This window comes from Acipenser ruthenus, chromosome 1 (genome assembly GCF_902713425.1).
Source record: "Acipenser ruthenus chromosome 1, fAciRut3.2 maternal haplotype, whole genome shotgun sequence".
Classification (NCBI taxonomy): Eukaryota; Metazoa; Chordata; class Actinopteri; order Acipenseriformes; family Acipenseridae; genus Acipenser; species Acipenser ruthenus.
Genome location: NC_081189.1, coordinates 31,767,511 through 31,839,599, shown reverse-complemented (window position 1 = coordinate 31,839,599; position 72,089 = coordinate 31,767,511).

Below are 72,089 nucleotides of genomic sequence, written 5' to 3'. Positions count from 1 at the left end.
ATTTAGCAAGAAAGGCTAAAAGATATTTGTCATTTGTTACCAATTCTGCAGACGCTGAAAGAAGTGTTTCTTCATATGGACACATTTTCACAGAGCAACGTCAAACCATGAAAGACACAGCTTATATATGTTACATAATCCATCAAATGCCCAGATTCCATTAAATTGTTATATTAACTATACTGTTCAGGGATCAGTGACAGAAGCAGGAAATCTCCTCTTGTGTTTGACGATTTACATATTTGTGCCCGGTGAGATCCAGATATCAAAGAAATGTAATTCATTTTTTAAAATTAACGATTTGAGTGTACTGGTAAAGTAAAACCTATAAATAATGTATTTATACTTATGAGTTTGCTGAAAGAATACTGAAAACAAATTCCTTTTAAAATCCTGTTATACGTATTAACAGGAATGTAAGGGTTAAACAAATGTCAATAGCCATCTACAGTGTTCTGTTTATTAATCTGCTAATAGGTGCTATGTAGTAATGGGATGAACAATTCAGATGGTTAAAGTAATGTAATGGATGATTGTTTAATGATTGCTCATTACGCGGCTTACTGCGGAAGCTATATCGACATCATGTGGCTGGAGGACTAAATTACAGGTTAAAAAACAAAACGTAAGTGTCGTCAGGTGCAGTGGTACAGTGAATAAAAGAAGGTCCAAACAGTGTTTCTCCCAAAACAGTCTGTGTGTTTATTATTATTATTATTATTAATAATAATAATAATAATAATAATAATAATAATAATAATAATAATAATAATAATAACACAAATAAGTCCACCCCTTTACCAACGATGGTATTGGGGGGTACACGGCAGGTTTCTTAGTCCACAAAACAAAAGTAAACAAACTGGACTTTGTCCGTCCCCACGTTCTCCGTGCACGGCAGTGCACGCTCGGGTCCTGGGAAGCGTGGTGCCAGTGAGTGGTGCAGTGCGGTGCGGTGCTGTGCTGTGCTGTGCTGTGCAGGGAAGTGCTTGTATTTGCCGGTCCGTGGCTCACTCCTAATCTGCAATAAAGAAACACAACAAAGTCTCTGGCTCTGGCCGTCTGTACACGTCAGCGCAAGGCGGTGTACTGATGTAGCTGCGTCCCCTTTGTACCCACAAAGCCCTCCCTGCAATCAATCCGTTGCCATGGTTTCTCCAATAGAGGGCCGTCCCACAGCGGATTGCAATGAAGTCTTTCTGGATACGTGCAACTACGCACGCCCCCTAATATGGTCACCTTCCGGTTTTTGCCTACCGTCAAGGCAGTCCATCTAGGAGGCAGCATGCCACCGTCCTTACACAGCGTCCTTTCCGATCGGGAGGGAGATTTACAACATCGACTCTTTCTATCTTTATCACAGCAGGGCCCTAATTATAATTAATATCATTGATTGTATATAACCGCTATAACAGATCCCTAAACTAAAGTGTTACCATGTATCTATTAATGCGCTATAGAAACACTGTAAAAACGCATTGTTATAAGATTATTATAATTATATTACCAGACATTATGCTGAACCTTGCATTACTATGAAGTTTCCCTATAGAAGTTGACCTCAATTCTCATTTACATTTCGTGTCTTTGCAAATTAGTTGCCTATCCAAATTATTATTATTATTATTATTATTATTATTATTATTATTATTATTATTATTACTACTTCCGATGGGTTTAGCAATGCCATAGATTTCTATGCTTCGTGACAAAGCAACATCACTTCTGAGCCTATTGGAACGGGTTGGAGAGACATCCACATTTCAGCAGTCTTTGTTTTAAATTCAGGGAGCTGTCAGTGTGTTTTTTTATGTTAATTAACCTTGCCCAAATAATGCTTTTTTGATTGGTCTGAACTATCTCTCCAACAGCATCTGGACTCGAGGAGAGAGGTCCCATCCCAGAAGTTGTGTGTACACAGAACCTGCTCAGTCCCACAGCAGATGCTCCAATTCCTCCCTGAGGTTTGTAACTGATGTTTAGGACAGCTGGAGTGAATTATTTGCTCTTATTATTCAGCCTGAAAGAAGATCTTGACAGAGACTGAAATAACCTGGTTATAGAAAAGAATGTCAATACACGTTGTCTTGTAGGAAGGCAAGGAGATGGCATAACTAGCATGTTAGTAAAATAATTAGTCTTGGAGGATACCATTGGATAAACTAAAGCTACTGAGAAAGTCTGGTGTACAGAGCAATTTTATCCATATAGTATAATTTAACATGTTGTGCTCAAATAGTACTCTTTGGTATATATAGCTAAAATGGCCTTACAGGAAAAATGCCATTTCATATTTATTTGTTAACCTCACTTATACTTTTACAATGTTGCTCTAATACATTTTACTCTATTGCTCTGGCTCCATGCTTGTTTTTTTTTTTTTGCTTCCTGGACTAAAAAAATGTGATATTGTTGGGACCATTTGACTGTTGACACCTGCTTCATGATAAAATGTCAGTCTCTCAGGTTATAAATAGTTGCATCAACGTTTACAAATAGTAAGTCCGCCCCTTAAGAGTCAGTTTGTAGAAACATGCTATCTTACTTGCTGCCATGAATAATAACCGTTTGCTTCTCCTTCCCAGAATCCTACCGATTCATAGTGAGGTCAAGAGCTCACACTCAATATGTGGATAATAGTCTGACTTTTGTTTCTATGGTGCCTGCCGGGTTTCGCTACGACATCATCTGCAGCACAGCAGTCAAAGCATGCAGACAGCTGTCATGAGTAAAGGCAAGCACAGATTTGAGAGATCGGATGTGCTCCAATGACACTTTTCCTTTAAACTCAACCCCATCACCAAAGGTAGGAGTCAGATTGTTACATACAGTTAGGCATAGCTTGATGATACATGTGATACAAGGCTGTTTAGGTAACAAGAGAATTTATGGTACAGTGAAATAGGACCTATGATGACGTCTCTGGAGTAGGAGTGGCAGCCAGTTTAATTTACCCTTTTATAATACTATGATGAGTAAGTGTGGGTGCCTAGGCAACAAATGTATGATCTAACATTCACATAAGTGCAGTGCAGTGTTATTTGCTGTTTGTTTTTTATAGCAATGATAGGAAATTAAGAAAAACTTGGTTGCAGTGTTGGTGAGTAACATTTTACAGGTACCACATTACTGTAATCTGATTACAGTTTTCAGTAACTTGCAACTAATGTTTTTTTTTTCAGATAGATAACTAAATGTGGTAACAAGATACTTTTTATGTGACAATTTACTTTTTGCTCCGTTAAAAAAAAGGATTACGGCTAATGCATAACAGTGCAAGTCAAATGTGTTTGTTATTTCATCTTACTAGAAAATTGTGTCAGAGGAGGTAATGAATTGGTTCAATAGCTGGATTTTCAAAAATATTCTCTGTAAAATGTAAACTGTGCCTGAGAAGTAACTATTTGTAACTGCAACTGTAACCAGTTATATGTTTTTCAAAGTAATAAGTTACTTTAACGAGTTTGTTCAAGTAACTGTAATGGATAACTGTTTAAAAGTAACTTTATTGCAGTATGCACCAGTATGGCTCCATAGTAACCAAATCTTTTTACATTATGACATGACACACCAAGTTGTTTTTGGGTTGACTCTCAGGCTGCATGATAAATCACATCCACATAAGTTAACTATGGCAAGGTAATATCATGATAGTTTCTTTGTAAACCCATGCTACCTCTAATGTGTGTGCTTATTTAGATTATAGACAAGGCCACATGACAAGGAAGACTATGACCCCGTTCACACTGCTGTGCTGGCCCAGGGTCGTCACAAATTTAGGTCTGCAACCCGGTTCACATTTTTTTCTTTCTTTTTTTTTTAAGGAACGATAGCCTACACTCAATGGAAGAGCTACCGGGATATACAGTAATGCTTGATTTGTAGCAGATGTTTCTTATTAATATCTATATTTTTCCAATGCAGCGCAGTAGCAAATTTATGGTATATACTATTCTGACTTGATGTTATGGTGTGTAACATGGTGACGGTCTGAGCTTACCCACACCCACAATCACATTTTTTCAATAACACTGAGGTATTTACAATGCAGGAAACAGCAACTTGCTGGTGTTCACAAGTACAAATATTTATTTTCATAATGGACACTTCACTCAGATTGCAAATGACTAACAGGTTGTACATACAAGGACTGACATTCATAAGACAAGCTTACGACTAACCACCTAATACGACTACTCCCTCCTAAGGAAAGACACAGCATTAAATAATAATTAATTAATTATTCAATAACTGGTCACACTTTTAAAATTAACATTCTTTCCATTTACAATAAACATTCACATATTTTACATTACACATGTTTCTTCTCGTTTATACATATTTGTTTAACCTGCATGAACACCGTCTTTGTTTACAAACACGATCATTAAACTATTACATTGTTTACTTGTTATTATTATCATTGTCATTATTATTCTCTGTCCCTCATTAACTGTAAAGACTGAACATTAGCATTACCCCTTCTCTTGGAAGATTACCAAACATATGGCTGTAACAAAACCCTTGTGCCACATGTTTACCTATGGCAACTTCATTAAAGTGCCCTAATCTAAATACAGCTACACACCATCAACAACATGCATGATACATAATCAACTACTGCTCTGTCGCCAGTAGAATAACATTAACAATAATAATCACAATAACAGGCATTGAAATATTACAGTGAAAATACAAATTGTTACTCTTTCAAATTTTAAGCAAGTTACAAGCTTACCCGTGCCATTAATCAATAAAACAAACCGAATTACATATTTTTTTTTACTTTAAATATTACAAATAGTTCCCTGTTATTCGTGTTAGTTCACTCTGATTGTCGTGAGACGCTGGCGTTGAGCACAGAAAAGAATCCCAAGTTTGCTGTTTAAGTTTCCTTTCATTCCATTTATGTTTAGCGCTTCCCATGTGTTCTATACTGGTCTGCCCACGAGTGTAATCTAGAGCCTTGCTGCATGAAGTACAAAACAGCACGTTATCATCGACCTGAAATTCATCCTTGCCAAACTCTTGATCCTATCTTTAGGGGTGACTGTTACTGTTTTCGGCACCTTTGAACAACTCTGGATGCTGAATGAAGTAAACTGAAGCCTCATTCAACACTGAACTTGAATAGCGGAAGCAGTTTTATATTAGATAGGTATGTTTACGTAAATTTAAAGCAAAGTTGCCTGTGTTAATGTTTATATTATTATACGTGCATTGATTTGGTTATTATCACACAAACAAAAAAAGCCTTTCTTGTTTTTTGCCTCTCTCCAAATCTAAAACAAAACAATCGCTGACATCATTGAAAATCTGTGTTTTTCTGTGTTATCATAGAAAATCTGCGTTTTCTCCTTATTATTCCACAGCAAACTGATTCCTATGATCCCTGCTACTGAGCTACATAATCAAATTGGTAATGTGATACAAAAAGGTGGCCCTAAGTCTGCGGCCCTGGCCCTGGGCTAAATCAAAACGGTGGCCTAAATCTAGGCCGGCCCTGGGCTGCCTTTTCTTTTTTGGTGCGTTCACATATGAGAAAAGGCAGCCCTGAGGCAGCCCTGGGCTGCCTTAAATCGCAAGTGTGAATGGGGTCTATGTTGCTATGGCATGAACACAGACCCAGGTTGTTTTGCATTCTTATCTGTTGCCCACCCATTTGTGGGTTTCTCATAAAAACCCATCAGTGATGACAAATATAAATCATGACACACTTGTGAATGGGAAATGCCTTCTGTTGGGTTCCCATGTTGCCAAATGAGTAAGCACACAAGATATCCTAACTGACCAGCTTCTTGATTCTTCATGTTGGAAGAAGCCTCTTATTCCATTGTCCTTTTTCCAGTTTTATTGCAGAATCAATAAGGGACCATTACAGACTGGAATGATAGCCAGCTAGGCCTGTTAAGGGGCAAAGTACTGAATCCTCTTGGCTTCTTTCTTCCTTTACTGTTAATTACTTCAGTTAATCCACCAACCTATTATAAAAGTGTGGGAGTCTAATGCCTCCTATTTAAACTGTGCTCAGTATACTGTTTTATACCTTACACCGTCTTAACTTCCTTGTGTAAACTGCCCAATATTACCCTAAAGTGGCCATTTTAATGGATTAAGAGGGCTGATCTAATCTCAGCAGTAACATATTTGGCAAGAACTTCACACTTGTGCAAGGGTGATAACCCTAGCATGTTGTTTGCAGCACAGTAGCACAGTAGCGTTCTTTAATTGGTTGTTGCCTGGAAACTGTGTCAGACACTGTCTTTTATTTACAAAATCAAATAAAACAAGCTTTCTTCCCAGTTCAGGCACCAGGTACTATCCACGACTGACAAGCTAGTCTGTTCACTGAAGCTGTGAAGGATGGTTGTATAAATATGGATGTAACAGATATCAGCTGACTTTAACTAGATTTCTTCAAACACAACTAGTAGGTTTTGATATTATTTAAGGTCACAAGGCTACTTGTAGTTGTACTTGTTCATGCCAGCTATTTAGTGTACTGTTACTGCTATTCCTTATAAGATATGATGCCAACTGTTGTTGGTTTGCTGGGATTTTGATAAATAAAGAGGTTAAATAAGCCTCAACACATTTAACTAGAATGGTGTTTGCCTAACAGCAAATCACAACAGCGTGCTTGCAAATAATTATGCCCATAGATCTAGTAACAGCTTGTGGGTGTGTAGTATTCTGGGGAATGCTTTGTTGACAAAGCTTGATTGTGATAGTTAATATGTATTTATTTTTGCAGGAAATTGACTTTGCAAAAACAGAAGTGCCTTAAAAATTCAATTTTTGGCACTCAGAAAGTGATGAGTCAATGTTTTAACTATTTTTAACAGTGATTGTGATCATGTTGAAATCCTAATGTGTATGTTTGCCGCCAGTATTGCAGGGCTAAAACCATACATACCCTTGTGTATCGTGTATTTAAAATAAAAAAAATGGCGTACTTGGTTTATACTTGTTATACTTGTTACTCGGCACACACCTAGCTAATGACATGAAGCTTGGTTTTATGATAAAGACTTGACTGTCAAACAACATTGTCATTGTCATTGCTTTATTTTATAAAAAAAACAGTTGGAGCTGTAGAGCAGTTAAGGAATCAATAGAGCTGACATGCTTATAAATATTAATGTAATTAGAGGTTCATAAAACCATAGCAGTTCTGAAGGAAACGCAACAGGCCTAAAATGCAACTGTGACAGGGTAACGTCACAGCCCAGGCTGTTACCAGCAGGAATTAAAGAGTCAGAGTCAGGAAGCTGCAGTTTAGCAGTATTGTGCACATTTATTAACAAAACAAACACAGGAACAAAGAAAAAGGCACAAGGGCCAAAACAAAAGGTTGTCACGCTGGGCATTCGCCTTCACTGACAAATATAAACTCCCAGATCCCAGATCCCAGATCCCAGATCCCCAAACTCCCTCCAACAAACAAAGGATTTCTCCTTCCTTATATACATGTGGCCACCCCCCCCCCAGTTAGCATCAATTACTTATGTGGAATGACCACACCTGTGATTGCTGACAGGGACAGATGTAACCCAATCCCTGCCAACCTTACATTCTGACACACACATGCACACTCTACTTACAGCAGCAGGGCTTCTGCCCTGCCACAGCAACTTTTGGTTCTCCAGATAAAACCAAAACCAATTTACAACTAAGATATCAAAACCAGTAACAGATAATTTATGCAGTAAAATTAAGAAATGAAAAATGAGTGCTTTATATTTGTGTGTTCCATTAGGAGGCCTATGAAACATTGAGACACTGTGATGGATGAGGATGTTGAAGTAGCTGTATTTTCCCAAGACTTCCAGAGGGGTGTAAAGGCATTGTGTCATTCCACCACCTTCAGAGCACTTAAACCAGAAGAAAAAAAATAATGACAAAATGAGGACCTTCAGTAGACTCTGCCTGTAAAAAACGGCCTCATCGCTTGAGTCTTTTGTTCGGAATTTTATTAGGACTAGCCGCGCTAAAATAACCTATTAACACATATCACAGTGCAGCTATAATAACCTCTTCAATCATATTTTAAAAGTCACGTCAAGCCGGCCTGTATAATTCATCTCTATGCAAATACATCAGTGTCAACCCATTAGTGTATTGCTAGGGGGTTTTATTAAAATGCATTCTTCTCTTTTTTTTCCCCCAGACCAATAAAACATGAGCCCTATTGCCCAAGAATTATAGCGACTATTAGAGTAACATACGGACAGCATGCACTCTGAAAATAAAAATCAACAGATAAAGTGGCAGGGTCACAGCAGGGAGCAAACACTTAGCAAAATGGCAGTAGAGTAATAGATTTCCCCTCACTGCTTTAGGAGGTAGGGGCTGTCATAGAAATCAAAGCTATATTATAGATTAATTTAGTGTTGTCTCTAAAGGCTGGATAAACTGTCTCTTCCTTACAAGTTAACCCACGCCAGGCACTCGGGTCTTGTTGATGCTTAATTCACTAATTCTCTTGGCTACTACGCAAAACATATGTTGGCTGTAGGCCAAAATAATGAATTATCGCATAATTATAATTAATTTATTAATCAATGTATTAATAAATAAGGGTGCTAGGAGGTCCAATGGGTTACTTTGGCAAATGTTAGATTAGTTCATAGATCTCAATTTAGCTCTCAGCATTATAACCCATCACATAATTTGGCACAATTTGGACTGGGCACCTTCACAGCATTTTACAAAATGGATTGTTTGAAATGCTACAGGGCTGGGTTGGAAGAAGAAGGCGGAGGAGGTGGTGGTGGGGGGGGGGGGGTTCTTATACTGGTACTTCAGACAGTTCCCTTTATTTAATGCAGCCAATTATTTAACAAAAAGTTTGATGGTAATGTTCCTGGAAGAAGCTGCTAAACGATTTAAAGCTCAGTGGCGGAGAAGTGAAGTTTTCGGGGTTGCAATGTAGTCATTGACATGATTGAGATTATCTTGTGGCATGTGACGTGAATATGATTGGCTGTCAATCTAACACTACTCTCCAAGCAGTCTAAGGCTCTGACGAAATTTTAACTTACTTTATCCAGCAGAGTGGAGAAAATAGTCACTGTACAGCCTGCGACATCAAGAATTCAAGGTCTTAAAGCGTTAAAGTCCAAATTGAGTCTAACACAGTGGTTCTTAAACTGGGGGGGGGGGGGGGGGGCACGGACTGTATCCTGGGGGGACATTAAAAGGTTCAGGAATTATTAATAATTGTTTTTTTTTTTTTTTAATTACAGCGCACATCTTAACCTAGGATAATTTATTTGGGCTTTATTGGCTGTTTTGATTTGATCAGCAATAATACTTCCACCAATCAGAGGGTTACATACAGTACTCGTAGCAATCCTGTCCTCTGTCAGACTGGTATACAGAACAGGTTAAAGAAGCGCTGGACAAGAGACATAATGTGTCAGATGTCAAAGTGATGAAGCCAATTTGCTTGAAAACATTGAAAGTTGACTGGACAGTGTAAACTGCCTGCTACTGTAGTAGGAGTTCTTTTTTATGTTAAGCATTTTAGTGTTTTTTTTTTACAAGGGTTTAATTAAGTAACAGCCAAAATTGTTTGTGTCAGACTTGTAAGAAAGTCTGTAACAAAATGGTTTATTGTTATTGTCAACATGACCAGATCTCAGTTTATTGACATACGTCATATCCAGTAATATTGCGGAAGGATATTTTCCTCGCCTCTGCTGCAATATGATTTGATGTGTATGGTTTTGAGTAAAATGTGGTAGCCAATGGAACGTGAAGGACTGGAGTTAGCCACACCCTGAAGGTTCTGAGATATATTAAATAAAGTCGAGTCCAGCAAATGAAAATGGCATCTATCAAAGGAAAAAAAAAACGAGTGCTTGTTTAATAGTGACTGGAACAAAACAAATATATATTTAATCCCCCGGGGGTGGGGGGTGGGGGGGGGGGGGGGGGGTAAGTCTATTACTTATATGATAGAGTGTTTGCGTGTGTGTGTGTTTTAATGTGTATGACACCCCATCCCCCAACTGCTGAACAGTTTCCAAATGTTGGCAAGTATACATATTTTAATTTGTAGTCACTATGCTGCATAGACATATTAGTAGCTGCCTTAAAAAGCAGCTGCAGTACCACATATTAGAAAATGGATCAGAGATTTTCTTTAACCTCATTTGTCAATATGAGGTCCCTAATCTTTGGTAAATGTTATCTTTCAAACTATGTTTAATCTCTGTCCCAAATCAATCCACCTGAAAATATGTCATTTAGGTTTTTTCTGCTTGATGAAAGAACATCTCTGTTCCTGTACACACCCTCTAAATATTGCTTTTCAATGTCCATGTGGCAATGTGCCCCGCCTCTGTGTGTATTATTGTGTTTTGTTGTGTGTGTTAATGTTGGTGTATTGTATATATATACACATACATACACAATGGAAATTTATAATTTCTAGAAATTTCTCGAAAACAAAGAATTATAGGAAAAATATTTTGTAGCAAAAGTTTTGCTTTTGGTGATGAGGAAAAACTTACAAGACACAGATGTCTACAATTATTTATTTCAGCAATTTTTTGCAAAACTCCTAAAATGCTAATTCAAAAGTATTCATACCCTGACAAGGACAATGAAATTAATACCTGGTTGAGGTACCTTTACCAATAATAACCTCTTTTAAATGATTGGGATATTTGTAAATGAGCTTTTGGCATGATTCTTTAGTGATTTTTTACCATTCTTCAAAGCAAAGCAGAACCTTGATTTTATTCTTCTTTAACCATTCTGAAATAGATTTCGATGTGTGCTTTGGATCGTTGTCGTTTTGGAATGTCCAATTGCGCTTTAAACCAAGTTTTGTAGTGGAGGGTTTCAGATTATTGGCCAATATCTTTTGGTATGCTATCAAATCCATTTTACCATGTATTAGAACTAAATTTCCTGTGATATTAGAGGAAAAATAGCTCCATAGAAGGATAATACTAATTCCATGCTTGACAGTAGGTATGGTGTTCTTTTCATTGTGCTTTGTTCTCCAAACATAATGACTATCAATGTGACCAAATAGCTCGGTTTTTGTTTCATCACTCCACAAAACCTTTGACCAGAACTCATATTCATCATTCAATTGCCATTTTGCAGACTTTAAGCAATTGTCCTTGTGACATTTTCTAAAGAGTGGCTTTTTCCTTGGCCTGCAACCCTAGAGACCATCACCTTGCATCACTCGACCTATGGTTGAAATGAAAACCCCAGTCCCACTTGCAGCCAATTCACTTTAAATATCTTTGGAAGTCAATCTTGGATTGTTATTAACTTTCCTCACAATTCTTTTACTTGTTCTTGGTGAAAAAACCTTCTTTCTTCCAGACCGAGGGAGCGTTGTGACAGTACCATGAGTCTTGTACTTCTTGATAATAGAAACAATAGTTGAAATTGGGATACTCAAATGCTTGTAAATCTTCTTGTATCCTTCTCCAGCTTTATGACAATAAATCATTTTCTGCCTAAGGTCTTCAGATAGCTCTTTACTTTTTCCCATATTGACTTATTGGTAATGACAGCAATCATCCTATGCCTAACCCTTTATTACTATCTAATAATGTTCACCTACAATCCAGCATTTTCTAGACTTTTCTAGAATTAGGTTCTGCATCATCATATTGAAATTTCTAGCACCTTGTAGACAATATTATCATAGCATCAAAGGGTATGAATACTTTTGAATTAGCATTTTTTGAGTTTTGAAAAAAAAATTGCTGAAATAAATAATTGTAGACATCTATTTCTTGTAACTTTTTCATCACCCACAAAAGCAAAACTTTTGCTACAAAAGATTTTTCCTAAAATTTCTAGAAATTATACATTTCCATTGGGATATGTAAACTTTTGACTACAACTGTGTATGTATATATATATGTGTGTGTGTGTGTGTGTGTGTGTGGAAACCCAGTCCCCTCAACTCCACTGCCATCTCCCACTAAGTGTAATTTATGAATACTTTATTATAGACAAGAACAAGATTTTAAAAGTAATATGGTAACATAATAAATTCCTAAAATATGACATATGTTTGTGGATGGGTCACATTTGATTGTGGGGTTTAATATTTTACTGATATATATATATATATATATATATATATATATATATATATATATATATATATATATATATATATATATATATTGAACCCCACTAGCCCCCAAAATAATCCTGAAAAACTGCTACTGAAAAATAAATGCATCAAAATACTGTCTATATTTGTAATGTAGTAGCTTTTTAAGTATCATTTTACCAGCTGGTTTCAGAGGTCCTGATTAGCTCTCTCTGACTACTTTATTTAAAGTAACATTAGATAGTCCAAGATTAGCACTAATCGGGGTCTCTGAAACGAGCTGTAAATCATAGTGGTCAATATTCATAAAAAGAAAAGACCAGTTATACACAATGTATGCGGTACATTTACAGTATATCTACCTCATGAAAATCAATAATTCACAGTACATTGCCACTGACTTGAATTTGAATGAGGTTTCCATTTTCTTTTGCTAGAAAAGAAGTCAGGGAAAAGAGAATATCCAGTGCACGGAGACAGTGAGAGAGTGGTCTAAATCACCAGCATCACCCCAGCATGGTAATTCAGCAGATCTATTAACTTGTTACACCAGATTTGTTTAAAGAGACTATTACACAGTCATTTAATCAATTTGTTACACTGGAGGTCCTGACTTGTGAGACACTCGCCGTATGATTCTTTAATGACTGAATTCATTTGGTTTAATAAAACCAACATTTTGTAAAAGTGCGTTTTGAGAAGTTTAATTTAAGGGACAAAATAGCCCTCGTGCCGCTTCATCCGATTAGCTTTCTTTTTGCGGTTTATCAAAGTCAACGGATTCTGCCAAGGCTCTTTGATCTGAGTATTTTTCTTTTTTATGGCGTCATTAATTTAATATGGATCATTAGTTCCATATACACATGCATGTTCTGACAAATGTAACCCATGAATAATGTACATAATGTGCTGGAGCACAAATGCATCACATGATAAACAGAGACTACCTTAATATAAAAAAAAAATCCTCTTTCCAGTCCGTCACTCCGTTATGCTAGAACAGCGTTTCTCAAATGGAGTCCTGGTGCCACATGTGGCCATTGGCAGGTCTTTTTAATGAGGACACTACTGCATTGTTTAAAATAGCTTTGACTTGACTGCAGTCTCATGTGGTGTAAAAAATGATGAAATAGTGAACATCTTGCAGAAGTGTACAGTTTTTGGTTCTATATTTTTTGCTGCCCTTTGATGCCACCAGATCCTTTAGTTTAAACATGTTTTAAAACGCATAAGGTGTTCAGCAATGATATTTGAAATTATCTATGGAATTTACAGTTAAAATGTATTTTATGTATTACTTTGGGCTAGATTCTCAAAACTAGTTTACTCTACTAAACCAGAAATAAACAGCAGACATTTCATTTTGGTGCTTGTAAGTAGTCTTAATTAGTTTCTTATTCTTTTTAGAATGGTAATGTGTTTTTCTTTCTTTCAGGAATAAATAGCTATTAATGAACAAAATGTACCCAATGCTCCTTGAAGATATTTCAATGCTTTCCCGTAATCCAGGGCAGTCAACTTCAAAAGGTCACATACAGAAACGCAGACATTGAAAACACAGCAGCAATTGGATACAGTACTGAGAAAGGGAGCCGAAGCTTGATGCTTCTGGAAGCGTGAGTATTATCAAAACTACCAGGAGTAAACCCACAGTAAGCAATCGCTGCTTTTCCAATGACTCACATGTTTTTAATGTCCATGTAAGCTCCGTGTGACCTCTTGAAGTGGAATGCAGGGATGTGATCAAAGTTGACCATAATATGTGTATCTTTTAAAACTGAAAATGTGAGGTCTATGAAGCGATGGCAATATTTGTTAGGTAAGATTTGGTGGAATTATTTTGTTAGCTTTATGTACTTTATTGTCATCTGCATGAGAAAGATGGATAGAGAAAGGAAAGAAACCCCTTTGAACTACTGCATCCTGACTCTTATTTGTATTAGCTTTAAAGTTTAAAAAATTATATATATATATATATATATATATATATATATATATATATATATATATATATATATATATATATATATATTGGACTTAATACAGGGCAGAGTCAGTTTTATGAAGAATAAGTGCTTTAGCTGTGTATTTTAATAGAGCATGTCAAAGCTACAGTAAGACAGGCATTCTGGTTGTGTGAGAGGCCTGGACTTAAACTGCACTGATTTTCTAAACCACAGTCCAGCTCTCTAACCACTAAGTTTCTTGTGGCCCCTTCCCATACAAATGCAATCTTTAAATAATAATGGATTTGCTACAATTGAATTTGCTGTGTGCTTTACAACAAATCAATCCCCAGTGGGGGACACTGCTGTTGTACCCTTGAGCAAGGTACTTCACCTAGATTGCTCCAGTAAAAACCCAACTGTATAAATGGGTAATTGTATGTAAAATAATGTGATATCTGTATAATGAAATAATGTATAATGTGATATCTTGTTATAATTGTAGGTCGCCCTGGATAAGGGCGTCTGCTAAGAAATAAATAATAATAATAATAATAATAATAATAATAATAATAATAATAATAATAATAAAGATGGGATGAGGAGAATGTAAGTGTATTAGTTTGACCTTGTGTCTGTTTTTAACTGATGCTGCCCATCACCACTGTATAAAGCTTGTTTCATGGTAACCAGAAAGGTTGTAGGTTAGAGGTCAAATTGCTCGTCCAAGGTTACTTGCACTAACAATGTTAAAGGTTAATTAAATCACGTGTATAACAAAATAAAATAGAATAGAATAGAGTAGTTCACATTAAATAGTCCTACATTTAGATTGCTATACTAATCTAATAGCTGTTCAGATGACTTTTCAATAAATGGAGCACAGGGGTGGGCTGCATATCCAAAAGTGGCTACAACAGCAGCAAGCTGTTACTAAGTGGTGGCCTGCACTAGCCATATAGAGCGGCTTTATACTTTGCAACTGGCAGAGATAGCCATTTACAGCAGTTTTTATTTTTGCAGTGCAACCCCAGGTACGCAATCAGGAGCTAATGTAGCAACAGTCTGTAATAATCAATAGCGGAGGAGACCAAAGTTAACTGGCACACTATATAACACAATTTTTGTTCCTGGGTAGTAAGTGTTATTTCCTAATTGCTTATGCCTCAAAAGTATAGAAAATGGCTATTATTCCCCACAAACTTTGCTTTTGTGACCAGGACAGTAATATTTTGAAATTTACCTATTTCCAATGAGAAAACGGGCGAATATGTGTCTTTTCGTTCACATAAAGTCAGAAAAAAAACATATGAATCTAAATTAACATGTATTTATACTAAAGTAATACAAAAATGACTACAAAAGATTTAGAAGTGAGTAGTTTTTCGAGATTTACGATTATACTGTAAATCACTTTCACGAATCAGCCCCCAAATGTAGTCTCCCATCATGTTCTTGTTATACTGTCCTTGGTATATATGGTATATCCTGGTGGAAGCGCTCGCCTTGCTCCTCCGAGTACCCTCCCATGTTCTCCTTGAATTTATCAAGATGAGCATCAAGGATATGGACTTTGAGGGACATCCTACAGCCCATTGTGCCGTAGTTCTTCACCAGAGTCTCAACCAGCTCCACATAGTTTTCGGCCTTGTGATTGCCCAGGAAGCCCCGAACCACTGCGACAAAGCTGTTCCAAGCCGCTTTCTCCTTACTAGTGAGCTTCTTGGGGAATTCATTGCACTCCAGGATCTTCTTTATCTGTGGTCCGACGAAGACACCGGCTTTGACCTTTGCCTCAGACAGCTTAGGGAAGAAGTCTTGAAGGTACTTGAAGGCTGCCGACTCCTTATCTAGAGCTCTGACAAATTGTTTCATAAGGCCCAATTTGATGTGCAGTGGTGGCATCAGCACCTTCCGGGGGTCCACCAGTGGCTCCCACTTGACGTTGTTCCTCCCCACAGAGAACTCGGTCCGCTGTGGCCAGTCCCGCCTGTGGTAGTGCGCCTTGGTGTCCCTGCTGTCCCAAAGGCAAAGATAGCAGGGTAACTTGGTAAAACCGCCTTGGAGATCCATCAGGAATGCCACCATTTTGAAGTCTCCTATGACCTTGATGCCATCTCAGAAAAATGCAGATATGTATCCACTTAGGCAGCTGGAACTAAACTGAACTGGTGGGCTTAAGGCCCCTGTATTTATACTACTATTTATATTACTGGAAAGTTCTAGAAGTTACTCCAAGTTTACTCAGCACTGAATCTATCTGGAATGTTCTGGAAAATAGGTACATTTCAAAATATCACTGTCCTGGTCACAAAAGCAAAGTTTGTGGGGAATAATAGCCATTTTCTATACTTTTGAGGCATAAGCAATTAGGAAATAACACTTATTACCCAGGAACCAAAAAAAAAAATTTGTTACACGGTGATCACCCCATTGATTACTGGGTTATGCATTGCCATCTTTGCTTCCAAGCCTTCTGTTTCTGTCACTGTGGCAAAGTGGTGAGTAAATACAGGTGAGTGCAGTGCAGAGCGGATACAAAACATACAGACAATGATTTCCAGGTGCAAGGGTGTTTATTAATTTAATTAACAATGTCCAGAGCCTTATGGCATACACCTGTAAATAATAATGTTGGAGTGATACAGCGGCGTGTATCACTCGGTATTTGTAATTCCCAGGGTTTGACCCGTAACCAAAAGTCCAGTTTTACACACCAACACTAAACACAAAACACAAACACAGTTCTTAGTGATAGTGAATACGTGCAAGTGGTGTAATACAGTTCTCCGTGAAATGCAGGGGTGAAAGTGATGTCCGGGTTTATGCTGGCTTTCGCTACAGCTCCGGATCGTGCAACTGGTAGTCTATTAAAAAACAGACGACAAACACAACAAACACAAGACAAAACTCGCGGTTCACGATACAGCACCCAGACTCCTTGTAGGTTTTCAACACTAACCATTTACCAAGGAACAGATCATGTACGCTAAGTCCCTGTCACAAAGACGGCCAGAGTGGGTGGCGTCAGACCGGAAGCAGGAAGGAATTCAAACACAGACAGACGGTGATGGTGATGAGCTGAGTGCAATGGTTGCACTCAGCGTTTATTAACAAATAAAAGGGTTGTAAACAGCACAAAAACAAAACAGGACACGGCACTACACGCCAAAATAAAAAGACAAACAAAACGGACTACACAGACAAACAAACACGGTGAGCAGATACTCTAACTATTATTATTATTATTATTACTATTCTCTTTACCTCCGTCTCCAATCCCGTTCTCCACTCACCGAACACCTAACCCTGAGTGCAAGAAATGTGCGTCTATATATACTATTGTGCTGGGATTCAATTACTAATTAATTATTCACTTGAATCCCAGCACGTGAATTAATTCTGTGCAACCCCGTGCTCACATATTACATTTAACCAGCACGTGAAGTGATTTGTGCTCTCCTCGTGCCTAAATACAAATCTACACTTTTTAAATACACGTGAAACACAGACCCGTTTATATCCCGTGTACCAATGACTATACACCAACATTAACACACGCAACATACAACACAACACACAAATGCACACAGGGGCGGGGCGCATTGCCACAGTCCCCTATTTATATCCTCGCTCATGACCCCTAGGTTAACGAGCGCATCCGCTCCTCCAATCCTCAGATGCCACACCGTTTACCATCTGTGTCATTGAGTTTGGATACCGTAGCTGCGCCCCTTTCCTAAATGACCAACTTCCACCTACCCTACGGAATAAATTGTCGTGCCATTTAGTTAAGGGTACTCTGTTCCTGTTACACAGTGCCCTCACAGGTTGAGAGGGAGATCTAACACCAAGCACCATTCGATCTCTGTCACAGCCACCTGAGAGGCCAATGACTGGTTGGGCGTAGAGACTAAGCAGCTCCCACACCTGGGTCCTTCCAGGCCAGGTTTGAGACTTGACTGAGGAATCTCACATTGCCACTGATTAGACTATATCTGCTGTGTGGATAAACACAGATACGTTTTTGGCCTTTTTAATCCCTTTGAAACATTGTAGCAAGGGTTCATTCTACGGATGAACAGACAAAAGTTGGTCTTGGATGATGCTGGAGGTACATTAATACATTTAGAAAACAATGTGAAAGCAATTGAGAATATCATAAAAAGTCAGTGAGAGGGGTGGAGGAGTGTCCTGGAACTGCTAGATGAACAAGCAAATGACCTTTGGCATATTATTAAAGACATGCAATACATGTTTTAGTTTTTTTTAGGACCCCAGGACCATGGTCAACATGATGTTGGCCACTTTAATTCTGAGCTCAATACTGTACCTGCTGTTGAGTGAGAGAGGTGGTCAGGAAACATGTCCTCTGTCCCCATCCCCTTATACCAATACTGAATGGCAAGCAGTGGTCAATTAGTTGTAAAAAGGTGGTACATGAAATTTCACTGGAATAGAGTACAATAAATAAATTAATACAGTGAAGCGTGATGAAAAATATTGGTAATGCTTTAGTTTAGGGATCCGTTATAAGCAATATTTAAAAAAAAAAAGAAAAAAAAAGAAAACAATGGCAAAAGTGTATAATAACTGTATTGCAAAAACAAAGCAACCCCATACAATTAGTGAGACAGACAGACAGGCATAGGAAGACAAACAGACCTAAAAGACAGACAGACAGACTATATCCGTTATAAGCGATTATAAACAATAGCAAAGGAAAACAAAAACAGTGACAAAAGTGTATAATAGTCTTATTATGTCTAATCATATTCTATAATTGTTAATAGCATAATTAATAAGATGTTTATAGATTGTTTATAATCACTTATATCGGATCCCTAAACTAAAGTGTTAACAAAATATTTTACCTGTCAGTCAATCTATTGTGTATCTTAGAACACGATAGAAAATTGAGGGACTATGAGCCAGAGTCTGATTTTTATGACCCGTTTCCGACCCGGACCTGCTACTACAGGATCCGACCCGAACCTGCAACGCCATTTTCTTACTCCCGACCCGACCCGCTTTAATGAGATCTGCAACCCGAACAGAACCCGCAAGTGTTTGTCCTTTACCTAGTGCCGACTGGCTCTCTCACACTCTCACATTCACATTAATGCACAGATATATCTACCATTCATCACAGATTGAGTTTATACAATAGGCTATACAACATGGTAGCTCCCTGTAGTGGTCTGGATATATTTTAACATTGTAACATTAACTATCTCTACTTACTTTACTATAAAATACCTTTCGTGCCACCAGCTGAAAGGGAACAACACCTGTACCAGTTTTGTGGCTGTCCTTCACAAAAACATAATGACAAGCAATGAATCCAGTCACATATTCATTATTTTCATTCGCTACGATTCCAAAATAATTCCACACTTCTGATTTAACTCTCGAACTATTATCCACTACATGATATTAACCCTGCGCTATCTTTTGTTTCACCTCGTCCTCAGACGTGATAAAAGGATCTTGCGACGTATCAAAAAAGCGGCAATACAAACTGAGAACAGTGCTTAGTCAGCTGACTCCTCCCTAATCGCTTCCTGCTTTAATGTAGGACATAGCGGTACATTTACCTTCTGTGGCAGAGTAGGGGGAGGAGAAGAGATGTAGTCCACGAGGGTGCTGCAGGACTACATTCCCCAGAATGCCAAGGGGTTACCAGGAGCCAGATGGGAATCACCTGGCTCCATTGTAATGTGAAGCACCTGAGGCTGATTAAGCCCTGGAACCCTGTAGTCGGGGCTGTCTGTGTGAAGGCCAAAGTCCTGTGTGGGCTAGACAAGGTACTGTGTGAACCATAGTGTATTTTCAAACTTGTAAACAGTGTGTGAAACAAGTGTTTTTGGCTGGTAACGTAGCCCTCCAGTGTGATAGTTAAGAATTGTTCAAAGTTTAGTTAGTACTCCAAGTTAGGTTTTTGTTTTGTTATTTTGTTTTTGTGTTTAATAAAAGTGCACGAAAGTGCTTAAATGTGCTGTTCTGGTGTCTGGGTCTGCTGTGTTAAGGGTGCAAAAGAGCGAGGCAGAGAGAGGCTCCGTTACACTTCTAATATGTTATTTGGGCAAGGGTTACAGACGAGTACGCTAAAAGGACAGAAAACGTTTTTGGCAACCTGATGCAGGACTCTACTATGAGATGTCAATGAATATCTTTTTTTTAACCCCCTATGTACATAAATCCTTCTTTAAAAAGATTTCCATTGGGACCAATAGCCAGAGAGATGGGCAATGTAAAAACTCTGGGGCTGTCGCTGGAAATAAAATCACAATGAGCTGTCTAGTGCACTGTCTTCCAAAAAGAGGCTGACTGAGCAGAGAATGTTTGTGTGTGTGTTTTTTTACAGCGGGCAGTAAAGCTCATACTGATGCCTTTGGTTGTTAAACACTAAAGAGCTTCAATAAAACACCTCAGTCACCTGCTTGCCAATAAAAATGAAAATCCATTTACCTAAACAAGGAAAGAGATAACTGTGGTCAGTAAATAAATGAAACACTGAGAGGTGAATTTGAATGTACAGCCAGGGCAGCACATTCCTTTCAACTCAGCAGTCAAGGTCACAGTAAAGCCCATGCAACACCTGGTGACACCCCATTCTACAAAGTTATTATCAGAACATAATAACCAGCAATGATATTGCACAGTGGTTTTTGACACAATACCATTGAACTTAATGGATTGTTAGTACTGTATGTATTGATTCATGCTATTGTTTTACAATACATATGGAAATGTTATGACCGTGGTTCATACCACTGTAGCCGCCTTAGCGCTGAAAATCACTGCCCTTATTACAGAGCTACTGTACTGTAGTGCCACTGCCATTGAACATCATTTGGTAAGAGGGTATAGTTCTAATACAAATTGAATACTTGATCTGGTCCCCTTTAAACTCTTTCGTATTAACTAGTGCAGAGAAAAAAACAGTTGTTCCTGAATTAAATCGTCATTGTAGATTATGGCAGTACAAAAAACATCAAGGCTGAAAAAGGGAAAGACTTTTGAGAGCAGAGTGTAAGGTTGTTATAAATACAGGTTTATATGCACTGGTGCTTTTATTATCCTCAGAAAGTCGAATGTGTAAGTGAGGAATAATGATTTCCAGTGACTGGCAATAGCAGCTCTTCAAAAGCAGTTTTGAGCAGCATCCTGGAGACACGTGTGCTTGATTCAATCAAAGCATTCTGAATATTAAGCTGGAAATCAACTCTGGCCCAATGACTCCATTAGTAAAAACCAATTGCAGTTTTTGTGGCATAAAAACCACGTTCCTTCAGCTTTAGTACACAGTGTTTTACTTAACGAAGCTGATTAAATAATGGCCACAACCGTCTTCAATCCAGTTATGTAGGCAGCATGGGTAGCAGTTTATTTCTCTAATCCAAGGTCCTCTGTCACTTGGATGTCTGTAATAACCACTCAAACTTGGCATGCATTCAAAACTTTAAAAGGAGTTCAGTAGCCTTGAGGAAAAGATTGGAAAAGTTAACAGTGTGGATGCCAGACACTAGTGGAATTTCTTTACTGTTTCTCAAGTTTTTTTAAACTACACATTCAATACATATATGAGATTTCAGAGACTGGGTGTTAAGTGTACTGTAAACAATGCACCAAACCACATCATTGCTGCCATTTATATTACAATACGGTAGTTAATTATTTGCTTAATTATTTCTGAACTATTTGACATTTGCCAGAAAAAGAAGAGTTTAACTGACAAAAAACGTAGTTTAATATTGTTTTTTCTCATAAAATGAGAAATGATTTCTTACCTGGTTTAAAATAAATTATTTTCTTGGCCTTATGAAATGTCTTGCTTTGAAAAACTTGAAATAAGACACCTTTTCTTACCCACGTTTCCATGACCCACATAACCCGGGTACGTGCTCGAGTTGTAAAAAGAAAAGGAACACAAAAATATTTAACATAATAAAGAACAGTCCTGTAGCAGGCACAGTTTTCACTTCCTCTGGGTTTCTGATCGCATCAGATCAATTCCAGAGTTTTATAAATCCTTTGGTGGAAACGTCTGGTCTAATTTTAATGTTTTCAAGCAAATGGGCTTTACCACTGCCATTCTTATATCCACTTTGACATTATTTCCCATGTAGCACTTCTTTCCTTGTTCTACATACCAGTCTGCCAGAGGTATATGTACTGTGTGAAACACATGTGAAAGAATATATAGATAGATTTATCTTTTAAATCATTGACAAATTGACTGTAATACCGTCTGCAGCAAATTCACATCTTGACCTTTAACTCACAAATATTTCTGGGGGAAATCGGTAGTATTTTCTGCCCAACTCACGTGATAACTCGGAAAAGCATGGAAACACCTCCTTTTTCACCAACTCGAGTTGTCCATCAACTTGAGTTCTGGGAGAATTCATGCCAATTCGAGCGCACTCGAGTCGACTCGAATTGACTGTCCATGGAAACAAGGAGTATTCTTTTAAGTAGCCTTCTAATCTGTTTGTTAATTTAAAATGATGTAATACCTTTTCTATCTTGTCTACAGAACATAAATCTATTTTGTCTATAGAATATAAATATGGCAATGCTGTACCTGTTCACTTTAATATTTAATTACTCACCTGTTTAAAATCCTATGTACCGTAAAACTTCCAATAATTGCCAGATCTCAAATAATTGGCGGTCTCCAATAGGCGGTTATGAATAATAATGTAACACGCGCCATACTGGATGTTCCCGCCAATACACCCAAACGGCTGTTCACTGAGGTTAGCAATTAATATTTCCACCCTAGTTTTAAAGTGTTAAAGCATCTACGCATTTAATTGTATTTCATGTGGGGAGAGTATGTATTTAACTGTGGGGATCTATTGGAAACTATGAAAGGAAAAGCAATTAGAGACAGAGACTCATCTGTATTACTCAGAGCTGACCCTTATTGTAACTTTGCCCTAGTATTTCTAAAGCAATTAAAAACACTCCAAGAATCTATTGTTTAAAGCTCTGGGCACCTCTGGGAGCTTTCTGAACCCAAGCCCCATAGCCTGGGCGACATAACTAAAGCGGCATTAACTCCACCTCACCAAACTGCTAAACAAACCCTGGGTTCTGACTTGCATGGGAAAACAGCATTATAGACCTGAAGCGAATTGGTAGGGAACACAACACACAATCTACTCCTTGTTAGACTGACTCTGTCTTGGGCCTATCTGCATGGACTTGACACTTTTCTATCATGTATACGAACTTTCCCAGGCAGGATTAGGTACATAAAGGACATCCCCGGCAAACACTGCTATAAGTCATTCAAACACTCTCTTACCTCTCTCCCCCTCTCTCCTTGCTCTGTGGTGTGCGAGTGACCCAGGACAGCCAGCCAGCTTGCGAAACTTGACAGCTAATACCAAATTGCTCGTCGCTGGAAGATATAAGCAGCACCATCATGTGAGTGCTTCACATTTCATCCTTATTTACTGGGAGCAGACCACTTAATTTACAATTGATACAAGTACGAAAGCACTGCATTTTGAGTATAGTGCTATGGTTTAGGTTACAGCATTGCTTGTGCACAGAGTTGTTTCAGATTGTTTTAGAAATAATTAATTTAACTTAAAATGGCTTACTCTATATTTCTTTTTTTTTTCTTTATTAATAAATTAGATTCCTAGATTTTTGAAAATCAGCCACACATACAATACCAGATAGTTCCTGCCTTGGGTAGGTTCTGCCTTTGGTTTGATGACCTAAAGAGTGTTTACATTTTTGATAAACTACCCACGGAAATGGAAGGATCACAAACACAAGAAGAAACAGACACGTCAAATATATTACAAGACATTGAGCAAAACGTTTGCCTACAGTATGTTACAGACAGTGTTGTGTGATGTACTGCTATTGTGGATTCTGTCCCCTGTCGGATCGGTGAGATGAGGTTAAAAGCTCTATAACCACAGAAGTTAATACAGAAGTTCCTGGCTCTTTTGCACCTATTTGACTTAGCTTCTTATAGTTTTACCCCTTTCGAAACACATGCAGGAATGGGGCTTCCAGTAAAACCTCATTGCACACATCAGTCTTAACGTCATAAGCAGTGGGTAGGTCTGGTGGTTTGTATTGGGCATATGTCCAGAATCAGATTATTTTAGATCAGATTATTTTAATTGGTCTTGTGACCTCAAGCTAGATGCCACAACTACAATCTTTTGACTTCCAGTCCAGTGCTCTAACGATTGCCTCCTTGGATAGGTCTGTTTCCTGTAAAGTTCTCAACAGGAGCCTATGTAATCCTATAATGTGGCATAATAGCCATTTGTCACACTGCAGGACTCCTGGTTGCATCTGAGGATCAAACACCTCCCCCTGCCCAGCATCCATCATTCAAAAAGGACATGGACTTACAGACAGGGCCCAAACCTACACAGTTACTGTTAAGAAAGATAATATTAAACAAACCGCATACAATGCAGTGCAGAAACACCTGACCGGAAGAATAGTTAGTTTCATATTACAATATGATACAAAAGAAGTGTAACAAGGGTGAGATGGTGATTAATTCACTAGCCTTCACCTGCAGGCTAAGATGTGGTCTAACCTAGCCCCAGTGGACATCAAGTTCACAACACAATACCATCAGGAAGGAAGGTCTCATGGTACCTGTTGTCAAGACTGTATCCAAGATTGTTGCCATTCACTTTTACTTACCACTAAATCCACAAAAAAAGAGCAAAGTACAGTGACAACAAGTTATTATATTTTTATCAATGTAAATCTGTGTGTGTGTGTGGTCAAAAAGCAGACCACAACAGTCACCGGGTAGAAAGGAATTAAGATTGTATTTAATTCAACATATACGTAATTTAAACAAAACTCAACTTTTAAAAAACATTGGAGCAGAAGTACATGGTTTCAGCCAACACAGATTTAATGCTGCACTTTAGATATAAACAGCTTCCAAAATGTTTGTCAGTTTAATACTTAACAAAGGCAGGGGATTCATTGCACAAGAGCAGGGTGAGCTATTTGACAATGCTCTGCCAGTATGCCTCAATCCAGACCTGAAGGATCACCTCTATTAGTCATGGGCCTCTCTCTAACAAAGACTGCTAATTGTGCTTTTGTGATGTGCACCATTGTCTACTGAGGTACACTGCACCTCACACTATGCAGCATCTCCACACAACAACATTGTGTAGGCCCATATTTGATTGATCTACCTATAGAACCACCATCACCCATTTACATTGTAGGTTGTATGGATATGTTAATTAATTCCACATAAACCTGGAACAGCAAACCGCTCTGATTGCAGCAGCTCAGCACACAGATGTGAACCACAGGGACTAACACTGATCTTGGTTACTCAGAGCAGAGTTGTATGTCAAATCACAGTGATCACAATATTGGTCTGTAATGTATTATAGAATGGTTTGGGAATTTCCAGCTTCCTGGTTGGCTGCTAACATTGTTAAAGGAGTACAAACAATGGTTCAGATTTCATTTCATTCCAATCAGGGAAATCACTGTTTCAAAATAATAATAAGCCATTTTAAAAGCTCAATAACATACATGAAGGTGTACTGAACTAACCCACTCATGCCTTCTTTTGTGCTATTACTTGCTTCAAAAATTGGGATTTTTTTAACCTTTTTTTCTTTAAAAGAAGGACATTGGGTAACACTTTATATTAAGGTGCTACTTATTAATGTTTTATAAATCTATACTATACATTTAATAACTATTTTATAGAGTGTTAATAAAGCTTTATAGATGGTTTATAACCATGCAATAGCCATAGACGGAATTATGTTTAAACATCCCAAAGTACAATAGGTGGCTAAAATCTGTCCCCTTCATAAAAATGTAATTCTGTTTATGGCTATTGCATGGTTATAAACCATCTACAATGCTTTATTAACACTTTATATATAGTTATTAAACATGTATTATATATTTATGAAACATTTATAAAACATTAATAAGCAGCACCTTAATATAAAGTGTTACCAGAAATGGTCACAATATTTGTTGGCGATATGATAAGTCTAACTAACACTATTATTTTGTATAGCAAAAAAACAAACAAACAAAAAAAAACAAGTAAAGATTTCACCTGTTTGAGATAAAAATTAATCAGTATTAGCTTTTAATTTACCTGAAACGGTGAGCGTGGTGAGTTTTTATGTAAAAGTTTTGTATCAATTATTTGTTTACATACTGTACAGATATTTTTAGCTACAGATCAGAAAGATATAATGTCTGAAAAAAAGACATCAATCAATCACCCCATTAATGAATCAATAACACTGTGTAGTGATGATAATGAGTTGGATCAATATAAGTTTCAAGCAACTTATAAAGACTTTAAATAATTTAGTTCATTTAATTTCAAAGCCTAAGGGACCTACAATTAAAATGGCATTCAAAATATAACAACCCCACTCATCTGTACTTCAGTAAGTATTTCCATTCTTTCAGGGAGGAGTATTTATCAAAACAAAGTGTTGCTATAAATAAAATAATAATAATAAAAAAAAAAATTAATTGAATTAGTGATTCAATTTATCATTGATATGATACGATAGTTTTACCATTCATTATGGAATGTTTGCCTCTTTTTTCACCTGTCCTTGTTTTCTTTTGAATTATACCAGCACCAACTTGCCTTCTGTTATATAATTGCTATAAAAATTGTTACATTATTTTGAGATATTGATTTTTAAAGACAGTACGCTGTAAAATTGTATGTTTAAGAATTAAACACAAATCTTTTGGAACAGAAAACACATTTCAGTGTTTATTGTAATTGTTTTACTTAGATTAACTTTTTGAAAAAAAACAGTATTTGCTTAACCTCAGTAAATAATACACATATTAAACTCTTTCAACACTGTAAACTTGTACAGAAGTCTAGGAAAGCTTACTGCAGGCTGGTACTGCTGATACATTAACAAGGTTCGTTAGGAATCTGAATCAGCAATGAGGTTTGTGCTTAGCCCTAATCCTAGCTATATGTACTTTTTATATACATGGTTTGTGAGGAAAATATTTCATAATCATTCTAATTCAAGCACAATACAATTCTCCCCTGGCTGTAAGACTCATTCTATAACACTGGAAGTCTCATCTAGTCACAATGCTGTACTCCCATATTCTAAACACAGAGCTTCTCTTGCACAGAACAAGGGAAAACTGAATTGCTTTAACAGTATCGGGTATGTTTTATAGCTGTTCAAGTTATTCTAATAAAGTTAATTTGTAAATGACAGTACATTATTAGTTGGTTACAATATTACAATGAAATTACAATAAAAAGCAATTGGACAAAGTTTTAAAAGAAGCTGTCCTATCTGAGACAATAGGCAAAATTCTCCAAGCTATTTACACCAAATCGTCGTTTTACCGAAGCAGAAATAAATAGAAAAATTCCAGTAATGTAAAAAGAAATGCCTTCCTAAGAATAACATACAACATAAGGCAAATGTAAGGCAGCAGTGTGGAGTAGTGGTTAGGGCTCTGGACTCTTGACCGGAGGGTTGTGGGTTCAATCCCCAGTAGGGGGACACTGCTGTTGTACCCTTTAGCAAGGTACTTTACCTAGATTGCTCCAGTAAAAACCCAACTGTATAAATGGGTAATTGTATGTGAAATAATGTATAATGTGATATCTTGTAACAATTGTAAGTCGCCCTGGATAAGGGCGTCTGCTAAGAAATAAATAATAATAATAATAACATAGTAACAGTTTCTGTTTTTTTAATATCAATTAGATATATTACAAAAATAAATTGTTTAAGGGTTTGAAACTATAATCTTTGTCCAGTTTCTACGTAAAATATATCACCACATCTAAAGTATAAAATAAAAATGACTTATATATGCCTAAAGCCCACTACAGCGGGAATATGTAACATATATTTGCATAAATTAAAGCATGGAACAAAAACAGAGCTTATTAAGACACATCTCCATTTCAAAGAAAACACTTTTTTTCTGTTTCATTTTGCCAACAAAAGAGTTGTCAAATAATTAATTGTAATAATTTAATGGATTATTTGCTCATTAGATATTAATCATCCTGCCTCTACTGGGCTGAGCTGCTGCTTCTGCACCAGAACAGCGATTCTGATCTCAATTAGATTATGTCTCTCTTCTTTCCCTCCCCATAAATCATTTGCCCAAAGTGAAATTAACAGCTACTGGAGCGCATTAATAATCTGCAGCACACATTGGAAAATGCATTAGCTGGAACCTCCCATCCTTCTGACTGTTAAGCACATCATTTTGTTTATGAAATATAAACATTTCATGGTAGGGTTGTTGCACATTTCTCAAGGCATGATGACAGGTGAAATGATGGTACACAATTGCCAGTCAGTCAACCGCTCAAATAAAGTTTGTTTAGAACCACAGTCTGTGACCGTCCATATTGCCAGGGTCATTCACAAACCCTCATTTCAAATATGATTGTGCACAGGATGAGTACAGAAACATTTCAGGGTTTTTTTTACCATTATGACAAATGGATAATGTGTGGTTTTCACCACTGAAAGCACATTATCAGATTTTTTAAAATTATTATTTTAAATCCAAGACTAGTTCATAAATTATGTGTTGTCATGTTTCATAGAAGCAGTGCAGAACAAAAAAATAATTTCTTTGCAAATGTTTTGCATTTGAAAAATCATTCAGTGTCTTTGTTAAAAACATATGTAAGCTGAATTTATTATAAAATACTACACATACTGTTGCAATAAATATATATATATTTGTTTCATTTACATATTACACAGAACTTCTGAACCCAAACCCCAAACTATACTATGCATTTATCATAGCTTACCATGGTTTGCCATGTTTTTTTTTTAATATGTTTTACAATACTTACCTATGCTTTGCTATGCTGTTACCATGCTTTTACAATGTAAACTTTTTTTAACTGTAGTGCCCTATGATATCTGAAAATCCCTTTAAAAATAACATTTGAAAGTTTACTTTCAAACCAAATGTTTAAAAGAAACACAGTTTTATCAACTGATATCTTAGTATCCAAGAAAATGTATATTCTTTTTATCTTGCCTGGCTTTTCCATTATGAACATACTGTATATAGTGCATGATAATGGTCAAGACAGAACACTGTAGAAACATATTATTGAAAAATGATGCACTCTTAATGGGATACTATCTAGTTTTCAGACACCTGGTAATAGCTTCTGCCATTAAGTCCCACTCATTTAGACCGCTTTGCAAGTACATATTACAAACATTTATTTTATCACACTCTAAAAATACAACTTTATACTTGTTTTTATAAACCTGGCTGTCACTTCAGAGATATTTTTGATGCATGATTTCTTAAACTGTAACTACATTAAAATATGTGCTTAGATGTGGATGTAGGTTGCCTTATAAGTAGCTATCAGACCTGATTTCAGTTTATACAGAGTCCAGACACAATCAAGTCATGGTATTGGCGTGTGTAAATCAGTCATAGCTGTCTTTATTGCAGAGACGTATCGTAGCAATTAAACACACACCCAGATCAAATTTACAAGCATTCATTTCATAAAGGTTTGCCAAATAGACCATTAGCTAACATCAAAAATACCTCCGCTATTGGACAAAACACAAATAAATTAATTGTTGCTATTAATTTATATATACTTATCACTGGTGTTACAGCAAAAAATAACGATTTAGTTTTTGACACAGATAAACTGCTTTTAAAGTACTTTCCTCCAAAGAAACAAGAAAACTGCTGTTGAAAGTTCACGCAATAGGTAAGACTACATTTAAATCCAATAATCTAATTTTAAGCATAACAACTATTTAACTGTTGTAGATGCTATCAAATCCTGTGTCGTGAAAGCAACTGGGGTATCTACAGATCTCTGTGGATACAAACTTGCTATTAACAGCAGAGTGGCAGTGTTATTTCACTAGGGGTGACAGATTGTGAGCTAGGGAGAGTAATTCAGACTATTACCCAGGTGAAGGCATGAGGGCTATATGATATATGAAGCCCACTTAAACCCATTGTATCTTGTACAGCACATCTTTGATAGATTAGAGCTTTGACATCAAAATGGAAATGGTTTCTCCGAGGTGTGACACAGAGCTTTGGGTGACCTTTGACCGCCCTTCGAGGAACGTGGCTGACCAAATGATCAGTCGGAAAGGAATATCTACTGGAGGTGGAGTGCTGGAGAGATGACGAAGATACTCGGGTGTATGTATGCACCAAAAAAACATATTTATGCATACTGTGATTCTATGCAATATCTAAAATAGGGTATATATATATATATATATATATATATATATATATATATATATATATATATATATATATATATATATTATCTAATTAAAACCTAGCTCTTCTGAGAACTTACTAAACATTTATGATGCAGGTCCCTGACCAATGCGCAGGACAGCTAAGCTGTTCACCTGTCATACAAAACATACAAACAGTTTTAAACAAATGCACATAAACCAAACATAGGTTTTACTTTTATACAGTACTTTTTCAGGAATACGACATACAGTCAGTCTCTTCACTCAGCAGCAGCCCTGAATGAACTAACTCTGGGGTTTATATGCCCCAGACAAACAGGTATAGGCAGCTGGCTCTAATTTACAATAATGAGGCCAACTGCCAAAACAATAAAACAATTAAACAATTACCAAATAATAATTAAACCATTATCTAATTAAACAATAATATAATGTAGGGTGGCAGGGAGGCTTTTAACCCTGTCCCTGCCAGAAAACACACTTATATACACTTGTTACAGCCCCTGCCATGCTACAGTAATAAAATAAAATATGTAGGTACATCATTATATAAAAGAATACAGAACCACCTATCAAATATAAGAAATACAAAAATAAATGAACCAATAGTTCAGCATTTTACAAGGCACAGACACACCATGGATGACCTAAAGTGTGAGGTTTTAGAAAAAATACAATTAGATAATGTACAGTATAGAACAGGGGTGGGCAATTCCGGTCCTGGAGGGCTGGTGTCCCTCCTGGCTTTTGTTCCAACTTTGCACTAAATTACTTAATTGGACCAATTATTACCAATTATTGGTCTAATTAAGTAATTTAGAGCACAGTTGGAACAAAAGCCAGGAGGGACACCGGCCCTCCAGGACCGGAATTGCCCACCCCTGGTATAGAAGAATAAAATTAAATAAATGGATAAATAGACTAGATACCATGATGCCTGAAGGTTTAAATAGAAAGGAACAGTAGATCGTTACATCATTAGCTATATAGTGACATTAGATTTAAAGAGAAATAAATCTGTGGTTACCATGGCATCAAAAGCCTATAAATACCTCCAATGTTTGTTTTCAAACACACTTTCCCTTGACATAGGTTTGTTAAACATGCTGAAACATTGGAAAGTTGGCTGTTTGAGCAAACACACACACACACACATATATATATATATATATATATATATATATATATATATATATATATATATATATATATATATATATATATATATATACTGTATATATATATATATATGTACAGTATATCTATCTATCTATCTATCTATCTATCTATCTATCTATCTATCTATCTATCTATCTATCTATATAAATGAAACAGGCATACATACTGTATGTATATTTAATTGATAGCTTTTGCAGCTCCAGACCTCACTGCTCCTGATTTCATAACCAACCATCCAGCCCAGTATTGATTGAAAAAGTGTTATCATAGATGGGCCTTGCGCATGTCGCTTTTTCCAACTTCATTTCTAAAACATTAATTTTATACAGCAGTAAATGAGAGCACTGCTTCTCCCCTGTGCTTGGGATCAGCTGGCTCTTTAGCCCTCTGGCACGCACTCACAGCTCCCCAGTGCCTGCTCCTGCAATCTATCTGCCCCTGTACCTTTGCTTAACAAGTTATTTCAATATTGGAGACGAATGCTCAACAAGGCAGGCGAGCATGCAGATTAAGGCCTGAGAGGGGACGGTGTAACTGTAGCAGCGTCTCACAGGAGAAATTTCCCCAGGAATTCCCTGAACATCTCTCTCCTCGCATCTGTCAGGCAAACCAACAGAGCCCTTGTTCTCCTCAGATTGTTTTCACCAATGACCTGACACCACCATCTATAATTAATTACATCATTTACATTAGACTATTGACTAAACAAATACATAAATCACAGGCGAGAGTCAATAGATGCAGACACATTTAATCATGTTCTAAATAATGATTAGTGTTCCCATAATGCAATAATTATTTTCAGCAGCTGACTTGAATTAATCTTCTGTCACTGTGTCATAGGAGGAAATAATACAAAAAAAAAAAAAAGAATGGGACGTAGAAATGCAAAAAAAAAACTGCTTTATTCAGTGGCTCTCAATTGTATCCTTTACAGGACGGATTGTTAATGAATGTGCCATGTGGAGCACCGTGAACATGGTGTTACATAGACTGACAGATAAAAGTGCTGTCAAAAAAAGTCATAGACATTTGCTGCCTTGTTTACTAGTCAGCTATTGATATATTAAAAAGTTACATGGATTGTCTGCCTGGGTGCCTATTTCATTTCTGCCTAAACAGCTTTGGGACTTGGCAGCACGTTGTATTCAGAGTTAATATAATTTGTATTTCTTGATAACTTGTCATAAAAACAATTTATTAAGTATGTGCAAGATCCCATCATACAACAGACTTGGATAAGAAACAATTGAATAATACATGTTCCAAAGGTATCTATAACAGTTTTATAATGTCATTGAAAAGACCCTTAGAATAAAGCTTTTCTTTATTTAAAAAACACGCCAGTGCTGACAGTATAAAACTGTTATAGATGTCTTCACAACATGAATTGCACAATTTTAAATGATCATGATAATAAAAGATATGGGCATTTTAGCTTTAATTATAATATCAGCCAGCAAATTGTATTTTAAATGAAAACTAAACAAAATACAGCACATTATATTACAATGTCCCAGTCAAGAAAATAAACCGTTACAATACTTTCTACAGTAATTTTCTTTTGCGGCCTACATAAACTATTTGACATTGAGATAGAATTAGAATGTTAAAATGTTTAGATAATGGAACCCTGTAATGGAGAAGTCAGCTCACACATTTTTTGTTATATATTTACTTCAGTTAACCTGAAATTTATGTCTGTAAGAAATTAACTAGATGACTAACATATAACTTTAGATTTTGTTAATACTGCTGTTTGACTGACTGAATTGTGTTCCTGTATTTATAATTCACATTTACGACAATACCCTGCTATTCATGTTCATAAAATACACACAGTATTGGGGTAAATTGACATATGAACTCCCTGGTTAGATGCCAGCACTGAGTACAGCCACTTAAAGGACAATTCTATTTACTGACCCCAAGTACCTCAGGGTGGGTCTTTAACCCATTTGCTACTAGGGATTTTGGAACCCTCAGTGCTAGAAGTTTTTTCCTGAATTTGGGACTGAATCATTTCAAAGTCAAGTTTCTCACACGTCTTTAAAGGAAACATAGGAAAACTATATATTGTTTTTTTCAGCACAATCTGAACTTATCACTGATGTTACATTTGTGGGCATACCTGGTTGAGATACCGCAGGTTAAATATAAAATACAATGAAAAATGACATTTTCTATGTAACTTTAAATCCCTGTAAAAGTTATTTCTTAACATGATAATAAGACATCAATCATCCACTGTTTAAAAGATGTAACCGATCAACCATTCACATATTTCTAGAGATTAAACCCTCCCACACACTGAAATTTTTTAAACCATCGGTTACTCACAGCCTGTGGGACAGTGCAATATATGGGAGGACGTACGCTGTACGTCCCGTAGCACTGAAGGGGTTAAATTATGAAAATAGGGCCATGCATTACTGCCTACATACTTTTAAAGACATAAATACACCAAGGTATTTAGATTTGCTGCTGTTTGGATCAATAGAAAATGCCTTAGGGTCTCTAAATTGCACAGGAGCCAAAGAAACACTGGAATTTCTCACGGCCCCTGAGCTTTCTTAAAAGACATCCTTATCAGTCAATCTATTAATTTTTTCCACCTTGACCAAGCCACAAATTAGATTTTGAAGGGTTAGTTGGTGTGGTTTTAATGGGGTAAAAAGAGCCCTCTTAGCCCTCTGCCGGTGTCACCTGTGCAATTTCCCACTAATTCATTCCCGTGGATATCTCCAAGCAACATGCTGTGTGTCATGGGAATAAGGGCCATATTCACAATACTTAAACTCAGGAATTATTTAAATACTATATATATATATATATATATATATATATATATATATATATATATATATATATATATATATATATATATATATATATATATATATATATATATATATATATATATATATATATATATATATATATATATATATATAATATATAAAATACACAGGAGGCTGTGTGGTCCAGTGGTTAACGAAAAGGGCTTGTAACCAGGAGGTCCCCAGTTCAAATCCCACCTCAGCCACTGACTCATTGTGTGACCCTGAGCAAGTCACTTAACTTCCTTGTGCTCCATCTTTTGGGTGAGACGTAATTGTAAGTGACTCAGCAGCTGATGCATAGTTCACACACCCTAGTCTCTGTAAGTTGCCTTGGATAAAGGAGTCTGCTAAATAAACAAATAATATATATATATATAAATCTTCTTTTTTAATAAAAATTTTCCAACCTCAATTTGAGGAAAAAATTAAAAATTGAATAAAGATGCATTTACTGTGGTATTGCTTGGGATGTAAAAATATATGGGGGTCTGATCAGCATTTCCGATCTGTCCAAGCTGGTACTGTTTGTTAGAACGGAGCCCAATAACGAAACTCTGAAATTGTAAAAGCCTCTCTTCGAGTTCCTCAGGAAGCTAATAGCGCTTCTTTGAAAATGGCTGCCTGTTTGTCGTGGTTGATTCAAGATCGGGCAGTAACGTTTTTGTTTGTCTTTTCTCCAACAATCCACATGCCTGTTTGTGTACTCGGTCAGTCATGTCTTTTGTTGGCGATTTTAATACACGCATCACTGTACTCGAATTTAAGATGCAGGCCATTTTTTAGAAGAAAAAATGGTTTAAAAAGTGGGTCTTGAATAGGAAAGAATATGATATGGTTTTTTTTTAGACATGTAAGAAGCCAACAACAGTTTAAAAATCAATTTGAAAATGAATTCCATTAAATATACCTTTATGAATAAAGCCCATGTACAGTATATAGTATTGCATGAGAACCAACTATGCTACACATTTTATTCTGGATATTCCATTTATAGACACTTTTGAAGACCTAAACGATACTTGTTTGTCTGTTTAATCTTCATAATTAAATTTTCAGCATTCCACTAGAACATTTTAATGTGTGGGATGCCATGATTCTTGACCCTGGGGACCTCCTGTCAGAAACCTGATGCTGCAGACTGTACAACTTAAATGATATATACCATAGTATCCCAGAAGACTGACAGCAAATTGCCATGTTCTGAGACAGTGCTAGGCCATACTTTGCTTGATACAGATTTTATATAGACCGAGCCTCAGAGGAATACTGCATCTTTCCCAAACCACAGATGAGAAGACAATAGTTTCAAACCTTGTAATTTGGCAGGGTCAAGGGGTTAATGACTTTGTGTTTGCTGTTGCTCTCTGATTCTGATAAGAGAATTTCTGTTTTCTCAGTTATCTTTTACAATGGAGGAACTAAGCATAGCAACTGGCCATATGGAATGTGACTGCGCGTTGTGGTGAGGGACAAACAGAAGTTTTATGGTGAGAACTACAAATATTTATTCATGATAAGGAGAAAGTAGTCACTTGTTGGCACAGGCTACTTCATTTACATGCCGTTATAGACTGTTTGCTATAGCTTCAGATCAGTGCCTATCATTTACTAGATGAACCTTTTAGCTTCATTTTCATCTCTTGTCATCAACATTTTGGTCTCTGGCAGGGTAAGTTTAAAGGCCAGAGGTGTTATAGGTATCTTTTTTATAACATTGCAGACACTGCAGGAAACTGAATGATTTAGATGGCGAGGTCACTGGTTCCACCTTCATATGACTCAGCTTAGATATCAGATTGGATTTAGTGTCCAGGGGCTGGCTGTAGGTAAACCCAGATGCTTTTAGCTGTTCAGTTATACAGCTCCTACAGTTTCTTAGTGGAAACACTTCAGTGCAGTGATATAATATAGATATTATAATATAGATATAAGAAACCTGGAGAAGCTGAAGAGAAATTAATATAACATATTATATTGTAAGAAGGAGCTCTAAAATGTGTTTTTATACATTTATGAAGGTTATACCTAAACAACAATAGATCTAAATACCACTGCCATTTACCTCTATATTAACCCCACTGATGTCCCTCAGGGGTTATTTATTGACCCATTATTAACATCATTAAATAGAATAACAAATATGGTTCACATAAGTCCATGTTAGATTTATGAATAATGAATAACATTGTATATTAATATCCACCACGGTTTAGATCATTAAAATAGACTAAAATAGTTTTTAGACAATACAGTCCTATTTTCATGTGCACATACTTTTGTTCTTTTATACTTTCTTGTATGGACATTTGCTTGTTTCTATGGAAGTGTGTGACTTTTATCATGAACAATATAGATATGGACATTTTCTTTTACTCTTCATAATTGTGGGGGAATTAAACAAACTAATTTGCAGATTGTTATAACAAAGGGAACCCCCAAAACACCTCAGTATTGCCGATAAATAGATCTATGAGTACAAGCATTTGCATGAACACATTGTATATTTTCATTTAACCAAAACAATACCATAGCCTTATTTTAAAGAGGGTCCTGGCAAGAAAATACAGAGAGACAGCAGCAGTCACAAGCAAATACAAGTACATTTTTACAACCATACGTAGAGCACATCGCAGTGATTGAATACATGCAACAAATGATCAAAATCAATAAAATAACTGAAGAAGTTAAAACATTACAAATTACAGACCAATAATAGGTTTCTGCAGCTAGGCATTGACAGGTTCCAGAAATGTTGGGTTAAAATAGGCTCCAGGTTCACCGAGACAGTTTGGAATAGTCATAATTTGTTATCTCACATCTCTTCAAGAAAAGAGGCAGGTAACAGGTGCCTGAATCCATTGGGAGAAATTAGCATGACAATTATTTGTAAAAAAAAAAATGCTTTAAAAAAATACAGTTTAGTAGACTTTCGCTTATCCAGGCCCAGGTAGTCTGAACTGATATCACAATGAAATGCATGATTGCAGCAGTTGTTGAACTCAAACTGTAATATCATAATTGTACGATAAAGGCTGTTCTACACTGGACATGTGAGCAATGCCAGTGACACAAGCAAATATGTATCTAAATCAAATGCAAACGTTTCACGATTGTGTGCCCTGGCAAGAAGTGTTACTGTCACACCACCAAAGCAAGGATATTATCATAAAAATACAAACGAAAATGTACATAAAGTGTTAAGATGGCTTCCCAAAATAAAAGTTATCTAAAGGGGAACAATACATATGTCATCAGTATTTTATGTCCTAAAGGCTACTGTGCACATGTAGTGTGCATGAAAAGGTTTTCAGCTCAGCAGTGCAGAGGCATGACAATATACTTCCATTGTATTTGCATTACATCTGTTGCAATTTGTTTTTGTTGAATAAATAAAACAATCTGGAATATCAGCTTGTTTTATTAAATTGCATTGCTTATAATACTTTTATGATTTAGGATTTTGAACTGGAGATTTTTAAATATACGATCTGGTTTGCTTCACTGTAATCTACTTATTACTCTACCGATTTTTATGCATCTTGCATAATTTGTAAGGAAATTTCTGACTGCTGCTGAATGCACCACCTCCCACCCACTACAACATAAAACATGCACTGATCTCCGTACCCTTTCCCCAGATACGGCACTAGCTCTATCCCAGCTCATGGCTGAGCAGCAATAGAAAAAAAAACTTGAAAATAGTTCAGTTTCATTGCTATATATACATTAAACACTAGGCACACCAATACTGCTTGTGGTGTTCTGTCAGGCATTGCCCTTTTTAGTGTTCTCTTTATATGCACTTAATGAGCAATCATAGAGCACAGGATACCACTGCACTTCATATATCAATTTCTCGTCGTCCATGTTCCATGTGCATTTGTGTTTTGACCTGCGTCAAGATTGTACACATTGCTTCTGATCGGTCCTTTTCTTTTTTGTCGTCTGCGATGGAAAAATAGAACACAGTTCTTTTCATACGGAGACACTCGTTCCACCAAGACTGGCTGCTTGCATTGCTCACGGGTGGTGTAGACACATTTATACATTCCAGCCCCTTCTCACATCGCTCGCTTCCAGAGTACAACTGCATTTAAGTGTGCAAAGCACTTACAATGCTATTATATTTTTTTCCCAAAGGTTTATTACTTATTTTTGAAATGTGAAAGTTGGGAGTGCATCAGGAAAATAAAACATACACGAGGCAAGGCATTTTCAGTACGGTGTAGTTTGCAAATCACCAGTTTGGTCCCAACTGGTTTGTATTCAAGAGAGTCAAGTGTAGTTCAAATACAATTACATGTAAACTACACTAGTACAAATGTAATTACACAGAAATTACAATATTATTTTCAAACTAATTCCACTAAACCATTTGAACAGACTTATTCCATTATTTTTATGTGCCACTTAAAAATACTTTTAATGTAAGAGAGAATAAAGATGCATAAATTGAGGACTGCTGCAGCCTACATTTGTTGTAATACAATTGGTTATACATTAAGATATCCTGTGATTAGATGGAACTGTTTTCCTAGACACTAAAAACAACTACATTCATTATAAAAGCCATCAGATAGTTAATACAAACAATAAGTGATTATATTAATAGTTAATATTTATTCAATATTTTACTGTAATGCTTTTCCTCTGGGTTTAATTGACTGCGTGTTAACTAAGGCAATTAATTGGAATGAGGAACACTAATCTGCATGCATTCAGCTTGATTATTGTTTGTTTCTTAGCTCAAATCATCTTGCTATTCTTTTTGCTGGGCCAGTGTTCTTAACATTTGACAATACTGTGACACTACAATGGGAATGCAATAGTTCTGTAGTAAAGTAGCACAAGAGCAATGGTAACACAATGGTATGAAATAATGCACGCTGATAATCCATTGCAGTACCACGGCACCAAGGCTGTACCAATAGGGTGTTACCATGTGCAATATTGTATTTTTTAAACTTGTATTTAAAGGTTGGGTTGCAGCTTCTGTGAAGGACACTATACAAATGTTTCTGATGCTGACCTTGCATAGAATTAAAGAGATGCAGCAAGCTTCCCTCCTGTTTCCTACCTGCTAAGCAACCAGCCCCTTTGTTTGAAAAGCTATTACAAGTAACATCAATGCAAAAAAATACAGTACATGCAAGGATCTCCCATTCATTCAATGCAACTGGCCAAGCCTGAGAAATCGAATTAAATATTAACATGGTGGTTTCAGCAGAGCGGCACAAATGTAATATGTGCGTTCTTAATGAGCCATGCTTTATTTACACCTCAAACAGAGAGGTTCCTCTCCAGCCTTAAGTAGTTAAATCGCCCTCTTCCTGGTAAAATTTATTGCCATTTAAACATGACAAAGGGCCATTCGGGGTGGTCATTACAATAATCTATCATGTCTGCTACTGCTGGTATCCATCTTAGTGGTAAATTCAATCTGAGAAGGGTCAACAGAATTTTTCCACCAAATGCTTCCCTCCTGACTGTCATCAATTTACTTTTGTCAACAAAAGGGCATTACTACCGCATGCAACTGAAGATCCCTGAAGACACGCAGCAAACAGAGCAAGCAGCTTCCACATACAGTACCTGACCTGTTTCTGCCCAATCGTCGGGTCACATTTGTATGCAGCAGGAGAACAGAATAAAAGGTTACAATTAACAAAGAAAAAGCAGCTGAGCTTTTATTATTTTATTAAGAGATCAAGTCATGACAAGCATTTTCATTTTTGAAAGAGACGCAGCATCTGTGAGGTTAAATAAAAAGTCATACAAGAATACATTTACATTTTAAATCCAGTATAGCATGGTTATTAAGGTTTCAACATAAATAATATGCATTTCAGCAAAATAAAAAAACAAAAAAAACTTGCTGCTGACTTTCCAACCATTTTTTGTAGTTTGTTTGGGGTTAGGCTTTTCATGTAACATTTTTTAGAAATTTTTATGGATTGTGCATTACAGTAAGCACTGGCAGACCTTTTGGTTTTAAGGACCTAGGTTTGCATCTGACTAAAGTCTGGTCTAAATAGACCACAGTACCACATAAATTAACTTAGCACGACTAGTAGCCTTTTCCTAGCATACTTCTGAAAAAAAGTTATTGCTAATAACATAAAGAAATCTGTGCAATACCTGACATAAAAGAAAACGAATACACGTGAAGACACTATAAAACTATTATACAGCTTGTGAAAATCACTGACCAGGCCCTTATTGAGTAATCTGTTACTTACCACCGCCTATTGCACCCTGCAGTGCTACGATACAGTACAGAGCAGGGCAGCAGAGCAAGAAAACATCATCTAGTAGAAAATGATTTTGTATTGGTGCAAGAGGACTATTAACCCACAGGGAGAGTGACGCAGGCAGCTGTGCTGTACGTGGATTTCAAATACGACTTTGTAGCAACAAATACCTTTATACTGCTTTAAAATTGAATTGAGTTTTCATTTAATTGAGTTTTCAACTAAATTAAATTGACTTTTCATCTTGCCTGGACTTCAGTTTAGTTTTCCATAGAGACCAGCTCAGAACAGTGATGAAGCAATGGATATCAAAGTGGCAAGGCCGCATACTTTGTGTAGTACATTCCCTTGATAAAATGGATGGCTAAATTAGAGGGTAACCTTCTCAGAGCATTTTGAAAACAGCATCTCTACAAATGGACATGGGTAGGATTTGACCAACAAGAAATGATAATAATACATAAAATACAAAAAAATGTACACAACTAATATTATGTAATGTGTATATTTGTTAAACACAGATATTTTTTACAAGTTTGTAATTAACATTCAGTCCCTACCAGCACCATCTTTAAATAATTGTATTTCTTAACATGTCAATAAAGAAAAACATTTTCATACTACTTGCAAATGTTTTGGTATCTTCTTCATAAAGACTGGCGACCTGTCTAATTGTACTTTTTATAATATAGCATGTTAAGGTACAATATATACATTCATACATACATACCGTTCTGAAGGCCCCCTGGTGAAAACAGTTAGTGAACATCCTTTTATATAATAATGAACTGAACTTAAATAACACTAAATACAAGGCTTGGTTGCTAGTGCTATTTATTTAAATGATACAGTTCTATTAAACATGTATATAAAAGTATTTCTTAATTGTGTCAAGATATAGGTACAGAAAAACACAGTGTACTGGGTCTGTTGTAAATATTTATTTATTTATTTAGAAAACAATTACACTGGTCAGTCTTCCAAGATGTGGAATCTCATTGCCCCGGCAGCTGACTGGTCTTCAGTGATCTTTGTGTGTGATGGCCTTTAAGTACCATTTAAAAGAATAGGTTAAGGCATTGCACACTATATTGAACATTCCAGCCCAAACAGCAATGCCTTATTTACACAAGGCTGTTTAAATAATGCTAAATTCCACAACTGTTTAACATGGTAATGGGAGTATAAGCTCACCCTTTTATCATGGTATACCACAGCAAACTTAATATAGTCTATAAGGATACTACCGTTATTTTAAGATATTGATACAAAATGCTGCCCAAACTGCGCAGTGAATGCAGTCAAACTTAAATTCCCAGATGCCCCTTTACTCTCAAAGTCACAGCAACTCATCTGTATAGATATTGCATCTGGTTTGCTTGTGCTGGGCAGCTGAAATAACATGTTCAAAGTTACAGTTGAAAACATTTTGGTTTTCCGGGATAGTTGCCATGATATTAGTAAGGTATAAACCACGACGGGCTGTGCTGTTCCCATGATATATACCACGCCTGGGGTGGTGATAAGGCCCGAGGTGTAAGCCAAGTGTCTTTAATCTCCCCAGAAGTGTTATATATCGTCAGAACCACATGGCCCGAAGTGGTTTATACTGCTTATAACACGGCGAACAACTCCATTGTGATCAGCTGCAAGGCAGGCAGCGATTGGATAGACTGTGGCGTAGGGTTGGTCACAGGGAGGAGTTTGGTAATATGAAGGGGAGGCAGGTACGTGAGTACGGCCCTTACACTGAAACGTGATCTGAAGCTGGAGCGTTGTTTGTTATTGTTTTGATTTGTGAGTGTTGTACTTACAGAGGAGCTGAAGCCAGGGAGCCAGGGAACCAGCATAACCACCCGGAGCAAAGCACCCAGCATGGAGCACATTGCCGTGCACTTCTGGAAATTCATTTTGAATAGTGTCTTTTGTTATTGGGAACTGCAACCCCGATACCATAGTTGGTAGAGGGACAGATTTATAATTTATTGTTTTGGAATAAAATTGAGATGTTTTGGATACAAACTTGGTCTGGACATTGCATTTATTCACCACACCAATCGTCACATCACTACAGTTGATGATCAGAAGAGGGATCAGGATGGATCCAAGAAACATGGCCACAGTCTTGGAGGAGCAGGAACGGAGGGAGGTTCTACGGCAGACAGAGCACTGGGAGGAGTACACCGCTCTCATAGAGAGGATGAGCGCGCTGATTCGGGCTGGCCCCAGCAACAGAAACGTCAGAAAAACCAGCAGTGGTACTGCTGAAACCACGGGTGCTTAAAATGATGCTGGAGGATGACCCCAAGGCCTATCTAGTGTCGTTTGGGCATCAGGCAACTGTGGCAAGATGGCCTCGGGAGTGGTGGGCTACCCAACTGGGCCCCAGCTTAATTGGGGAAACCCAGGCGGCCTATCAAGCCGTCTCACAAGAGGCCGTCTTGGACTACGACCGGGTTAAGCAGGCTATCCTCCAGCGGCTAAATATTACCTAGGAGACGCATCATTGTCGGTTCCGGGAATACCAACGAACCCCAGGGGCCAGGCCCCGCGTGGTGGCACAGCAACTAGCAGATCAGATGACCCAGTGGTTCTGCCTTGGCACCCAAACAGCTGAGCAGATGCTGGAGCTAACTGCCATTGAGCAATCTGGGAAAATGTTGGGGGCAGCCTGGGTCAGCCGACACTGGGCCACTATGCTGGAGGAAGCAGTGCACTTGGCCGAAGCCTTTGAGGATTCCCTGCCTACCCCCCCCTGCAGGCCGCCCAAATCGCTTTTCTTTCCGGCTGAGCCAGGACTCTCAAAAAATGACAGAAACACAACTTAAATATAAATAAGTCTCCACATAATCATCAGCATTCGCATACTTAAGAAACACCAACACATACTTGTTATCTCATCTTTCTATGGCTGACCAAAAACATTCCATCTGGCCTTTTTGTTCATGTGAAATGTTTGATAATATTGACCCCAGCGGCTTTACCTCCTAATTCCAAAGCAGTATCCTGCCTTTCTTAGACTACCTGGGTAACACTTTTCTGGCCGTTGGTAACAGAATCTCCTGGGAAATCAAGAGGAATGTACCATTAAATCTTCAAGTAAAAACCAGGCTTAGACTGCCAGATGGACATATAGGAGGCTCCCTATGTAGTATTAAAGATATGAAGAGCTGTCAGTAGGACAGGAGTTTTAGTAAAGTTGGCAGAGGTCATGATAGTGAGGAGCTCACTGAAAAGATGTTTCAATGACAGGACACATTTTATATAGTAATTATGTAATCATTATCTGCTAACTATAGTGCAATTACTGTAACTATTGTATCATTATTTTTATAAAAGCATACTTATTTTTCACATTTCAATGGCCAGCTTCTAGCAGTGACATCACAGTAATGTCACAATGTCGTCACAACAGCGGCTTCTCCAAGTTTTGAATCCAGAGCTCTCCACAGCAACGGTACTGTTTTATCCACTGTTTCTTGCTTACTCAATCGTTATTTTTGCATTATCTACCTAGAACCATCAGGTATCATCTCTTAGCATACCAGTATTCAGTACATACTTAGTTTTTGTCACCAGTTAAGTTAACTTTCATTTATAGAGCGCATATATAACCATAAAGCAAGAGCATCCATGTTATTACTTAAGTAATAATGGTCAGGGCCCAGAGCATTTCCTGGGGATCAAGGTCCTGGGCATTTCCTGGGGATTAATCCCAGCCAGTTATTAATTCCCCTTGAAATCTCTTGTTATAAGACACAACAACAAAAAATGAATCTTTTGTTTAACAGTGTTCTGTGTTCATTTTATTAAATGTTTATGTAATAAATATGTAATATTTATAAAATACAACCCAAATATACGAGTTCAATGGCCATTTTAAAGGGATATTTAGAACATTTAATCCAAAATATCTGCACGTTTGTAGAAAATTGCATGTCAGACTTATTTAAATCTTTTCCAAATTATAGATTTGAAATCCTTGCATTATAATTTTTCTGGCTTTCAATACTTTTATTAGAGAATAAAACACAAATTTAAAACCCTCTTCAGGAAAATGGGCTGAAAGAATTAGAGGTTTCAAATGGCACAACCCAAGCAACCAAAGCAAGTATAGAAACTAATCACAAATCTATGAAGTCTTGGGACTGCTTTAAAATGAAAATACAGTACACCTACCTTAGATAAGGTGTCTTACATTTTTTAAAAGGTTGTATTTGGTTACCACTGGTATCTTTCAATGTTATCTTAAAATGTTAAAATGTTTGAACCTCACTTGAAAATGGTCAATTCTTCTTCTTCTTCTTCTTCTTCTTCTTCTTCTTCTTCTTCTTCTTCTTTAGCAGACACTTTTATCCAAAGCGACTTGCAGATTTTAAACAAAATATAAAAAGTATATAACTTACAGGCAATAAAAATGCAAAACAAACACATATAATATATACAAAATATATCTAAATCAGGGAAAATACAAAAAGATATATAGATATAGATATATTGTATATACTGTATATAGGAATTTACAAGTAAAGGTTGAATAAGTGGGTTTTGAGAATACGGTGGAAAGTAGTAAGACTGAACAGTCCTGAGGATAACCAGTAGCTGGTTCCACAACAGGGGGACGAGGGAAGAGGAAGGAGAGTGAGTAGAAGGCATAACAAGTCGGCCAGTAGAGGACGAGCGGAGAGGGCGAGAGGGAATATAAGAAGGCACGAGGTACTGGAGATAGGAAGGGGCAGGATGACGAATAGAGCGATAGGCAAGATCCGAGCAGAGATAGGTAGCCAGTGGAGGGTGCGAAGCAGAGGGGTAGTGTGAGAGTAGCGGGGTTGGGAGAATACCAGATGAGCAGCAGAATTTTTAATAAGCTGAAGAGGGCTCATTCAAGGGGAACCTGTCATTCATTTGTACTGGAAAAATCTTCTCATTTTTATTATTAGAAAAAGTATATTTAAGCATTGATGTTCGTTGATGTCCTGCCCTGTTTATTGGGGAATCAAAGCCTTGTTTGACAATTTATTGATCTGGTTAACTCCCCTGATCTTCTTCTTAATATATTAATGGTCTCTTTAATGTTCATACGGTGGGTCCTGGGTTAAATATCTACATCCTGCAACACAGTGGGACGAGTGCCCCCTACTGAGCAGACTGCATCACTTTCCACAGCACCTAATTTTTTACCAGAATTCACATATTCTTCAATCTCTACCAATGTGGGAAAAAATCAGCAGAAATGACTATCCCACTGATAATGCTTTTATAAACAGATGCCTATGTAGTCATGACTCAGTGACTATGACTGCAAGATGTTTCAGAAAAGTTGCTGATGTTCATGGATGTTGTCTGGGATTTGCAAAGAAATATGTTTATGTTGTTTTTAACTGCATTCAGTGACATGGGTGTTCTACACACTGGGTTTTTGTTTTGTTGAGTTTTGTACTGAGAGAAAACTTTAAAAAGATTTCTTCTAAACAGAACATAAAAATGTAACTAGAAATAACACAGCTTACAAATTAGTATAAACAGTTTTATCTGTACAATATATTGTGACAGTGGGATTGCATGTTTCCAAGTGAAAAGACTTTCAAATACTTCACAGTATTACAGAGGCAAAGTAGATTTACACTAGCCAGCCTGTGCCAGCAGTTTATAACACAGAGATGCAATAAGGATAACAAATGCCTAAAGTAAACTTAATTCAATGTGCCACTTAGCATTTGAAATACATAAATATGTCAAGTAAAAGACCTTTAATAGACCCTTTTATCCGGGTAATAGCGTACGTATTATTTCCCTCTCATTAGTACAAAAACTACCTTGGGATCTATTTCCTATCCTTCATCCATTTAATCTGCATTAGCTTCCCTTTTACCTTGTGTTTAATCTGCTTTCCTTCAAGGTATTTTGAATAAATCAATAGGAATACATGATTGTTTAATGATTTTTGGAAGAACTCCCTTTGACCACAGCTGCATGATTTAGAATGACTAATTCTGCTTTTTCCAATTGATTCTTCACTGTGCGGGCTATCCATTCCTGTCAGTGCAATTGCAGAGAGAGCAAGAGAGTGAGAGTGAGAGAGAGAGAGAGAGAGAGAGAGAGAGAGAGAGAGAGAGAGAGAGAGAGAGAGAGAGTGAGAGAGAGAGAGAGAGAGAGAGAGAGAGAGAGAGAGAGAGAGATTCAAATTCATAATGTGCTTTATTGGCATGACTTCAGGTATTGCCAAAGCAATATTGTTTACATATAACAATGTATAAAAACAGTAACAATTAATAATAATAAGAATAAGAATAAGAATAAGAATAAGAATAAGAATAATTATTAAGTGCAATTAAAAGTGCTCACTGTGTGTCCCTCAGGTTTTGACAGGCTGCTACATATTGGGCAGCCAGTGGGGCTGTGTGTCCCTCTCCAAGCATGACTGCCAGTTTCTCTGGGTCAGTCATTTATGGGAAGTGTGGGAGGGAAATTATAATTTCTTTAAGGAATTTGTCTCTTGTTTGGGCATATTTGTTGCACTGTAGGAGAAAGTGCAAGAGTACAAGAGTACAATTAGAATTGTATGCAGGCACAAATACTATAAGAGGAAACATTACCTGGCTGGCTCATTGAGACAGGCTGTGTGAGACAGTGGTTAAAGAAAAGGGCTTGTAACTAGGAGGTCCCCAGTTCAAATCCCACCTCAGCTACTGACTCATTGTGTGACCCTGAGCAAGTCACTTAACCTCCTTGTGCTCCGTCTTTCGGGTGAGACGTAATTGTAAGTGACTCTGCAGCTGATGCATAGTTCACACTCCCTAGTCTCTGTAAGTCGCCTTGGGTAAAGGCGTCTGCTAAATAAACAAATAATAACATTGGGCTCTGTAGGGCTGTTTTAAAGAATGTTTGGTTTAGGAATGTTTTGTTAAGGACTGTTTTGATTAATTAAATCATTAAGTATGTAGTTCATGAAACCTGTTCTACAGAAAGTTAGAATTGCATTCTAATCTTCTTTAGAAAACATTAGTTAAGCCATTCAAAAAAGGTAGTTACACATGCATTTACCTTTTAATTCTCCTCTTTCATACAATAAGATAGGGTGCTATCTGAAGCAAGTGCAAAAAAGTCAAATTTTCTGAAAGGAATAAAACATGTAGTTTATGTATTGCCTTGTAGTTATTGATACCTTTACACAATTTGTATTCTTTAGGGAAAGCTTACCTTTGCCTTTGCTTCAAAATAGGACCGTTTGTATGAATGCAGGTACAGTATAATGCCCAATTAGAACAGGTACTCTTTTTATTTGTCTTTGAATCTGAATACTGTTCACAGCTGTTTTAGAGCAGTTATTTGTAATTTCATGCTTTACTGTAAGTCTTTATAATCGGGATGCACTGGTGCTTTTAAGAACTGCACGTTACAATGCAGTCATGGAGTAATGGCAATTAACCAGTGAAATCTTTAATTTCTATTTAATGAAATGTGTTTGCAGTTGATCACCATTCTGCCTACTGTAATCAGGAATAGAAAACTATTATTGGTTTTAGAGCTTTAAGGAGGGAATGGTCAGCTGTCGGTATTGGGAGAAGATGCAGTTTTATGTAATTTTAAATACATTCGATATGAGATGAAAACGTAGTGATGCAAGGTGTCTTTTTTACACAGGGGAATTACAACAACACATAACAAAATGCTTTTAAACTGTATGAGTAACAGTGTCCTGATAGTATACAAGGACAAGCGATTTATCCATACCTATTATCACCATGTGTTTCTCGGTACCAGAGAGGCCAAATTAAATTTACAGAATCCGTACTGAAAGAACAGGTCTAAAAGTATTTGAACATTGATTATTTTCTAACACGATTTAGGAAGAAGGTTGCAGGGTTTTATATTCCTTTAGTCTCTTGAGCCTTGCCCCCCCCCCCCACGCCCTCGCCACCGCCCCACCCCATATCATGTTTTAGTGCTTAGTTTCCCATTTGGCAAGTAAACTGTCTTTTTTAGAGTTCATTACTGCCATAAGTAAAATTAAAACAAGGTTACATTTCTGTACCTTTTAAAAGCTGCCTAGTTTTACGTAGCCGCCATGTTTACGTAGCTATAGTGTCAAAGGTGATTTTCATCTAATACTAGACAGTACCTTGTTAAGTATGTCCTGCCATTTAAAAGGAAATCATTTATGAAAGTTAATAAGTGATTCTGTAATCTTCCTTCACTGTTTCTTACCAGCTTTGTAGCACAACTTATTTTTTTACTTACATTTTTTTTTAGCAGATTGCTCATTCTAAAACTTATTTTTTTACTGCACTTCTGTACAGTAAGCTAATTGCTGTCCTGGATATTTGTAATCTTTATTTATTTTGTTTTCTGCCTTCGACTCTATGCCTCTAATTAAATTAATATTCAATATAGTATGTGAATAGGAGCACTTCTACAAATGAGTAAGCAGATGGGTATAAATGTATAAATGTACTAGCCCAGCAGTCTGGATTTGCATGGTTACTCTTGCCTCCTTAGGGAATCTTAGCAAGCAGCATTTCAATGTCATAATGACTTTTGCCTTTTATAACGTCTAAGAATTTCAGTTTTAATTATTTTAACACTAGACTTAGCATTATTTAGTGAGGTCTCTTAAGGATTTGCTGACATTTTAATGGCAAGGAGGGGTTAGGGTATATGTTATAGTCCTTTAAGTGTAATAGTGGATTATTTCATTAGAATTATGATGTTTGACATTCGTTTTGCTGTTGAAGAAATATCCTTTTATATATTGTAATAAAATATTTTAATACATTTCAATTAATTATAAAGTGGATAATGGATAGCATTAATTTAAATATTTAATTATTCACAAAACAAATATAAAAAATTACATATTTTTTCCTGGTTAAAATTTTTTTAAACACAGAAATATAAAAGCTAATTTCCTGTTTTCACCATGATAAAATAAACAGGGAGACCAAAAACTATGAGGAGCATGCAATACTGTTACTGAGGAGTTTATAGCACACAAATCGCAACTACATTCTGAAGAATGGAATTCCACAGAGTGACAGTTGGGAACACAAATGTAAGACATGTATAATTGTGTGCTTCCAATTTAAGCTAAAACTACACTGCCAAATGAGTGAATATGACACCTGTGACTGACAAAATCTTACTCCGGCTGACTCCTGTCTTCTATCTAGTGTTGGAAAGGATAATTTATTTCCTCTGTTCGCCCTGGTAAAATATGAGGCCCGAAGGTTAACCTGTATGTGAGAAAAATAGGGTATCTCAGAGTTATTTAGTCACTGTCACCGGGACGATAACTCCTATACCACCCCCTTATCCTGTCGCATCTCCTTCATTTAATGAACTATAAAGGTTCAGAACAATCACAATAAATCCCTGCATTCCCATTCTCTAGTGTACAGGTTCCTGCAGGGTGCAAGGATCTCCGGTGTTAAGTTAAAAAGTCTGCATACAGCAGACTCATTCAGGGGCCAGTGTTTCCATTCATCCTTTAAGTTGTTTAATTCAGAGGGCAAACCATTTAAAACCAGCCCTCTCTCCTCTGACTCCTCTTCAAAAGGGGGCCTGCAGTGGCCTGTTTACTCAGAGTCCAAACTTATTAAGCCAGTGATGTCAGATTAAAGGAAGAAAGGGGTTCAAATCAAAGCCACTAAACTGCACATAAAAGGCTATCGCTGGCAACCAATCTGTTCGACTTCCAACCATTTGCACTTTGTGAATAAGGGTCAATCTGCTATTGGCACCCACATGGTAATGTTCTTATGAAGCTTAAGCTGCTTTAACAGCTGAATAAGTGAGAGCAAGGCACAAGGCCTCACCTAATCATCCAGGCATGGAGAAAGGGCTCGCTATCTGGTTGAGGTAATCTTGCTAAACTCTGATTGGAAATGATCTACAGTTTGGGGAGAAGGGGCTTTAATAGGAGTTAACTGAACCTTTCAGCAGCTTACAGTTCAGAGCATCATGTCAACAAACACACACAGTGTTCCTGCGTTCACCTTTTTGGATATTGAACTTGACTGAAATACAATGGAGTTCTAACAATAGCTGAAGCTTCTTGTTCCCACACAATATTTTTGTATCTTTCTTCATGGTAATGTGTTGACCCATTTTACACATACCTGTCCTTTACTAGTTGGTAATTTCTTTATTGTTCGAATAAAATGGGATTTATTCATAATGTATTGTACAGTTTGACCCTACATGATTTTGAGTGCTGAGTAAAAGAGAAATAAAGTAAAACAAAATGTACTTTAGAATGAAATGATAAATGATGAATAATTATTGTAATAACAAACAGAGCCATGAATTTAAAACTGTAAAATATTTAGTTAACCTAAAAAGTTCAACTAAAAAAAACTAGTGAACTAATGAACTAGTTAGCTGTAGTGCAGCAGGGAGTCCTATGGTTTCAGTTGTGAACCTGGTTTCGAAAGGAGTGATACTGACTGGTTTTAAATACATGCACACAGGAAATACATTTGGGTAATTAAATACGTCTAATGTGAGAGGTGGTTTCTGACCTGCACAGATGTGTGCATTCTATTAATTAGCCCTAATGTTTAATTTATTAACTCGAAAATTAAATTGATTGCAGGGCTAAAAACAAACAAACAAACATGTATGTCACGTCACAGTAAAGACATTGCTTACAAAATTAAACTTGACTTAAAATTGTTAAATGGTACTTGGCATAACATGATTTAAAAGTATACAGTAAAGAATTTGTACTGCAGTTTAAATAATGAAAACATGTTACACTCTCTCTTCTGCAAACACATTTGGGATGCACTTTCTTCTCTATGGTGCACCTGCAGCAACAGCTTGCTTTGTGGCGTAAATGTGTTTCCATGGATCCAGACTGGCATGCTTTTAATGTTCTAGCAATGTTCTAGCGATGCAGAATCTAAATATAGAGTTTTTAAAATAATAATCCAAAACAGCTTTGTTTTAATTAGTATAAAGTGAATATGAAAATAAAAAATAACATTTGAATTTATATATATATATATATATATATATATATATATATATATATATATAATTAAAATTGTAATATTTTCCAATTACTTTGATCTTGTTGCTTGTTGCAACATTGTAGCTTCACTAATGTGTACTTTACCTTAGCAGTTTACTCCAAATAAATACCAAAAAAAAAAAAAGCTGAGAGCAATTAAAGGAATTCTGTTAACAAAATAAATCTCACTTGGCTTTTATAACACATTAGTAATATTTACCTCGCCAGATATCAGCAGATTACATTTACACATCTAACAGATATTCTAGATTGTAACTAGAACACATAACTATGAAACTGTGACAAGAAAAAGTTTAATAAAGACCAGACAGTATATGTGATATTTAAGGTATTATTTTTTACAATCTAAAATATATTCCCAGTTAATTGCACGGGACCTTGAAGTATGGAACATATGACAATGCATGAACACAAAGAGTGAAGTGGCACTATGCAGGTTTGGATATTGCTGTTGTTATTTCTCGTGATTGACTGAACGGCTCAACCCAGTCGCTCTGTCCTGCCAGTCACACTGCCCACTGCAGGGACCACACAGTGCTAAAAATCCAGTTCTACAACTGCTGTACTTTAAACAATGGAATCGGAATATAATAACATTTGAATGAAATCAGTTATTCAGAGTTTCTCAACTCCAAAGCCATTCAGTTTCAAATGCTTCAAGGACGTTGGGTTACATTATGATCATACAGGTGTATTTACTTTGTGTAATTATTAAAAAAATAGTAAAGCAAAATGTGTTTTCCAGGAAATTTCCCTTCATATATTTGATCTGCAATGGCCTGTATCTTGCATTGAGACTTACTGCAAACAAGACCTTGGTCTTAGTGAACTATATCTAGGATTCAATCTGTAGATAACCAAATACATATAGGCCAGAAAGAAAACAATATTTATTTTAAAAAGCAACAAGATAAGTTAGAGGATATTTTCCTCTTCCCTTACACTTGATTTCCACACACAAAGCTCTACAGCCTGCCTGGAGTAAACTCAAGCAAAGAGGCAGAGCTGGACTGGTCATAAGCTTTCCTCAGATCATCCACCTCCTGGAAGGTCAACACTATCAACCAAGTACAGAAATGTCCATCCCACAGCTGGCGTTGCTTGGATTCTAACTCCTAATCTCTGAACACAGAAATATCAACAAACTACAGCAGAAACTCAAAGATACAAACCCAACAGGTACGGTCAACTCAATACACTTGAAATGGGAAAAAAATACTCCTGGCTACTGTAAAATAATTTGACCAGTTAAACACAGCATCTTTATGTTCTTATTATTCCTCAGGGTAAAGGTGTAAACATTTTATTATACAGTAGACATAGATTAAATCATTTAAAATACTAACACCTACCTGATGTCTTTGTATCTTCGAGGTTCCTACCGGTATTGCATGTAAACCAGATCGATATATTATTGGTGAGCTGACTGAAGTCTGTTATCAATCTTTACTAAATGAAACAAAAAAATATAACTTAACTATAACTCAAATGTAATGCAAAACAGTGGGTAAAAAAAATTCTTCTCTGAATAAAAAGTTGACTTGTTGGGAATGCAAATCATTTCAATCCTATTCAATGCTAATAAGGAAGGGGAAAACATTTCAATGTATTCGTGTCTTGTTACTGCCTGGCTAAGAGCCTCTAAATCCCTACCATTTACCAAATTAAACAAATTTAAAGTGCTTCCAAAAGCCACATCTGTAGGCTGACGTTTGTCCCTGCCTTTCACTTTGGGCCCCGGGAAACTGTTCTCCATCCCATTGATCCTTGAATAGTCATGCCTGTCAGGGAGCCATATCAACCATTATCATTCTAATTGGACTGCCTTTCTTGGTCCCTAATCTAATTTGCAATGATGCTTAAGCATTTTGCGAGGCTGCAGCACTTTCTTCAGAATTTCAACAAGAGCATTAAAGCCCCAATTTACATTAATGAAGTACACATTTAATTAGGGGGAAGAGGGTAAACGGGGGCTCTTCAAGAGCAGCAGTGTATATGATCGACAGTCATCTGAAGATGTATTTGGGCTTCCTTGTACAAACAACCCTCAAGCCATTCCAATGACTTCTAGCCGGACTCTGGAGCCCGGCTTACCCATGCAGAAGCTATCTAGAGCCAGTCACATACAGTACTAACCTGAGAAGGTTATATTAGGCTGCAAATATAGAAGGCTGTTTCAAATATAGAGGGCTCCGTTTTGACGCAAGTGCAAAGTTAAAATTCAATTTTTTAAGCAATAACACAATATTGTAATTGTATAAAACTAGCAAGAAAATAAAACTTAGTTATTATTATTATTTATTTCTTAGCAGACGCCCTTATCCAGGGCGACTTATAGTCGTAAACAAAAATACATTTCAAGAATCACAGTACAAGTATTAATACAATTAAGAGCAAGAGCAAGTTGCAGGAAAGAGAAGTTACATTCTTGCATTCTTGAGTCTTGCTACAATTACTGTAAAAATTATTTTATTCCTCTAAAATTTTGCCTTTAACTTTGAACTGTCTTCAAAATGGTGCCCGGTCTGCTTTTTGCATTCTGTGAAAACAAATTATGAATTTATGTATTTATTAATTTTTATATTCAATGCTATAAAGTGAATACAATTTTTTTTAATTTTTTTTTTTTTTACCAGATCTCATTTTGGAATCTATCTTTATTCCAATCCATTGACAGAACTACTGTGAGAATGACTTTACTAAGCGGAGCTTGATCCAAGGAAACACATTTCCCAAATTCAGCTTTTAATTTAGGTTTAAAATGTATTTTCCATATATATGTATTTGCTATATAAAGAAAAAAAAAAACATGCCCTGTTTATTCCACTCGAGGATGGCTGTAAGCTACACATTTGCCTCATTCAGTGGCTCGTTAGTTATTCTATTGTGTAATGTGCAGCCACTTATATTTTGAAGTTCCCTAAAAACTGCTTTTTGCCTATGTTTTTCTCCTCTGTTAAAATATTTATCAGCAAGATCCATCCATAGATATGTTTGGAGTCTGTGTACTGCACATTTTTAGACTTTTTTTTAATCCCTTCTACTTTAATTAAAATTGAATCCTGGTGCGCAACTGAAGTCAGCTATTTGGTCTTGTGGCTGGAACTAGAGCAACATGGCTGCAATGAGACAATGCAGGAAATGACAGACAGATGACCCAGCATTCCTCATATGAGAGGACTGGGTGGTATTGTAGAGTAGTGTGTGTGTGTGTGTGTGTGTGTGTGTGTGTGTGTGTGTGTGTGTGTGTGTGCCTGCATGCGTGCGTGTGTGTGTGTGCCTGTGTGTGTGTGTGTGTGTGTATACCAAAGCTTGTGAATTCTGCATAGATATAAACAATAAAGATCTATTACAATAGGTCTAGCTAGTTCACCACCAATATTTCTCACTGCATTGTTCCCTATAGCTGAGCTGTATATCTGCAAGATTAAAACAACAGCAGCAAATATCAAAAGTATAGGCTCTTCAATGACAAATGGTTGAAGTCTAGCATGAGATGTTTGCCATTTGTTTTCAAAGGTCAAATGTCGTTAGGAAAATGCAAATATGTAATGAAAGGATGTTAAGTAGGAGAATATCCTTACTTTGTGTCTCACTTATGAAGGGGAATGTTACATGTAATCTCCTAGTGACACACAAGTAACAGCAAACAACTCAAGCCAATCAAGGCAATGCATAGCAAACGATCAGTTATCAGAGTTACAAATGAAGTGATTTATTTTTCCTTTCAAGTAGCTATGATATTCCATTGAATTTACAGGGATTATTATACTTCTATAAAAGGAATTGGTTTACTTATATAAAAGGTTATGGCTTACGTACAATATTTAGCATAGTTAAAAACAGTTATATATATATATATATATATATATATATATATATATATATATATATATATATATATATTGAAAATTAAACGATTGAATAACTTTAGTATAATATATAAACAGGGATAAACAAAAAACCCTGGAATTTAATTGGTGACTTTTTAATTGACCATGGACTTGTGTTTAATCATTGCATTGTAGTCAGAGTTTCAATCAGAGCTGGGATGTGCAGACTTTCTTCTACTGTTCAATGTTTCTGCATTTGGTTTTCATAAGGATAGGATAGGTCAGTATGTAAATACATACATGCACACAAGCTGTACCTGCAGACTTTCATACTTACTGAAATGGAAATACTGTTTAAAAGAAAACAGCAACATACAGACAAACAACATAGATCCACAAAGTAGAAGACATTGTACTGTAGTACGTATTTATGTCTTATACATCTTGTATTTAGAGAAATTACTGTAAGAACCTTTTTTGTAGTAATTTATATTCCATGCTGGACCTTTTGTTATTTTTATGTTGTAATTGTACTGTGGTGTTCTATTTAAGTTACACATCAATTTGAAATCCCTTTTATCAAAAACTTACTCATAGTATGCCAGTTTTACAAATAGCTTCCTTTCATCACATGAAAATGCCTCAACTAAAATAATAAAACTAAAAGATAAAACTAGAAAGCTAGATGGTTGTCTAGCTTTCTGTAAAAAAAAAACAACATATCTTAATGGTTGACTACCACTTTCTAGCTGCTCAGGTCAGGGTAATTTAATAGGAAGACCTGGGGTTATCTTTTTAGAATTCAGCATGTTCCATCATATAGAACCAACAAAAAACAAATATCCCTCTCCTGGGTCCGTTGTGAAATCAGTTCTGTATATCTACAACGTGTATACCACAGACCTCGAGGACCTTTTTTTTTTTTTTTTATGTATTTTGATATTTTAATAAGAAAGGTCAATCCATAACCTTATGGAAAACATCAGTTATAGGGTGGCTGTATTGAAATCTGTTTAGCTCATCCACTTCAATAGTAGACCCTCATCTACATTTTCATTTAAATCTGGTAGTACCTGAAGTGGAACCTGAGTTAGGAACACAGGGGTTGTTTATAACAATTAGAACAATTTATTTACCTGACCTTAAACTGAAGCACATTCAGCTGATTTAACTCGTCAATAAAGATCTTCTAGCTGCTCAAACCATTTCACCACACTGCTTGAATATGGCTCCCAAATTTTTAGGTTTTAGCTTTCATGTCCATGCAAACCCTACTGTACAAATATACCTGTCTCACAACAGCTATTGTGGTTACAGCCAAGTTGTTGTTTTCATGGTCACCAGAACGTTATAGAGTATAATTTGAACTACATATACATTTTAGTATTTGGCTCGGCTTTGAATGAATCTATGCTCTTTGGTCTTGCTGTAAAATGGTAGAAAATAACCATTTAACATTTGTGCAAATGTGATAAACTGAAGGGGAGGCTGACAGGGATTTAGTGAGGCCTTCAGGCAGGATAACAGCCAATGAGAGACAGGGCTGTCTGAGTGACAGCCCTTTAGCTGAAGGGTCAACCTTTTGTCTCCCACAGTTCACAACTTGGATTTTGTTTTGGGGCTTTTCACTAGTTGACTTTACTGTGTGTCCCAAAAGAAGGGCTTGTCGGTTTGGGTGGTAAGAAAAAATGTATTCATGAGAGTGGTGGTCTCAAGGCAGGACACTGGAAGGAGAGGCTCTGTGAAACAATACCAGGGTTTAATACGAAAAGGCAAAGTTATAAATTCATCTATTTGCTCTTTCCTGACCCTTGCTTTCAATCCACTTTGCACCGAGCACCCTGGGAAAGATACAATGCGTTTCCCTGTCACAATATTGAGAAAAATTGAAATGGGGAAGAAAGACCACCAGATGCTTTATTGTCTTAGCAGTTTCCACGTAATTAGACGGGAAGAAAAGTCCTCGGCATGGTTTCACTGCACTGAATGAACTTGGAGATTGCTACACAGTAGTGGGTTTTATGATTCATGCTCGGTTATCCAGCACCTCCCTCTCTTTTTTTAACACTGCCAGCTACTTTATCACCAGCCTTTAGTGCCCTATCACTTAAAATGCATCAATGCAAAGTTAAACTGTGTGTGACAGATGTCCATGAAATTGTTTAACATACAGTGGACAATGCTGTCTCAAGTCATTCACTGGAACCCCCGTTGACTTTTGGCATTAAATCCCAAGTTTTACCCAAAGTATCTATTTGTAGCCGATCCCAATGCTGACAATTTTAAGGTAGGCCAAGTATTTTAATCTTTTCTCTCTGCTTCTAACAACCCTAGCTTGACAGACACTTTAGTGCATTATTACTTCATGGTTTGAAGTTGACAATAGCTCAGTAACTTGTGCGGCTATAAATGCATAAACCTACAAAAAAGTTCCTTTTTCATATTTTACTAGTTTCTGAAGAAAAGTCTAAGAAAAGTATGTTTTAGCTTTATTTAAGTGTGTTAATTTGTGCATCTTGCATTCAGTATGTGATTGGTTAAAGATTATATTAAACCCATTCCACAAGCTTGCAAAAAAATGAAACACAAAACAAAATACAAACTTTGCAGATAAGTACACTTGCATTCATCCTCCTAAATTGAATGTAGTCAAGTTGTAAAAGAAAGGCAATTTATCGGTCTAATCCAGCTGTCACTGCCTAAAAAGACATATATTTGGGAAATTAGGAAATTATTTTTTGTTTTATAGTTTGCTAAATCCAATAAATGGTTTGCCTATCTGACTGACAGACACTGGCAACAAAGCAGGCTTGTATAGTGCTGAAACAAACCCTATTATAGGCCACATTTATTGATTTTAAAACACTAATATAGACTGTGCCCTGTGGTAAAGGCTCAGATATATCATTGTTAGTAAAAGCTAAATATTTGTATGAATGTATATTTCAATTAATACCATAGTAGCAAGCATAATGTTGTACACTGAATCCATGAAATATGCAAGTGTCCTCTATCAAAGAGATAATAAATGGTACAAGGTCATTTATTTGGAGTCTACTTATGGTATCATCATATGAATACAACACTGCTAAAATACTTTTCTCATTTAAGTTTTTATTTTTTACTTTTAATAAGTAAATAAAAGCATACTAATCATGAAACAAGTAACTTTTTCTGAAGCTATCCAATTCATATTTACAGAAGAAATATTATATTATATTTGCTAAGCCATCCCCACAATGTAGTAAACATTATTTCAAACCCGTCTAAATCTTTCTTCACATCTCACCTTGTATAGTTTCTTATTTAATGGCTGTTCACCTTTGATTTGATTTATTTTTCTGACATTTTTCAAAACTGCTTTATCGATATCATGCATGGTCAGCTACCTGGCCAAGCAAGAGGTAAGTAGAAAATGGATGGGGCCCTTATAACATGCCGTTAACCTTCATGCTACTAAAATTCATCAACTACAACTTGGTGAACAACAACAACAACATAGCTTATGAATCTTGCAGTACTGTATGATCCTATAAATTACAACAAAAAATCTATTCTGGCATTTTTTTAATGTATTTTTTTGGTTTAGTGTAAAAATAAATTTATATATAAATTTGTTTTTACATACACGCGATTTCTGACTCCGTCAAAAGTTTTCTGATACAAAGCCCATCTCTTCAATGTTACAACTTATATCCGTCACAGCTCATGTTTTTTTTCTTTCTGTATGCCAAATCAGTCTGTTTTATTGTGCAGTTACACAGCGCTTCTTCTAGTTTCACCTGACAAAAATACAACCAAAACAAAGAGAACAAGACAAGCTACGGTAATGTAGCAGTTAATCATTAAACAGTTTTAGATACTGTGAAGTATTTTTAAAAAAAAAAATCTGTGATCTTTAGTTGATTTTGTGCATTTTCATTTGCAAGTGAACTGTGACATTAGGGTCTTATCGAGCACTATATTCTGCAGTTTTGAATACTGACTGGATACTGTTTTAATTCTGGAAGCTTTTTTTTTTTTTTTTTTAAATCTTTTGCTAAATTGCATTGGCTTTTACGTTTTATGCAGTTCTGTGCATGGGTAACATTTTGCTTTCATTTTGCTGTTGGGTCATTAACAGGGAATTTTACATACTGCATTTATATACCGGCTTTAAAAGTATGTACTGTATTACAGTCCACGTAATTTCAGAATCACATCATTTTGAATTAAAATACAATTAAAAATATAGTACTGTACCAACAAAATCAATACAGTACATCTGAATGGAAGCATACTTATTTTAAAACACAGTCCTTTCAGATATGTATTTTTGATATTGTATCTTTTTTGTGTTAATTGAAAAATGGACAAGGGTTGGAACAGGCCAAAATGAAATAATCAGATATGCGTCACACTCGTTTAACCATCATTGAAGTCAAAATTTTATAGGGTCGGATATGTGAGTGCTGGCTGTACTTCCAATAAACGCCACCATCGAAGAGAAGGTTCCGCGCTACTTCAAATAAACGCTGTCCTTGAATAAACGTTGCCGCTGTTGTAGACAATTTAAAATAAACGCTGCACCGTTAATTTGAAGATACAGTATACTACATTGCTGTAGGCAGAAGGCTGATATGTGCTACTTGCATCCGCTAATGTGTTTGTTAATTGTGTGAGTCGTTGGTTCGTGACCTATGTTCAACTGCAGGAGTGTCGACTTATGTGAATGGCAGAGGAGCTTTCAGGTCTTGTCCTCTTACTTTCTTTTGGTACGTCATGAGGGAGGGCACATCAGGACCTGACTATTCCATGAATCTGAGTTTGTTTAACAGGCTAGGGTAGGTTATAAAAGATTATTCAAGGGTACACTAGACACCATCATGTTACATTGAGAACTGAGAAAGCTACTGGCCACATCCTGTAACCAGGGCCAGCTATTATAAAAGCCTGTTGTTTATCTGCAACACATAGCTCTAGTTTAGTAAATGGCAACAATCCATTAAACAGAAGCGGACTCTGTCAGAATTGTATAACACCACATGCAGAGCAGCAAATAGATCATTAGCCATCACTCTACAGCGCTGTGGTCTTCAGGTTGTGAGAGTGGAATTCAAACTGTGAATGCTAACTCTTTAGTTACAGCCATTCATATTCGTCAAATAGGAATGAATACAGGTAACTATAATATGTTTGACATAAAATACATAACATTTTAACTTTATTACATTTTGTTTTTAACATTATCTTTGTAAATATATATATTTTTTAAATGTGATGCAGTATAAATTATAGCCCCCCCACCCAACCATACCACTTCCAGTTTTAGCCAAAGTAGTTCACAGGAGAGTGGAGATGAATGAATAGCCTGCTTTATAGAAGCAGTAAGCGGTCAAACGGCAAAGCCAGAGACCATTTTCTGCTACTCCAGCCCCATTATTAAAAAGGGCTTTATTGGCTCTTGTAAAAGTGTAGCCTCCTCGGAGGCTGCATAATGAACGCTCAGTGGGCGCCAATTAAACCCTGTGGTGTGCTGTGGGTGGCCTGCCTCAAGGCCGGTGCTGATGTTCCATTCCCACCCCTTTTACTACGACCCTGGTCAGGCCACTTTTATGCCACTGACAGCTTCATGAAGCACAAAACATGGAGCAATACATGGCATGAAATTGGCAACAAAGCTGAGCAAAAGGGGGAACAATCCTCAAGCAGGATGTGATCACAACATGCCTGACTGGATCTGGAAGCAGATGCCGGTGCCAGGTATTGTCTCTCTGACTGAAAAGACATGACCCCTGTGGTACTGAGGACAACAAACCTTCCTCAAGCCTGAAGAAAAGAGAAGGGGAGATTGGAAAGGGAGGAGGGGGAATGTGGGGGGCTGGGTAGGAGGGTGAAACCAATGAATAAATCAGGGGACAGCAACAGTAGAGTGTAAAAAGAGAAAATATGCTAAAGAGGGCTCTACAGAATGTGTCGCTGGCTGGTCCTTTGCAGCTGAAACACTTTGTAGACAATGGCTCCTTAACAGATGGGAGTCCAAGTGAAAGAGCCTGAGTGTTCTTGAGTTAAGAAGCCCCCTATTTGTTTAGTCTGTTTCGGCAGGTGTCCTTAGAAGGGCAATCCCCCAGGTTAAGTGGTTTGTGTGCTGGTTTAATAAAGGGCAGTCAATGTATCATTTTGTATCACTTTTTGTGTGTGTATGCAGTGTAATTAATCTGGTTAAGCTCTGGGGTGCATGAACCTCAAAAAAATATTCAAACGAGCACGCCTCAGAAAAACCATACAAACTCCACCCTGTCGCCTTTTTTGTTCAGTTTTCTTGGGCAGGTGTTCTCTGATCAGTGGCTCATCAAGTACGATGTATAATGTGGTGGCCTAACAAAAGACAGACAGTGTATCTTTTTGTGTGTGAAGTAATTAACTTGAATGGGATTCATAAATGAAATAAAAAAAGAAAGAATAAAACACCATGCAACTTAAATTTGTAAATGTGTGTATAATGCATATGTATGTCTGTCTATGAACAAGTTTCCTACAAAATATTGACACCTCAGTAATCCCAATTGTTCTCTGAAACAATTATGATTGGCAACAGGTGATCTGTACTGTGCAAATACGCCTCATATGGCTTGCTTTATAAATTAGAGAATGTTTTTGTTAGAGTTCTGCTTCAACAATTGCTGACAGCCTGAGCAGTTTCTGTATTAAACTATTCAGTCACTATTCAGGAAAACTAAAAAAATCAAGATTGGGGTTCTTGGGTATCCCTATATAAAAGCTACTGTACATCCATTGTACAAAATATATTAAAATACATATTTTGTCTTACAGTTTTTGGACTCTAAGGCCTTTTTTTAAATTAAACATATATCACAATGTACAAGATACACTGCACATTGCACAATTAATATGTCTTTTTTAATGTCTCCTGCTTTTACATTTTTTACAACTTGCATTTGAAAAAGCTAGATGTGCCGTCGATGCGTATTGCTCTGTGACTATCTTTGATTTATGTTAACTTGGCCAAATTGTTCTAGTTGTTTTTAACCAGCCTGTGACAGTGCAATTAGTTAACCTTTGTTTTCAAGCGTTTGCATAACAAAGCTCCCCAACTGTGCTTTCAACTCCCTCTGGGTTGATAAGATGATGCAATTCCTGCTAAATACTATAAAAGTTTCAGCTAATAAGTCCACTTTTGGTAAATCAACTATTTGACTCAAGCTTTTAATAAGTGAAACCGGATTGTGTATTGTAGTAAATTGATGTTGTTGTCTGAAATTAATGTAATCTTATAATTCATATTGTTTGTTTTTGAATTATTCCCAAGTCTTTTACTATGCATTTATTGTGCCTTAGCATGGTTAACCAAAACAAGAAACAATGTTTCGACCAAAAGACTTTCTCAATGTCTTCACTGAAAATGATATCTATATCTATAATGATGCTGGTCAACCAAAAAATAACATTTTGTCAGGTGTCCCATGTTTATGTTCCATGACTTATCTACACAGGCAGTAATCAGAATTTAGGGACATAAATTGAAACTCATCAAGCTATTGTTTTGTGTTTTAATATAGCATTTAAAAATAAAAGCTGAACAAATACTTCATTTTGACTATCTATACATGCACACAAAAATACATGAAAGACGTTTGTACTGCAGTCCCCCCCCCCCCCCCCCCCCCCACACACTATATCACTGATTAAACGTTCATGTATCTCTAAAAACAAACAAACTGTATATTACTTATTCAATTGAGAGGTCATAAACCACAGGATCGAGTCCAGTTTATGGACTCCATGTTATGTTGTGTTCAGCCATTTGTTATGGTTTCTATTATTTACTTAAAATCTATTAATTTCCCTTGCAGATGCTGCTTTAGTGGTTTAGAATATCCATTTGTCATAGTTGTCATTTTTGGTTTACTACTGACATTTAGGTAATGGTCATTTAACTGTGCATTTAAGGAGACTGCTGTATGAGGGTATTTACTGTTTACTGTAAGTACTGTGTGACCACGCTCTTCTCAATTTTCAGGCTACATAACCAAAACATCTTTCTTAACTTAATATGATTACTTTGCAGATTCTATGTTTATTAGGTATTTGACCTCTGTTTTCCTCGCAACTTGAAATGCCCAGGAGGACTGAAGGTCATTTGACGTCCTCTGTTCCTAATGTCCAGTGAATCGCTTCTTTTCACCTGCTGACTCAAGGACAGAGTTCAGCCTTAAGGGCTCCGCCAGGCCTTGTCTGACCAGATGGGGCTAGTGTGATGTGGTGAGGCTGAAGCAACACCATTCAGTTTTCTTTCCCTAGCTCTTGGGAGGCCAATGCCATGCTCACTGTGGGCTGCATGTTAAGATCAGCAACCCGGCGCAACCAGGACAAATGTTTCAGCTGGTGCCTTCACCAGTACAATTAGCGTTAGTTTTTACTGTTTACATCAAATTGTCATTATCATGATTTTCTTCAGAAAAGAAACCAAACCAGAAATAACATGCAGGCATATAATGATGGTTGACTTCCACACTACCAGAGTACCACCAGTTTTAAGTTGCCGAAGACATTCTACTTACTTTATTTTATAGTTGGAATTTATAATCATTACTGCATTACACCAATAACTGCAAAGATATACTTTGTTTCATCATTATGCTTTGAGCATTGGCATCTCTAGCAGGAGGACAATGTGATTGACTACTTAAGGCATTTTCTGTCTGATCAATAGGTTGTTGGCTTGATTCTGCGTATTCTCTTAGGTTAGAATTGTCCCCTCATTCTCTACAACAATTTGGACATTTATCACAAACACACATACATTAAAGAGACCTGATCAATCAACTATCAGACTGTTTCAAAGCAGTTTTTGAATTCAAATCGATCATGGACACCCACAGAGAACGGTAGTTAGGATGACTTACTGCTCATAAAAACTGTGCACTCATTATACCACGGTTATGAATTGTGTAGCCTTTAACGTGGCAGCCATAACTTCATTTGCCTAGATTGTTATATTATTAATATTTTCATAGTTTACAAATACGTAAAGATATTTTATATTTTCAATGTTATAAACTATGTCTCAATGAACTCCTGAGCCACTTGTAATTGGACCTCTACACCTCCCTCTGTATCTTTCAAATAAGCTTTTAGTGTACTAACATCTCTATGTAGCCACTCCAATAAAGGTGTGATGTTGCGTGAGGGTGAGAGATGGAACATGGCAGAGAGTTGTGTGAGCTCCACTCTGTGATTGAAATGCCATTTAATTAAGATTAAGAAGCCTTTTAGGGACCTGTATCTATGTTACATAAGTCTTATGCATTGCATGCAGTATCTTTATTTCATACATGTTTAGTAGGAAAGCACCATGTGCGTTGGAATCCTGTTGATGAATAAAGACAGCTTCCCTGCCAAAACCAGGGAGTTTGTCCTTTTATTTATCCTACTCAACAACATAGTTCCAGCAGCTCTTTTAAACCAAGGGAAAGTTCTCCACACTCTGTGGCATTGAGCCAAACTAAGCATCCAGGACACCCAAGTTATTCACTGATTGATAATTTATTTCTTACTTAATTCAGTGAAAGAAACACACACAGTTCCAAAGGTGAAAGACAAGTGCAATTATCAAAGGACAAATTTAATGGGTCATCCAGTCACTTTTGGTAATGTTTTTATTATAAATAGTCTATTACAATATTACCTCTGACGTAAGAAACCAACACCTTGGCTCCAAGCTTTGTGAAATCCCATTAAAAGTAACTTCATTATAACAAGCAGCTCTTAATAACATGCAAAATGCTTGGCATTCAAAAGCATTGTTATAATAAGCTTGATTCATGGTAGTTTGATTGCAACATTGAATTGGATTAAGGGATTGTCTTGGTTTCTAAACACTGCTTAAAAATAAATGGTTTATGCATATGCTAAACTTTCGGGGATTATACATCAACCTCAAGTGATCACGCTTTACAGTATTAAATAAAAAAGGGATTAGTTTAATTTGTGGCTAAAGATATCTAGATCTGAGACAACCACAGTGGTTGAATCCTTTTTAGCCAATCAGAGTGTTTGGTTTGTAGACCATTTTATAAAACCACAGACAACGTGCAAACTGTACCTCTATCAATGCACGACCTGGGTGTCCACATAAAGATATAAAGATACACGTTTCAGGATGAGTAGCAGGTAATAGCTGGAAAAACAATTCAAATAAATGTACATTTTGTACAAAAAAAAGTCTAAAATGCAAAAACAAATCCATCAGTCTAAATGTATTTGGCTGCTAGTTAAGAAGAAGACAAAACCCACTTCAAGTGATCTGTGATTTCAATGTTTATATATTAATGGCCCATCATGTAACAATTTGTTTTGCGCAGAAGAAATATTACTGAAATATCAGTTGTTTTATCATACACAGACCTTGTTTGTTACCGTACTTGTTGTTGTGGTATAAAAGGGAGTAATATCAGCAATGGCCAAATTATTGTTGAAATTAGATCTGGATTGACCGGGGGAAACACATGTTTTAGTGAGGCCATGGGGTAGAACCTGCACCCGATTGCCAATATGTACTTTAGATGCCTACTGTAGATACTGGTAGACCACAAAAAGATATAGGTTAATACACTGAGTACTCCATACTGGATAAAAACCTATGCAATCTGAACTGTCTAAACAATATAATGGGGGGTGGGGGGGGATCACTGCTTATTAATTAATAACGAAATAGTTTACAAATGAAATGATTATGATCCTTGCCAGTGAATAACTGACAAACTACATTTATTGGCACACACATAGCGTGTTGTGCTTCTTAAAGCGGGCTGGGGGTGTGTCCCAGAGTGGTCATTAAAAAACCTTTCCCATTCAGCTGGCCCAAATGTATTCATTGTCTCATTTCCATACATCTGATTAAAGAGCTCTGAGGCTCCCCAATCACAGTGATTGTCACCCAGACTAAATGTAAAATCTTTATTCTTAACCAATGTCTAAATCATTGTTTTCTCGCCGTGCAGATCATGTGGCACAGATTATTAATAGCTCTGGTCTCTACACCACTTGACACAGAGCTCCAGCTGTCACTCTGCTCCCTGGCTCGTATGATTCTTGCACTGGTGAAGTGCCAGGCCCGAGCCTATCCCATCCGTCACTGTCACCCGGCGACCGGTGATGAATAGTTCGACCGTTGCCGTGGCGAGGCCTAGGCTCACATTCACTCACGCCTGACTTTTACAAACTTCCACATAGCAGCTGAGGCCTATAACTGCTCCCTCCACACACACACACACACAAACATACACACACAAATATCCCCAAACTAGAAGATGGTGACCCAGGGTACAAACTCAAATCTGTTTCCAAAGCCAAACCAAAAGGAGCCCTAATGTAATTGTATCACTAATTATGCATTTAATTCAGTTATAAAGAGCTAATGGGTCCCCCCAGTGACAGCTTTTACTGCTAAAAGGCAATTCATTCCTGAAATGGCAAAATCTAATTACAGCGAAACGCTTAGTTGAAATCCTTTCCGAGGATAATCTTGTTTGCGGGCATTAACATCCCAGATGCTGCTGCTGTTTGTCCATTATGACAATGTGTGTGTTCTGAATAATGCAGAAAAGAGTCCTGCCTGGACACTGCACGTCTGGATGTCAATCAATAACAGTCCCCCTTACCGTCTGCTTGGTTTACTAGGGGGTGTTCACCAGTTGAGTAGTGGTCATCGATGTGTCATTGGCAAGAAAAGGTTGATGGATATTTTATTTTTATTTTTTATGAATAGTGGTTTGGTGAAATCGAAGAAGGAAACTGTCAGCAAATAATTATATATTTTTTAGATAACTCCAAAAGATTGTGAAGCTAACCCACTGATAATAACACAGTTATAACTGTATAGCAACCTAACTGCAACTAAGTTGTCTCTTTATGGTGTTATACTGTTTACTGTGTAGTCTGAAAACAATGTTAATTGGTTTAGATTTAAAAAGATGCAACTGAGTGTTTGCCTGTACTCCTGACAAAGGCTTTTGAGCTGAAATGTGAGTATGATCCTTTTTCTGTTTAGTACACTTTTAAAAGATTAAATAAAATAGAGGTGAGTGATATTTGTTATGGCAACGTTATATGTTCATTTTCCATTTAGGTTATTTATAAGAAGTCTGTCATCTCAGGTCATCTCACAATAACCATGTCTTGGCCTGCACTACAGCTGTGAGACCTATGAAACGTATTACTGCTTAGAACAGCTTTCTGTCAGTAGCCAGGACCCTGTGATGTTATTTAAGACTGCAAGCTGCCTAAATCTTTCCACTATTTTCTACTTTCCCGGGGATCTTTCCTGACAGCTGTGCGGTATCTGTCACAGTATATACATTAAATGAACCATATCAAAATGTGTGTAAATTCAAGGTCAGTTATCTTTCATATTAAAAAAAACAACAAACATAGCATAGATAGCTGGCATTGATTTTCTCCTGCTCTCTCGTGATTTGCTTGGAGAAATGAGAACAGCTGAAAATATTGAAACATCTTTCTGTGCATAATGAGAAATCTTTTTTGGTTTTGTTTTTTGTTGGGAAAAACATGGAATTTTCAAATTAAAACATTAATTTAATATTCAGAATTAACACTAAAGACATAGTTATGTAACATTATATATAAAACCTGCTGTCTCAAGACACTTATTTCCTAGGTTTGAATACATATGAATTACATATGCTTACATGTTCATGGCAATGTTTTCCTCTAAATACATTCGAAACTGTTCAAATATTCAAATTTCTGTGCCAGCACAATCTTGTACTGTAATTAATTGTTTGTATATTATATAACATGCTTTTTTGGCATTCCTGTATTTTTCTTGCAGGAACAATCTCTAGTAATAACACAGGAGGAAAAGTACAAATATGCAAACATTAGTCAATTGCACTGCAATGGCTTTAATATGATTTGACTGAGCTGAAATGTTGGACTGCATCCGCAATCATTATTAATGAGCTGCTTTCCCTCTCAGCCAGTCATCAGGAGTAGGAATGGGATTCATGGTTAGGGTTAGATTCAGAAACCAAAAGAAGAACATTTGCAAACTCATCCATATGTAACCTTTTAACCACTTTGCGACAAGATTAAAATTCCTGTTTAAAACTTAATGGAGTTTAAGTGCAAATAATTGTACAACCTACATCAGTATTCCCTGCTGTATATTCTGTCCATGAGACATAGCAATAGTTCTGTCCACATAGCAAGCCCAGTGTATTTGATTTGTGTAGTGATAGCGTATCAGCATTTTCAGCAGTGATATCTTTCAAGACATTCATTTTTTCCTGCTCCTGTCTCAAACAAAGATAATACAGAGGAGCAGATACATCCCTTTACATTCTTTTGTCAGCAAGTATTTAAAAAACAAGAAGAAAAAAAACATGTGTTAATGTCACAAGAAAAGCTGCCTCTTGTTTGCCCTCATCTATACGGTTGAGTACCAATCAATGGCAATGAACTTCTGCATTGAGCGATTTAAAAGCCACTTAGAAGCAAACTTTTCTTTTACTTTTTCATTCTTATCATGTAGTTTTTGGCAGTGTTCAAGGTAGGTCGGTCTATGATATAATGTGCAAATACAAACCCTAACAAGTGCTATGTTACTTATAAGCACTTTGACATAGTCACAGCTTTTAAATATAAGCCATCTATAAAACCGACAGGGTCACAGGGAGCCTCCCATTAATTTCACCTGTCCTCCCAGACGATTGGAAAGTTTGTGTGTGGCTCAGTGGGCCTGAGTGGTGAGGCAAAAAACACACAGCTGAGCATCCAGAGCTGGCCACCCCCTCCATCACTGTCAATAAGGGAAATGGAAGGCACTTACATCATTTAATTTACTATTTCAATGATTACATACCTCATTGCCTTCCCATTGTTTCAGTGATGGATTTAATTAACTTCCAATTAATCACAGCAGGTGCTATTTAATGTTCAGCTCTGTGCAAAGAGCCCTGCCACAGACCAAAGAAATCATTTTGAGACACTTCAGTGACCAAGAGGTTGGAGAAGATTAATATGCTTTACAGACAGGGGTTGAAAAAATAAATGTCCAATGCTTTCTGCCCCTGCTTTTGTCTCAGGCTACTTATTTTCTTTTGTAGCCAAACTCTAGCATGGCTAAGATACAGGGTGTGAGGCGAAAGCAGTTGTGCAGAAAACAAGAGTGGTCCCAAGATTCAATAACCCTGTCCTGCTCTGGGTATGACAAGTTGCCCTTAGCAACTGCTGTTTTATAATGCCTGCTGGCTACCATTAGACACTCATATACAGTAATTACACAGTGATTACACATAGGGTTGTGTAGTTACAATGTAACAACATGTTTAATTACAATATACAAAATATTACCAATAGCTAGCTTTACTCTGTATTTATGTATGTGGTTATGGTTTAAAAATGTATATATTATGGAACCAAACATGCAAGTACAGTGTAATTACTGTGTAGTTAGTGACACAATGAAAAGTTTTCTTTTTCTTTTGTATGCCTTTGCTTGTTTCAAGTCACAAATGAAGGCACAACCTCCTCACAAATAATAGAAATCAGTCAGCTCTGAGAGGACCAGAATCCTAATGTAAATGAGACTCAATATACAGTACTAATGAACAGAATGAAAGTCCTGTCTAGAATAATTGTACTTTCAACACAGAACACAAGGACCTGGGTTGTTCCTCAGTGGCTTTCCTTGATAACTCAGTGTAAGAAATGATTCCACCTTAACCATTCCTCTCTCCACTTCATTACGTTGCTTGACCTTTAGAAGGAGAAAGTGGTGTTCCTTTAAAACTGCAGTGTCCTACAATTGTGCTCAATTACATTCTTGTATGTGATTCCTGGGTGAGTGTACTTTCTTTTAGAGTTTAACTTTCTGTACTTCTATATCAGCGAACTAAATAGATATGACTACCTGCAGGTTACAAATGTCATCTAGGAAATTGAAACAAAAATGTAAAACACAATTCCAAATGATATTTTGTTATTCTGGTAACATTTTATAGCTTGTGAGTTGATATTTTCAGCATTGACACAGAGGCAACAGCTATCTTATAATGATCTTCTAATGGTTCCTTATATTTTATTTAAGGAAATATCGAAAAATCGTAAACAGTGGACAGGCAGAATAGATGCCTTGCAAATATATATATATATACATATATATATATATATATATATATATGTTCATTCTTTCTTCATATATTTGAGTACATAACCTGGTTCTATATTATTTGTTGTCACACAGTATTTAGAGTATGCATGAGACACAGAATGGTTTATTTTAACGTAACAGATGAGTACATAAATAAGAATCACTCATTGGCACACTTCTGACAACCCGTTTCCAATCATGCACAATGTGAACTCTTTAGGAGACAATGGTTATTACTCAGCTGTCAATATTCTGGGTCACAGATAGCATTGACGATTTGTAACTGTCCCCTTACAGAGCTGGTCCTAGTTCAATTGCTCCTGTTTACAATAGCTTCTTATCATAGTGCATCAGGAAAAAAAAAACAGGCATGAGGTTTAATATCAGATAACCAGGGACTTCCAATAAAACACAATGAAGGAAAGTGTTCTGGGACTCCAGGCGTGTGCCTCATGTGCTTCCTGAAAACCCAGCTCTTCATCATAAAATGCTATCTCCGGCTCACTTCCTTTTGTAATTTACAAAAGCTTTGAATATAATTATTTGACCTGGCCCATAGTATCATTAACATGGTAATAGGGCGTCTGTCAGCATTGTGACCTGCTGGTCCCTGCCTACAAGCTCTATGTTTCATTCTCTGTGCATGGATTAGTTAATTAATTAACCTGCACTGCCGTACAGAGCAGCGCTTATCTGTACAACATGGAAAACCGTCACACTCGCATTAACATTTGAGTTGCTCACAGCATTGTTTTATTTTCTTTGTTATAAAAAGGCATACTCAACTACACATACAAACTACAATATGACTGGTTCATTAAATACTGTATAATGTGGTTTACCAGCATTCTGAAACATATAGTACTGTAAAGACCAAAGTGTAAAGCTTGATCAGTTTCCTTGGATGAACAATATAAGATGCTGTATTCATTAAACAGTAACAAGTAACATTAACATTATGTTACTGTTTAATGTTAACAGTAACAGTAAATAGTAACATAAACCTGAACAGCTTTATGAATATGGCCCAAGTCTCCCTGGACACACTTCTGTAGTGTTCGGACCTATAACAGTATATAAGTTATTGCTGCTATTGACAGGACAGCAGTGTAAATTAAATGTTGCATCTCAGTTGATTATATGCCCATATGAAGGTTAATATTGATTATGGAGATTATTAGTTTATCTGCTTGATTTGTATGCAGGCTAGATCAGTTAAGGGTAACAATCATGTCAAAATGTTTTTGTTTTTTTTGTCTACCATCTGTTACTGGCGTCCGTGTAATTCGTCAGCGAGGGCTCTCCATTGTTGCAAGAGCATGACATCCCTGCCTTCTCCCTGAAAGCAGGACCTTGCACATGTTAAGGCAAATTTCGTGCTGTTTTTAAAAGTCAAGGTTTGTAGGCAGTGACAGTGAAAGCTCATGCACAGCAC